The 72089-nt window shown below is 26.8% G+C and overlaps 5 protein-coding genes across 5 annotated transcripts; 2 read left to right on the top strand and 3 right to left on the bottom strand.

The window, feature by feature from the left end:
- Positions 1-5264: 5264 nt before the first annotated feature.
- Positions 5265-5882, bottom strand: LOC145836262 (uncharacterized). The gene has a single exon (XM_082944080.1). It carries the CDS (start codon positions 5880-5882, stop codon positions 5265-5267), a length of 618 nt encoding a protein of 205 aa, XP_082800206.1.
- A 27546-nt stretch (positions 5883-33428) lies between these two features.
- On the bottom strand, positions 33429-34984 carry LOC145835820 (uncharacterized). The gene has a single exon (XM_082943546.1). The coding sequence runs from the start codon at positions 34961-34963 to the stop codon at positions 33503-33505; it is 1461 nt and encodes a 486-aa protein (XP_082799672.1). The 5' UTR covers positions 34964-34984; the 3' UTR covers positions 33429-33502.
- Positions 34985-44747: 9763 nt separating this feature from the next.
- LOC145836260 (anthrax toxin receptor 1-like) lies at positions 44748-51715 on the top strand. The gene is made up of 10 exons (XM_082944079.1): positions 44748-44752; positions 45439-45597; positions 46069-46261; positions 48479-48586; positions 48870-48969; positions 49273-49358; positions 50404-50463; positions 50798-50881; positions 51168-51297; positions 51630-51715. The coding sequence occupies exons 1-10, from the start codon at positions 44748-44750 to the stop codon at positions 51713-51715; spliced, it is 1011 nt and encodes a 336-aa protein (XP_082800205.1).
- A 5378-nt stretch (positions 51716-57093) lies between these two features.
- LOC145836259 (long-chain-fatty-acid--CoA ligase 1-like) lies at positions 57094-63635 on the bottom strand. The gene is made up of 6 exons (XM_082944078.1): positions 62622-63635; positions 61766-61931; positions 59205-59321; positions 58330-58536; positions 57781-58014; positions 57094-57335 (listed from the first exon to the last, which is right to left on the bottom strand). The coding sequence occupies exons 1-6, from the start codon at positions 63633-63635 to the stop codon at positions 57094-57096; spliced, it is 1980 nt and encodes a 659-aa protein (XP_082800204.1).
- Positions 63636-66397: 2762 nt separating this feature from the next.
- On the top strand, positions 66398-69227 carry LOC145835552 (uncharacterized). The gene has a single exon (XM_082943200.1). It carries the CDS (start codon positions 66429-66431, stop codon positions 68682-68684), a length of 2256 nt encoding a protein of 751 aa, XP_082799326.1. The 5' UTR covers positions 66398-66428; the 3' UTR covers positions 68685-69227.
- The last annotated feature ends 2862 nt before the right edge of the window (positions 69228-72089 follow it).

The following is a 72089-nucleotide window of genomic DNA, read 5'->3' as shown; positions in this document are numbered from 1 at the left end:
CACTGAAAATACAAATTTACAAAGTGTTCAATTTAATTTTAAGAAGCAAAATAGAGGGTGGAGTAAATCTGATGGTTGTCTACCATAAAAAATTAAAATATCCTAGAAATAAAATAATAAATTGTGATTAAAATCTTAAAATACTTAAAGATTTTTTTCAAAAAGTTTTCTTTTTAGTTTAATTTTTGTATTCTATTTTATATATTTAAATGTTATAATGAATTTTTAAATGACTTGATTAAATTTCAAATTTTATGATTTCATTCAAGTAATATAGTTTATAACCAAGACATTACTATATTCAAATTACTATTTATTCAAACATAAGTTTATCATTTTTTCAAAAACAATAATAAGGTTTAATTTTTTTTTAGTTTTTAGAAACGTCTCTTTGACTTAATTTTTGCACATTTTTGCTGGTCACTCTTCACTCAAAGTAAAAAACAACAGATTGAGTTTTAATGAAATTGGTAAATAAGATTTCTTGAAACAACCTATCTGCAAAATTTAATTTAATAATGTCTTGCATTATTAAAGTCTAGGACTGTTTGTATAGTAGCTATATACAAAGTAGCCTACAAATGCGCAAAATTGTGTTAACCATTAAAATGATAAAATTGTTTTACTCTTATTAAAAATATCTTTTAAGACTCTCCTTTTGTAACAACATAATATTTTAACTATATACTTATTAATTATTCAAGAATTAGCTAAATGACTTTAGACTAGTAAAAAACATTTTACCTATTATTTTAGAACTTAACAGTTATATAATGTTTTCTTTTTAATACTTAACACTTTATTTACTCTCTTTAGCTCTTCTTTGATTTCTTAAATAAGTTCTTCTGTTATTTGATAAATATTTTTCTTTCAATTTTGGTTTTGATAAATCATGTTTTTAAGAATTCTAGAAGTTGTTATTTTGTAGCTTAAGTTTAGAAGTGTACAAATTTTTCTAAAAACATCTGTGTTTAAATCAAAATCTAAACAATGTCTTTTATTCACAAAAAAAAAAAACAAAGTATTATGTAAAATAATCCTAAAAAGTTTAAAAATAAGTTTAGTGTAATAAGTATAATAAGTATATTAAAATAATAATTAAATCATTGATCTTAATTGTTGTAAAAAGAGTCATTAAGAATAGTTTTAATAAAATATTCATTAAAAAATTTCGATGGATTTGCTTCTTTAAAAAAGTTTTCAGCTCACATTTCCTTTATTTTACAATATATGAGCAAAAATTAAAATTATGGCTTTTAAAGCATTCACATAGTCAATGAAAATGTACATTAATTTTTGTGGTGGACTTTAGATAAAATGATTGTGCTAAGAATTAATGTTTCAGTTTTAAAATTTGTTTGAATCATGTAGAAATTTTACATCAGTAGATTAGTTTTTTTATAGTATCATCCATTAAGTCTATACTAAGATTTTTTATACAACCAAAAACAGTTTCAATTAATTTTAAAGATATATTTAGTTAAAAAAACTTCAGATACATACTGTGTGTGGCACTCTTAGGCTAGTATGAACTTTTTTTGAAATCTCATGCTAGTGTTCACATCCTTTAAGTATCTCTTACCAGTTTTTATGCCTTAATTATTTCTTATTTCTTACAAATACTGATTTTTTAAATTCTTCTGTAATTATTTAGGTATCTTTTTGTATTTAAACTTAATTAGTATTATTTTTATTCAAAAATTTGCTAACAAAAACGTTTTGTTTCTATTTTATTATAAACTCTAACTAGTGTGAGGTAACACAGGCTGACTATTTTGCCTCAAAGAGTGGCAACTCTGATTATTATTAACTCAGCTAAAAAATAATTACTTCAACTTAGTAGTTAGAACAGTTAAAAGCAAAGTATACATTTGTAAGTTGTTTAAAAGGTAGGAAAAACATCTAACTATAATGACGTCACAATTGAAATTTTATTTAAAATCTTTTACAGCTTGGCAAAAAGGAGCATTTTTTGTTAAGGAAACTTTTTAATCTTTCAGTGTTATAAATTCAACATTTATTATTTAAAGTCTAAATTAATAATCAAAACAAAGTCAATAAAAAATTATTTTAGTGATATTTTAAAAATCATTTTATTTTTCTTTTTTTTTCAGGGGGTTCTTAGGAAACAGGAAACCAGTCAAAACACGCCCCTGCTATAATTACTGTATTTAAACTATCTATATTAAAGAATTAATATAAAAAAGTTTCATTGCAAAATAAAAACAATGAAAATTGTATAAGATTTATATAAAAATTGTATAAAATAAATGAAGTTACTGACCAGAAAGCGACATTGAAAGACAAAAAGTAGGCGCAAGACAGCCTGCCTGTTTGATTTCGGCTGCTTGTACTGCGTACCAAGTTCGAGTCCCAGTGGAATTACAATCTCCCTCTGAAAAAACGATCTAACAAGGTTTACAATCTAATGCAAATCGCGCTAACAGGGGTGATGGCAGCTGATCGCATTCTTATATACTTGCGTGGTCGTGCCCAAAACGGGCAACCATCGGGACTCGAGCTCGGGACGAAGGGCCGGCAGTCGAAGAAGCAAACCTCTGGGCCATAAAGGCGCCCGCCTGTCTACTCTAATTACTGTATATAAACCAACTTATTCAAGAATTAATATAAAAAATTTTCATTTCAATAGAAAGTTATATACAAAATGTATAATATTTATACAAAAATTTTGTGAAAAAAAAGGTGTTACTGATCAGAAAGAGACATTGAAGGACAAAAAGGTGGGTGCTGAACAGCCTACCTGTTTGATTTCGGCTGCTTGTCCTGCGTACCAAGTTCACGTCTGAGTGGAATTTTAATGTCCCTCTGAAAAAACGACCTAACAAGGTTTAGAATCTAATGCACATCGCGCTAACAGGAGTGCTAGCAGCTAATCTCATTCTTATATACTTGCGTGGTCGTCCCCATAAAGGGGCAACCACCGGGACTAGAACTCGGGACGCAGGGCCGGCAGTCGCAGAGGCAGACCGCTGGGCCATACAGACGCCCGCCTGTCTATTCTAATTATGGTATTTAAACCATTTATATTCAAGAATTAATGTAAAAAACTTTCATTCCAATTCAAAATTATATATAAAAAGTATAAGATTTATATAAAAATTGTGTGAAAAAAAAGGTGTTACTGATCAGAATAAGACATTGAAGGAAAAAAAAGTGGGCTTATTGATTATTTTTTTATATTTAACTTTAGTATTTAAAATCCTTATATTATCATTTTTTCAATAAATTTTATTATTTTATTTATATTTTATCAATATTATTTTTTAGTACTTTTTTAGACAAATATTACTTTTTTTATGAAAATTTTTAAATCATTTTCATCATAAGGTATGTTTAGCTTTATAAAATTGTTTACAAATCGTTAATATTTTTCTTTGTAAAAAAATAAACTTAACTGATATACTACCACGGTGCACTACCAAATATATGCACTTTTTGAGTTCTAATTCTTATGAAGTTTATGATAGTAAAATATTTTTATTACGAAGTTTTCAAAGCCGGTACATGATGATATTTAAGCACTGGATAATTTGATTTTCTTTGATATGATGAGTTAAACGTATTTTTCGAACACTACATAAACATAGTGAAAAAAGTTAAGCAAGGAAATTAAATGATTTGAAAATAAAAATAACAAATTCTTTACATCTTGTTTTTTTAGGAGGCACGCATGCGCCAGTGTCCCTGCCCACGCTACGCCCCTGTGTATGTCTATTCAATACAAAAAACTTTTTTTAGTTTTAAATATTATGTTCGTGATGTGGCAAAAATAAGCTTTAAAATGAGTTAGTTTTTCGTATTTTTGAACTTCATTTTAATAAATATATTTATGTAAAAACAAACAGAAAAGTGTTTTAACTGAATACGCACTTTTAAAAATTTTCAAATATATATTAATTTTTGAGTTGTGGCCTTTTAAACTGTTTTTTAAAGAGTTTGTCCGAGTTTGACTAAACGTGTAACATATATTTCTATTAGGTGTAAGGTATCGATAATTAAAAAAACTATAATCATGATTTTTTTTAAAACTCATATATAGTATCTTTTTTATGTTGTTATATAGTTTAAGTTTATATCTTAACTTAAATTCTAATTGATATAAATATTAAGCTAAAAAATTTTAGTTTAAAATACCGAGAAGAAGTTTAGGAAACCTGAATAAAACACTCAAAAATCTTTAATAGCTTTGTATTTTAACCTATAATCAAGATAAACTCATAATAAGGAAATAAGAATAAAACACAAATTAAACTTAATAAGACTACTAATATATTGTTATTGTTTAGAATGTACGACAAAAAAGCGATATAAATCTTGGGTGAAGGACCTAGTGTACAACAAAATCTTTCACTAATTGAGATACACACTAACGATACCTTTTAAGATCTTATCCAGAATTACCATCACTAATAATAAAAAACTTTAATAGAGTAAAACGAAATGACCTACTATGCAAAAAAATAGCAACTAAACCGTAATGATTTTTAACACTTCTAAAAAAACAATTTAGTATAGAATACAGACTGTAAATGTTCAATCTAACCAATTAATAAAAGAGTTTCCAAAACTTTTTTCAAAAGACCCCCTTTAAAGAAACAAAAAAAGCTATGACCTCCTCCTGCAATAAGATTACTCGAAAATTTACCATTAAAAACACCTAAGAACTATATAATGTAATTTTCAATTTTAAAAGTATGGCCTTGTGACTCCCCTTTATATGGCTTGTGGCCCCTATATATCCAAAGTTTTACCCTAATGTCCTGTATAAGTTTCAAAATTACAATTAAAAACATTTGAAGTCTTTTTTTGCTCTTCATCATTTACTCAAGAATATCTAGTGTAAGTATCAAATTATGACTTCATGGCCCCCTGTGTATCCTTTACTGCTTATGCCTCCCTCCCTTTGGTCCCTTTGCCGCTCATGACCCCAAAAATTTCAGTTATGTTCAACTTTTAAAAACCCTGAGTTAAAACTTATCACCAAAACCAAAATCACTAAATAGTAAAAGTAAACACTAGATAAAAAAATTATAAACCAGACAACTATATTCAGAGTAAACTAAATAAATTTTATATATGTAGGTTTATTCTATTTATAAAAATTTGCAAACAAACAAACAAACACATGATTTAGTTTTTGTTAAATATATACCTGTGATTTGTATGACAAGCGTGTTTCATATAAATTCCATTTGTAAAAAGGATTAATTTTTTTAAGATAAGTTAAGAATATGTATACAAAGTTAATACATGGGCGACTTGATATAACTGCACCAGAACTGGAGGTCTTCTTCCTTACCAACCATTCTTGACCTTCGACCCTCGATCACTCTTGGCCATTTTTGATCATCGACTTCTGACCATTCTTGTTTCTCCACATCAAACTCTGCATACTTGTAAAGGTGGTTACTTGAGAAAGCTACAATCTTATTCCCAATCGACAAACATTTCACATTACTCCAGAACCACCCAGAACGGGGCATCCTTTTTTGAATGCGAGCGAAGACGTTGCTAAAATAATCAAACACTTCACTACTACTCCTGTTGCTGATTACGTACAGCTTGCTTCCGATGCTCACTGAGTCATGACTGCATTTTTCTTCCAGCATTGGAGGCATTGGAGACCACGAATTGGAAAAATGATCATAAACTTCAACTGTGTTTGTCAAATGTTTCACTTGGCGTTGGTCTTTAATACAACCTCCAGTGACTACCAGTTTCCCGCAAAACACTGAGAACGCAACATCTGACTTGTGTACTGACATCTCTGCTCTTTCCTCCCAGGTATTCAATTTGGGATCGTAGATTGTTAGTCTTCTGCCATTTGCATGGAATCCACCTACTATATTAATCTTCCCCATAAAATTGCATAGGCAAGCATGTTGGTTTAAGTATTTTTTACCTAACATTCTCTTTTCACTTATTTTATTTGTCAATGTTGAATAAGAAAATATGAAGCTAGAGCCCATAAAATAAATGACTTCGTTGATAAATACGCTTTTATAAATACTAGAATGAAGTTTTAAAAAGCTTAGAAATCTTTCACTTGCGTCGGATGACTTTGTATTATCAAGTTTGTACAAACTAGTTCCTTTATTAGAAATTATCTCAAAATTTTTCTGGTTGCAATACCGAGCTTGGTAACCAGTAGAACTTGGGTCAAATGTATCTATTGATTTGTTATCAATTGCATTATTTATATACGTTTTACTGTCTGCGCAATTTGAAAACGAGCTGTAATCTGTCAACAAATTTTTTAAGCAAGCTTTTGACAACAATGGTAGACGAATTTGTTTAATCAGTTCCTTGGCAAACTTACCTCTTTGCTTGTGATTATGCTTAATCCAGCTATCAACTCCAATTACAAGTTCCATTTCTGATGTTATTTCCAGTTCTGAGCTTGATAAAAGTTTTCTGAACGAGTCAAAACTTAAATCGGAATGAGTTTTGTTGGCTACTAAATAACAAAACCATCTTTCAATGCACTTAATTGCACAAGTTTGAAAACGTGGTAGATTGAACAGCCTTGATACTTCAAAAAAGCATAAGGAATTCTGCACATTAAATGATATTGCAACCATGCCTTTACCAACTTTTTTCAAATCTTCAGAGTTAAGCATTTTACCAACCTTAATAAAACCTATTGTTTCTAATTTCTTCAAGCTCTTCTTTTCTGTTAGTTAATTAAATGATGAAATTAAGATCATGCTTTATGCTCGAAGCAAAGTTATTAATGAACAAGAAATTTACAATAAAATAAAAATTTGTGTTTTTAAAACAAACCTTTGTTATAAAACTTTAATAAGTTTTCTACAGCGCTGCTGCTAATTCTACTGGAGGCATTGTATTTGCAAGTTCTAACTATTTTATTTTCTACATCATTTCTCTTGCAAGAGTCAAGATGATTTAACAGCTTCTCACGTACATTATCGTTTACAGTTGAACTTCTGGTTTTCTTCTTTTTAATTGGAAAGTTTTCTGAAGCACTGTTACTTTGACGTTTTCTTTCGCCCATTTTTATGTAATAAATATAACTGCTGCAAAAACAATTATAAGTTAAAATTTTACTAAAAAAATATTGAATGCCTTTTTAAGAAAGATTATTTTCTTAAATCAAGTTAAATAAATTCTTACAATTATTTTTATTTCCAAGTAAAATATTTTTTAAGTATAAAATTTTAAACAGAATACTATATAAAAGACAAACCAGTTAAAAACTGGACTAAAAGAATATTTTGTTTTGAAACACTATAGATGAAAATAATAATTATTTTAATTAAATTAAATACATCTTTACTTAAACTTAGATAGTAGTCTAACTTTGTGCATTACTAAATAATCTCCTAAATTTTTATAGCTAACAAATGCAGAACTGTTTGGACTTATGAATACAGTCTTTTCAAAAGGAGGCGTAGTTTGTTGTGAAAAATTAATAAGCAGCAAGGAAAGAAAGAACTGGTAAATAACAAGTTGATATTAAATCTTTTAAAAATTTTGCCAAATTTGCAATGAAAAACATTTTTGGAAACCTCAGTTCAAACTTTCCACTTCTTTGTAAAACCTCAAGTTTTATCAAATAATATTAAAAAAAGCTTGTTAGAGTTCAAAGAAAATTTTATGGAGGAACTTCTAAAATTGAATAATAACGTTGAAAAAAAATTGTAAAGATACTCGAAGGTGTTTTAGAGAATTAAAATTAAAATAAATACCTACATGACAAATTTTTTGTGTCATATCAAATTTCGTTACTTTAGATGAATAAATTGTTCAAATATCCCGGATTTAAGTGATTTATTTTTAAGTCCGAGTTTTTTCAAAATATATAAAAATCTTAAATACTTTAGCATTATATGTCAAGTTCAAGGTTTTTGGAATCGCTGAATGACCAAAAATAAATAATATGTCTTCAGGTTGAATAATCAGCATAAAAATTTATGATAAATAAAGGCTGTCCAGAGCCCACTTATTTGTCCTTCAATGTCTCTTTCTGATCAGTAACTCCTTTTATTACACAAACTTTCATTGTATTTTTATGCAATGAAACTTTTTTACATTAATTCGTTAATATAGATGGTTTATATACAATAATTAGAGTAGACAGGCGGGCGCCTGTATGGCCCAGCGGTTTGCTTATGCGACCGCCGGCCCTGCGTCCCGAGTTCGAGTCCCGATGGTTGCTCCTTTATGGGGACGACCACGCAAGTATATAAGAATGCGATTAGCTGCTAGCACTCTTGTTAGCGCGATGTGCATTAGATTGTAAACCTTGTTAGGTCGTTTTTTCAAAAGGAGATTGTAATTCCACTGGGACGTGAACTTGGTACGCAGGACAGGCAGCCGAAATCAAACAGGCAGGCTGTCCAGCGCCCACTTTTTTGTCCTTTCAATTTCTGATCAGTAACTTCTTTTTTTCACACTATTTTTAATTAAATCGTATACTTTATATATATAATTTTCTTTTGAAATGAAACTTTTTTTACATTATTTCTTGAATATAGATGGTTTATATACAATAATTAGAGTAGACAGGCGGGCGCCTGTATGGCCTAGCGGTTTGCCTCCGCGACTGCCGGCCCTTCGTCCCGAGCTTGAGTCCCGGTGGACGCTCTTCATGGGGACGACCACGCAATTATATAAAATGAGATCAGCCTCCAGCACCCTTGTCGTCACTGCTCCATGAAGCCAACCCATCTGTACTCCACAAACTCGATATTTCTCCGCAAATCCTGTTGTTTGATCTGGTGTAAAATTATTTGTTGTACTAACTGTTCTACTAGCGTACATGCTTTAGTGTTATTTGTATACAAGCGACAACTTTGTTTCCTTAATTTTTAAAATTTTAAATCGTTTGCTCAACAAATTATATTTTATTAAATTATTAGAAAACAATCGAAATTCCGTAATTTTAAGTATTATCCCATTTTTAAGTTTTACACAATATCATTACTTTAACAACACTTTCAAATAAACTGAAGTTGGTCATAACTTTTGTACAGTAACCTGCCAACTAAGTACGCACTTTGAACACAGCGTATAAATGCATACCCAGCCGGCAGTGCGTACCTAGAAAACTTTGGTCTTTAACTATCTACACTGAGCAAAAAATTTCGAAATTATTAAAGCTTACAAATTTATATTCATGCAAAATTACCCAAAACAAAAACTTTCATCATACAAACAAAACATATTTCTTAAAAGTATATTATAAGACTTAAGTATACTAAACAATTTTTTGTATTTATTAATGTATAATTACGTTTGTATTTCAGCAACAAGGCTTGTTTTCAAATACAATTTTATAACAACATTTGTATACCTAAAGAATTTTTTTACTTATAATCAACTCAAAAAAATTATCAACTCATAAAATTAAAAATTATAATCAAAATTTACTTTTATCAAAATCTGTTTACTACTATGCTGTTGTTTGATCATATATATATCCAGACAAAATTACACTAATATAGTACAACAAAAGAAGTATAGTTTGTATAGTATAAAAACATTCAAGAATATAATTATTATAATCACTGTGTTCTTCGGCTAACAAGTGCGTACCATACCGGCAGTTTGTACCTAGGAAGCGCGTACCTGGTTGGCAGGTTGCTGTATATTATATATAACCAATAATCATCTATCAGTTGAAATAAATATATTTTATTAGCAGCATTTAACTAAGATAGAAAATAACATATAAGTTTCAGAACAGCTTTAAAAGATTAATTTTTAAAATTTCAAAAATTAATAATATTTTATTGTAAAACTAACAAAAATTATTAGGTTCACAACATTTATGCTTAACAATTCAAAAGATATGAGTTTATAAATTTAACAAACAAGTTCCCACTAACATTTATATTTAAAGACACTGTATCAATATACAAATCTATAATCTACATTTATTAATACGTAAAAACAGCTCTGTGAAATTTTAACTATTAACAGCTGAATAACATTTGCTTTTGTATTTTTGTTTGTTAATAGTGTTTGTATTTTTAAAAATAATTCAAAATTGACATTAATCACCTTATAACTAAAACTAATACAGGGTTCCTACTTCCTTACAATTTTCTAGAATTTTGATATTCTGAAAAATTCCTAGAAATAAATGAAAAATATGTAAAAATCCCTGTATTTTACGTTTTTTTTTTTTGCTTGGCTATTAAGATTTGAAAGCCATAACAGTGACAGAAAAACACTTAAAAACTGTGACCTTCATGTTTTCCTTATCTGTAGCAAATACAATTTATCTAAAGTTTGCTAATTTACTAAAATAACAGCACAAAAACCTCGTACTTTCGTAATATTCTTATTAAGATTATGCTAATAAAAGGTTAATGACTTTACTTAAACATTGAAACCAAAACAGTACTTTATATTGAAAAACATAATTTTGTAATATAAGTGACCGGTAATCATACAATAAGTTACAAAAGATAAAATATCACAAACTTTAAATATATTTCGAGCAATTCTTATCAGTAGAGTACAGAGCTAATAAATTTATAGTAAAATATAATTTTGTTGTAACAACATTTTTAATATTAAATTAATTGTTTAATAAGTTGATCCACCCCTTAAAAAAACATTCTTAGTTTGTGTTTATTAGTTTGAAAACCAAATTTAACAGTTTTTTTCTTTTTAAATTTTACTTTTTACTTGTAAAATCCACACTATTTTCTAGTAATATGTAATTGTTAAATATACTTGATATATACAATAATGATAATATTTACTATATATTTCTTTAATATACTATACATATCTAACACTGAATAAATTTAAACCGATTAAGAAAATTTTATTAACTATCTATACTCTTCCTTTATTTAACTATTTATGGTTTGTTGTAGCTAATAGAACAAAAAAAAAAGAGTTATTATATATTTACCTTGTTTTTGAAAGTGAACAGTTAGTGACCTTTTTGGGTGGACTTCCAGTTGCTGTGTCCATGTACAGTATTGGTCAAAATTTCACAAATCCTTATACTATGTGGACTTGTCAAAACCTGTCAATACAAAAAAGTTATAAATAGTAAGTTATAATCAACACCTGTGACCTGAATTTTGACTTTTTGAATTTAAAATTATTTATATAAACATATAAGGTGTTAAAGCCATAAAAGAGACGAACAGTTTTGTTTTTTTTAATGGTATGGCTAATCTATGACAGGCTTTTGAAGAATTGAAGCAAATCAAATCTGAGTGACCAAAAACTGATCAATCATCCTTATATTAAAAAAAAACTAAAAACAACAAATAGTGAAAAAGTTATGTTAAACAAGTAGCAATATCAAATAATTTAAGATAAATAAAGGCTTATTATAATTAAGTACAAACATATAACAATAAAAATAAATTACTAAGTGTATTAACATGGTATTGATGGTATTAAATAAATTTAGGAAATTTTTAAACTAGTCTGATTCATCCTAAGTCATTCTGAAATTAAAAAAAACTTCAAGCTGTTTTAAGTTGTTTTGAATGTTTGCAAACCTACCTTTTATTTAATTTTTTTTTGTACTTTAAAATTTACCACATTGGAACTCTATCTCAAAATAAATTTTAATTAACCATTTGACATCTAAATTAAACAATTATTTATAATATCCAATCAAACTTTGCTGACATATAGTTCTGTTATATTAGTACTACTTCATTGTGCTTTATATTTATGTAGAGAACATTTATTTTGTCACAACTACCTACAAAATTTTAGCCTAAGAAAATGTTAAAAATGCAACTATCTAGTTATTTCAATGTTAATTCAATTGGATGATAATTATAAATTTTGGGCTTTCTTTACAAAAAACTTATAATAATTAAGTTATTTGATGCTTGTAATTGTATAATGTTTAAGTAACAAAGTAAAATATTAATAATTAAAATAACATTAACGTTCTAAATATGTCAAAATATATTTCTAAACTTGAGAACTTGTGGGCAGCTTCTTTTCAAATTATCCAAAATGTAATTCAAATCCAGAAGCTGATCCGGCTGTAACAATAAGTGCTGAAAAAATTAATAAAAGAGAAAAGTAAAGTAATAACTTTTCAATTGATAATAGGGTTGCAACTGGTTTTTGAAAAATTTCTTCCAGGTTTTTTTTCAAAATTTCTTAAATTCAAGGTTTTTTTTTGCCTAAATTGTCTAATTCCAGGTTTTTCCAGGTAAAGTGGCAACCCTGTAATAACACAACGAAAATTTTAAATTATTCTGTTTAGTACTTTGAACCATATAACAAAGTTGTAAAAAGATAAACTTAGATTTATTAAATGTCCTGAGCTTTGTTCAACATGTTTTTTAATATCTATATATTTAACATTATGTTGATGCTTTGATAATTGTGTTTAATTATAAAACTAGATTATATTGATAACTAAATTGAACTCATACTTACTTGATTTTTAAAGAAAACAAAGCTATACTTTTTGTTTTACTAAAGTCTGCCTGAAACAATTTGGATTTTTCTACATTTGTTTCTTTTTCACCATTCAAAACATTCAATCTAAATAAAATGCTACATAAATTAATCAAAATAATTACAAAAATAAATAAATTGAGCAAACATATTCTATTGTAAACAAACGTTAGTAACCTATTTAGGTTAGTAGCTTTATAAAATTAAAACGTTTAAGCAAAAAAATATTTTTTTTTATACCTAGGCGTTTAAACGGAACCAAATATAAATAAACGGGGTAGCTGTCTAAATTGCGCGAGCGTACAAAATTGCACGAGGGTACAAAATTGCACGAAAACACAAATTTGCACGAAGACTAAATTGCACGAGATCACAAAACTGCACGAAGATAAAATTGCACGTAGACAAATTTGCACGAAGGTTCACTTTTGCACGAAGACACTTTTGCACGAGGGTATATTTTTGCACGAGCAGACAATTTTTCCCGCAGACACTTTTGTACGAAGGGTCATTTTTGCACGAGTGACAATTCAGCACGGAGGGTCAATTTTGCACGGGTTTTGTTTCCTTCCCAGGGACGGGTCTAATTTGCGCGTAGACATTTTTGCACGAAGGGACAAAATTGCACGAGAAAACTTTTTTACACGAATAAAATTTATATAATATCTAAAAATTTAAAAAAATCAGAATTAAAAAAATTGATAACTAAATAATGATATATGAAAAAATACTATATAATTATAAAATAGTAAAAAAAACTAAAAACATTTAAATTATAAAATTTAATAACTAATATTTGTAACTTTTTTTTTAATTAAGTAAAAAATAACAAGTACATTACGAAAAATAAATACTAAGTAAGAATAACTAATCAAATAATGATAAAAAAAATATAGAAACTAAATAGTATATACACTTATAATATTTTAAAGTAAAAATAAATATTAAATGTTAAATAGATTAAAATAAATAATAAAAAAAGTCAGAATTTAGAAAACCAAATAACTAAAAAATAAATAGATTTTTTTTTAAATTAAAAATTAATAATTTAAATATAAATACATTTTATAAAAGTCCAAAAATAAAACTAATAAAATTATTAAAAAAAGTCAAAAAAATGAAATAAATATTTAAATACATTTTAAATAAAAATTAATAAAAAAGTCAAAATGAACAAATTAAATAATAGACAAAAATCAATCAAAAAAATTTTATATAAATAAAAATAAAAACTAGATTAAAAGTTAAAATTCTAACCGTTATTAAAATAAAATTACTAAATTTAGTTTTGTTTATATTAATAAATTTTAGAAGTTAACTAATTGTAGCTGTTGTATTATTTTGTTTGTTTCATATTAGTCAAAATCTTGTATCTCCTTTTCTTCTAAAAAAGTAAGAAGAAAATTGCTTATGACAGTGCTTTTTCGCAAGTCTGCGTTAGATATAGAGAAAAAACAGAGCAGGAGAAACTTAATAGCTATTTAGAGTAAAGCGCGTGCAAATAGTGATGCAACTAAGATAAATTTCAGACAAATAGAAAATAATGATATATAAATTATGTTCAAAACTTTTATATATATAAAAAAAATTATATCACAGATGTTCTTGTGCTAAAACTTTATTCCGACTAACGGCGTTTCACTGCTCTCAAATAAATTTAAGAACAGATCTACGGAGTCTATAAAATTTTAACACACATTAGAAAAAAAGCAGAAAAAAGCATGTATAATTATGTATAGTGTTTATCTAGGTAGTAACTATAAATGGACTTTATGGTTTAAAAACAAAGTTTGGGATAAAAGCGTAAAATTATAAAATTGTCTACAAAAAAAAACAAATTTAATAAAAGTAGGCACCAACCTCAAAAAGCTCTAAGAATAGGCAAATTTTAAAAATGAAAATTAAATTGAGTTGTGCAGAAATGTTACGTCATAATAATTTTAACAAATTATTCAATAATTTATACAGCTTGAAAACATGAAGTATTAAACTTGCAAGAATATATAAGTTTTGTGAAATAAATTAGTACATAAATAGACAGAGATTATTTATCGGATTATGTCTGGAGCTTTTTTCACAGGTACGGTAAAAGGCCAAACATGGAGTGGAGTATTGTTTCAAAGATAAAACATACATCCAACGGAGTAATAGAATTTGCCCAACTTGCAATACAGAAAGAGCAGTAATTGCAGCAGAAGATAAAGACCTACTTCTGAATAAGCGGCAAGATTTATCGAATATCTGTCCCCATAACCGACGATTCTACTTTAAATAACTCTGTCTATTTATGTACTAATTTATTTCACAAAACTTATATATTCTTGCAAGTTTAATACTTCATGTTTTCAAGCTGTATAAATTATTGAAAAATTTGTTAAAATTATTATGACGTAACATTTCTGCACAACTCAATTTAATTTTCATTTTTAAAATTTGCCTATTCTTAGAGCTTTTTGAGGTTGGTGCCTACTTTTATTAAATTTGTTTTTTTTGTAGACAATTTTATAATTTTACGCTTTTATCCCAAACTTTGTTTTTAAACCATAAAGTCCATTTATAGTTACTACCTAGATAAACACTATACATAATTATACATGCTTTTTTCTGCTTTTTTTCTAATGTGTGTTAACATTTTATAGACTCCGTAGATCTGTTCTTAAATTTATTTGAGAGCAGTGAAACGCCGTTAGTCGGAATAAAGTTTTAGCACAAGAACATCTGTGATATACATTCCGATAAGCTTAGCTTATCAGGATCTCCAGGATTTAACGCCTTATAACGTTACATCTTAAAAAAAAAATTAAGTATAATTTATGGAAGTATACAGCCAAAACAGAAATTTCTGTACAATGCACAATAAGAATTTTTACAGACGGATATCTCCTTTCTAAATTTATTTAATTGTCACACTATTTTGCATGCTCGTTTTTTTCTGTGCAAAAGTGTTTTCGTGCAATTTTGTCCCCTCGTGCAATTTTGTATGCTCGTGCAATTTTAACACCTACCCATGTAAAAATTATTTTTTTATTTTTATTTTTAATCTTGTTTTATTTCATATTGAAGTTTAGTATAATCTTTATTTGATTTAAGTTTACATCAAAACATGTTTGTTCTTTAATAAGGGATATTTTTATTTAAATAATATTCTGGTTTAATTTTTATTAAAAACTTTTAAACTTAAATTAGTTTTCAAACACAATAATTTAGTTTCAATTATAAAAAAAAACTAAATTAATAAAAAATAAATAAATATATTAATAAAATCATTAAAAACCTTATTAACTTAAAGTTAATTACATTAATACGTGCTTGTTATTCTTTTATATAAAATATTAAAGTTTCAATATATTTTTTCTTTAATTATTTCAAGTTATTATTTTTGTGCAAAATTGACCCTCTGTGCAAAACTGTCTGTCGTGCAAAATTGACCTTCCGTGCAAAATTGTAACTCGTGCAAAATTGAGCTTCCGAGCAAAATAGTCTTCGTGCAATTTTGTTCCCTCGTGCAATTTTGTGCCCGCGTCTAGTCTTCGTGCAAAAGTATCTTCGTGCAATTTAGTAACTTCGTGCAATTTTATTTTGTCTTCGCGCAATTTAGATCCGTTCCAAAATAAACGCTATCAATTAACTCTAGTTACGATTTTAAAAAATAAATATTGATAAAGTAAACATTATATTACTAAGTACGCGTTTAAATTTTTAATTAATCACAACTAAACTTATTTGTGTTCTAAAATCATAATATGCTTAGTTTGAATATTTGCCATAAAATTCTATAACTGCCAACAACAACAGATAATAACTAAATTGATTTATGTTTAAAAAATCGTAATATGCTTTAACTAATTATTTGCCATAAAATTCTATAATTGACAACAATTTGAAAACCTGATGAACAAACACTTTTGTCATTAAATACGCGATTAAGTTTTAAATCAATCACAACTAAAGTGATTTGTGGTTAGAATTAAGTTTTTGTTAAAGTGTATCTTGATTAAACTAACACATACAAATATAAATAGCAATTAGCTCTTAAATATGTTACTGCAGCGCATAGAAGCCAAATGTAGCTGAAACGCGGAAAATTTTTCAAAAAATAAGCTATTTTTCACAATAGCTGTTAGCTTAGCATAAACCTCTTTTAACCTAAATTTTGATTTTTAAAGCATAACGGCCCAAAGGGGAGTCACATTAACGTAAAGGGGAATCTCGTTGTACAAAATATTTTGAAAAATAATTTATCAAAGTTTATAAACTGTAGTAACAATGCTTGTAACTACAAGTTGTAAGGTTTAAAATAATAAATTTAAACTGTGACAAGTTAAAACATTATAAATGGTTCTAAAGGAACACTGCTCTTTAAATAAATTAAAATTGGAAATATTTAAAAAATGCTCATACTCATAACTTTTATAAAAAAATCATCAGTATTAAAAAGCCAATTTTTAGTATGTTTTAAAATTTTAAATAGTTATATATATTTTTAATTTTTTAGGTAGATAATTTAATATTGTATTTAAATGTTAACTTAAACTTATCTAAACTTTTTTATATTGTTTAACGAAAATAAGACGAAATAAGACTTTTAGCATAATATTAAGCTTAGTAAGTTGTTTATAAAACATTACCAAATCCTTAAATACACTGAAAATACAAATTTTTAAATTTACAAAGCATTCAATTTAATGTTAAGAAGCAAAATAGAGGGTGGAGTAAATCTGATGGTTGTCTACCATAAAAAATTAAAATATCCTAGAAATGAAATAATAAATTGTGATTAAAGTGTTAAAATAGTTAAAGATTTTTTTTCAAAAAGTTTTCTTTTTAGTTTAATTTTTGTATTCTATTTTATATATTTAAATGTTATTATGAATTTTTAAATGACTTGATTAAATTTCAAATTTTATGATTTCATTCAAGTAATATAGTTTATAACCAAGACATTACTATATTCAAATTACTATTTATTCAAACATAAGTTTATAATTTTTTCTAAAACAAAAATTAGATTTAATTTTTTTTTAGTTTTTAGAAATGTCTCTTTGACTTAATTTTTGCACATTTGTGCTGGTCACTCTTCACTCAAAAAAAAAACAACAGATTGAGTTTTAATGAAATTGGTAAATAAGATTTCTTGAAACAACCTATCTGCGAAATATTATTTAATAATGTCTTGCATTATTAAAGTCTAGGACTGTTTGTATAGTAGCCATATACAAAGTAGCCTACAAATGTGCAAAATTGTGTTAACCTTTAAAATAATAAAATTGGTTAACCTGTGTTATTAAATTAGTCCAGTTTTATAACCTAACTCTTATTAAAATATCCTTAAAGACTCCTTAAAGTAGTCTGAGGTAATACAGGCTGACTATTTTGTCTGAAAGAGTGGCAATTTTGATTATTATTAACTCAGCTAAATTATAATTACTTCAACTTAGTAGTTAGAACAGTTAAAAGCAAAGTATACATTTGTAAGTTTTTTAAAAGGTAGGAAAAACATCTATCTAACTAACTAATGAATTTTTATTAAGTATTAAGTAAAAAAACGACTTAATATTTATTTTTTATAGCTTGTTACTAACAAAACAATGTTTTACTCCTATATTTGCATATATGAGATCCTCAGTTGTTGTTAAGAAATCTGAAAAAAAATTTTGAACAAATAAATGGAAGTAAAATAAAATTAAAAACAAAATATTGAAATAGGCATTTATGTCAAGAACTTTAAATTGATTAATTTAAAAAAAGTAACAATGTTAGTAAAAAAAATATGTACAATTATGATTCCCAAGATTTACTTAATCCAAAATACTAAAAAAATATTATTTGTTATTTTATGATAGTTAACTTTATAACAGCCTATTTACTATAAAGCACTAAAATATTTATTTGTCACAGCTGGTTAAAAATGATAACCGTTGAAATTAAAGCACCTACTAGGAGAATAAACAAAAATACACTTCTTAATGAAAATCTGCTCTGAGTTTAAAGGTAAAGTAGTTGATTATTGCTTTACATAAACAAGACTTATCTATTAAATACAGAATATGATTTTACTAATAGACTGGATTATGCCTAATGTTTTTAGTTCATACCACGTAAGGTGTAGATATTGTAAGAAGATATTAAAAGCGAAATGCTCAAGTTATAAATACCATGCTAATAATAGCCAACATTTGAACAAAGTTAGTTTTAATTATTCATTCTACCAAAAATTTTGAATAACAATTAAAAACATGTTTAGGGCATAGGGATGTAGATCACCATTTTTACAATTTAGTCTAATAGTATTGAATTTTAACTAAGCTACAAGTTGCTTTTTACAAATTAAAAAAAAATCAAATTGCTTTTTGAGATAAAGCAGGTCAAACTGGACGGCAACAATAGGTTCCTTTTGGAAGGTGCAAACTAAAACAGCAAAAAAGACTACTTCACTAAAAGTCTATCTTCTTCTACGTTTTTCGAGATAAATGCCGCAAACTTTCAGAATATGCTCCTTGCAATTTAAAAAAAAATGTGTCGGAAGCGAATTTAAACAAATAAAAATAAATAATTTATGACAAAAAAAAACTGTTTGTTTTTTGTTTATTTTTTTATAATTTTTTATTTTATTTTAAAAACATTCTTTCTGACAAAGTTTTAAAGTACTTTAAACAACATATCCTGAAAGTTTGAGGTATTTATCTCAAAAAACATAGGAGAATATAGAATTTAATGAAATAATTTTTTTTTGCTGTTTTAGTTTGCCCCTCCCAAAAGGAACCTATTGTTGCCTCCCACTTTGACCTGATATATCTCAAAAATTGTTTTTTATTATTAAAATTAGTAAGAACCATTTTGTAGCTTAAAAACTCAATAAAATAAGATCAAAATGTGAAAAAAGTGTTTAACCCTTTATGCCCTTGATATTTTTATTAAAATTTGTTAGCATTTCTTGATTTTAAAAATAACTAAGTTAATTTTCATACTGCTCTACTATTTGCATGTAGTTTTCATAGATATTTATGATTAAAACTTCAGTAACAGGTTAATTCATATTTTTTTTTCATAAATGGGCCTAATTAAGGATGCTTGTTTTCTTAAAAATTATCATTTTGTATAAACTTTACCTGAACACTGTAAGCTGAAAACCGGTTAAAGCGTCTATAAGTATGATAAAATAATCTCGCTGAATAAAAATTCTACAAACAGTTAAACATAGTTTAACAAAGTTTGATTTCTTTGTTTTAAAATTGGTTTTGTTGTTTTTCTGCTTTAAGTATTTAAGAAATTATGTAAGTTTAAATCCAACTAGTTTTTGCCTATACAGTTTGAAAACTACTCCAAATTCTTCATAGTTTTGACAAAATTTTCTTGCAGAATGTTAGAGAAAAATTTCTGTAAGACTAATTTAGAGAAACTTTTTTAGCATTTTTATTAAACTTTGTTGAAATGGTATTGGTAAATACAATAAGTTATTGAAAAACTTAAAATTTTCAAATTATTTTTTATTTGATATTAAAAAAAAAGTGCAAATAGGCATCAGGATGTTGCTTGTATAAACCTAAAAATTAGTTATTTTCCTAATGATTGTTTTATTTGTAAAATTGTATATAAAATTTTTATCATATATGCTAGACATAAAAAAATGAAGATATTTCAGCACCAAGCAGTTGAAATATTCTCTTTTAGAAATACTTTATAGTATATTACCATAAATACATCAATGAAATTTTCAAAAGAATATCAATTTTTTTAATGAGAAAATATAACTTTTTTTTTCAAATTTTCAAAGAATTCAGACATTTTTTAACACTAAACCGAAGAAAACAAAAAATCTGAAAAAAAAATCTCTATATAAAAGCTTTTAAGGTATTGTTTAGTAGTTGCTGTTGACCTTAATTTTGACATAAATTTGAGGTTTTTTCAACTTATTTTTCTATTTTAAAAAAGTAAAAATTTGCTACATTAAAGCTTACAAAATTTTTATTAAACTTCAAGCAGAATAGAATCAAAGCTAATTTAAAAAAGGAAGCCTAGCTATAAATAACAAACTTAATCTCTGGGTTTAATTTTAAAGTTACTAAAATGTTCAATAGCCATCTGCCAGCCCATGTGCTGAATTTCTTTATAGTTCTAAAAATAGTATTAAAATTTTAATGATTTTACAACATAAAATAAACATAAATAAGAAGAGTTGATGTTTTCTAATAAGATTGGCATGACCAGAAAAATTTAAACTAAAGAAATATATATAAATTAAAGAAAAATAAGTGTAAAAATTTATTAAAATCAACTAACTAAGTTTAAATAAATTAACCTGTAAGTAAACAATGAAAACATAAAAGATTAATTTTTGAAAATCCCTAAAAAGTTGTCCATTTTATTTAGTTTTTTTAATCATTTTGACCACAAATGCTTTATCACAAAATTTATTGTAGTATGAATTTTTGTCATTTTAATAGAAATCAATATATAAGCAGATTTTTGAAATAGAATACAATTATGTAGTTCTTATTGATTTACAATTAGTTACTTGTATTGGAGGCTTATAAACACCAGGTTCCTTCATCTTCTACAACGGCTACAACAAATAACTCAGGCTAAGCTACTTGAAGCAAAACTGGCCATGCACTTAGCTATGCATGGTACAATGTCCTCAAGTACCTGCCTGCTCAAGTGCTTGAAGGCAAGCATAAGTAATGACGAGCTTGAATCAGCAAGTTTGGGGCGTAATTTTTATAAACATGATAAACAGTATTATCAGTAAATACACAATTATTTCTAGTAAACATTTAAGTTTGATAAAATGTATTTTGTGTTTGTATCAAAGTTGTTTTTTTTTATTTTTTGTTTAACTTTTTAATTAAAGTATTTGTACAAAATGATCAATTTTTAATGTTGTATGCTTAAATAAATTTTATAGCTTTCTACTTTTGATGATATTTTTTGTTTAGTATTAAATGTGTTTGTTCTAGTTTAACTTAATCTATTTTAAAAACCTTTTTGAATTAACAGGAAATCATATCACTTAAAGCGCTGATTAAAGGCTCAAAGTACTAAACAGAATAATTTAAAATTTTTGTTGTGTTATTACAGGGTTGCCACTTTACCTAGAAAAACCTGGAATTAGACAATTTAGGCAAAACAAAAACCTTGAATTTAAGAGATTTTGTAAAAAAACCTGGAAAAACCTTAAATTTAAAATATTTTCTCATGTTAAGTCAAAACTTTTTGATTTCAAAAAAAAAAAGAATTTGTTATCATCATTTTTTTTTCTATTTAACACAGTAGTATAATATCTTTTCAATGTTTTTATACTATATAAAAAAGTTTTTTACCTTAACTTTAAACTAAAGTTAGACCCAAAAACATGTACTTTTAAAAACCTGGAAGAAGTTTTTCAAAAACCAGTTGCAACCTTATTATCAATTGAAAAGTTATTACTTTACTTTTCTGTTTTATTAATTTTTTCAGCACTTATTGTTACAGTTGGATCAGCTTCTGGATTTGAATTACATTTTGGATAATTTGGAAAGAAGCTGGCCACAAGTTCTTGAGTTTAGAAATATATTTTGACATATTTAGAAAGTTAATATTATTTTAAATATTAATATTTTACTTCATTACTTTAACATTATACAATTACAAGCATCAAATATTTTATTAGTATAAGTTTTTTGTAAAGAAAGCCCAAAATTTATAATTATCATCCAATTGAATTAACATTGAAATAACTAGATAGTTGCATGTTTAACATTTTCTTAGGCTAAAATTTTGTAGGTAGTTGTGACAAAATAAATGTTCTCTACATAAATATAAAGCACAATGAAGTAGTACTAATATAACAAAACTATATGTCAGCAAAGTTTGATTGGATATTATAAATAGTTGTTTGTCTTAGATGTCAAATGGTAAATTAAAATTTATTTTGAGATAGAGTTCCAATGTGGTAAGTTTTAAAATGCAAAAATAAAATAAAAGGCAGGTTTGCAAACATTCAAAACAACTTAAAACAGCTAGAAGTTTTTTTAGTTTCAGAATGACTTAGGATAAATCAGACTAGTTTAAAAACTTCCTGAATTTATTTAATACCATTAATACCATGTTAATATATTAAGTAATTAATTTTTATTGGTATATGTTTGTACTTCACTATAACAAGCCTTTATTTATCTTTAATAATTTGATATTGCTACATGTTTACATAACTTTTTCACTATTTGTTGTTTTTATTTTTTTTTTAATGTAAGGATGATTGATCAGTTTTTGGTCACTAAGATTAGATTTGCTTCAATTCTTCAAAAGCCTGTCATAGATTAGCCATACCATTAAAAAAAACAAAACTGTTTGTCTCTTTTATGGCTTTAACACCTTTTATGTTTATATAAGTAATTATAAATTCAAAAAGTCAAAATTCAGGTCACAAGTGTTGGTTATAACTTACTATTTATAACTTATTTGTGTTGACAGGTTTTGACAAGTCCACATAATATAAGGATTTGTGAAATTTTGACCAATACTGTACATGGACACAGCAACTGGATGTCCACCCAGGAAGGTCACTAACTGTTCACTTTCAAAAACAAGGTAAATACATTATAATTTTTTTTCTGTTCTATAAGCTACAACAAACCATAAATAGTTAAATAAAGGAAGAGTATAGTTAATAAAATTTTCTTAATTGGTTTAAATTTATTCAGTGTTAGATACATGTAGTTTAATAAAGAAATATATAGTAAATATTATCATTATTGTAAATATCAAGTATATTTAACTTTAACAATTACATATTACTAGAAAATAGTGTGGATTTTACAAGTAAAAAGTAAAATTTAAGAAGAAAAAAACCTTAAATTTAATTTTAAAACTAATAAACACAAACTAAGAATTCTTTTTTAAGGGGTGAATCAACTTATTAAACAATTAATTTATTATTTAAAATTTTGTTACAACAAAATTATATATTACTATAATTTATTAGCTTTGTACTCTACTGATAAGAATTGCTCGAAATATATTTAAAGTTTTTGATTTTTTTTTATCTTTTGTAACTTATTGTATGATTACTGGTCACTTTTGTTACAAAATTATACTTTTCAATTTAAAGTACTGTTTTGGTTTTAATGTTAAAATAAAGTCATTAACCTTTTATTAGCACAATCTTAATATAAAATTTACGAAAGTTCGAGGTTTTTGTGCTCTTATTTTAGTAAATTAGCAAACTTTAGACAAATTGTGTTTGCTACAGATAATGAAAAAATATTTTCTGTCACTGTTATGGCTTTCAAATCTTAATAACCAAGCAAAAAAAAATGTAAGATATTTTCACATACTTTTCAATTATTTCTAGGAATTTTTCAGAATATCAAAATTCTAGGAATTTGTAGGGAAGTAGGAACCCTGTATAAGTTTTAGTTATAAGTTGATTAATGTCAATATTAAACTATTTTTAAAGATACAAACACTATTAACAAAAAAAAATACAAAAGCAAATGTAATTCAGCTACTAATAGTTAAAATTTCACAGAGCTGTTTTTACGTATTCATAAATGTAGATTATAAATTTTTATATTGATATCTTGTGTCTTTAAATATAAATGTTAGCGGAAAGTTGTTTGTTAAATTTATAAACTCATATATTTTGAATTGTTAAGCATAATTGTTGTGAACCTAATTCATTTTGTTAGTTTTACAATAAAATATTGTTAATTAGAAATTTTTACAAATTAATCTTTTAAAGCTCTTCTGAAACTTATTTGTTATTTTCTATGTTAGTTAAATGCTGCTAATAAAATATATTTATTTCAACTGATAGATTATTGATTTTATATAATATACAGCAACCTGCCAACCAGGTACGCGCTTCCTAGGTACAAACTGCCGGTATGGTACGCACTCGTTAGCCGAAGAACACAGTGATTATAATAATTATATTCATGAATTTTTTTATACTATACAAATTATACTTCTTTTGTTGTACTATATTAGTTTAATTTTATTTGGATATATATATGATCAAACAACAGCACAGAAGTTAACAGTTTTTGATAAAAGTAAATTTTGATTAAAATTTTTATTTTTATGAGTTGATAATTTTTTGAGTTGATTATAAGTAAAAAAATTCTTTAGGTATACAAATGTTATTATAAAAATGTGTTTAAAAAAAACCTTGTTGCTGAACTACAAACGTAATTATACATTAATGAATACAAACATATTGTTTAATATACTTAAGTCTTATAATATTAGGTATACTTTTAACAAATATGTTTTATTTGTATGATGAAAGTTTTTATTTTGGTTAATTTTGCATGAATATAAACTTGTAAGCTTTAATAATTTTGAAATTTTTTGCTCAATGTAGGTAATTAAAGACCAAAGTTTTCTAGGTACGCACTGCCGGCTTGGTATGCATTTATACGCTGTGTTCAAAGTGCGTACTTAGTTGGCAGGTTGTTGTACAAAAGTTATGACCAACTTAAGTTTATTTGAAAGTGTTAAAGAAATGATATTGTAAAAAACTTACAAATGGTATAATATCTAAAATTACGAAATTTCGATTGTTTTCGTTCGTATAATTTGTTGAGCAAACGATTTAACATTTTAAAAATTAAGGAAACAAAGTTGTCGCTTGTATACAAATAACACTAAAGCATGTAAGCTAGTGAACAGTTAGTACAACAAATAATCTTACACCAGATCGAACAACAGGATTTGCGGAGAAATATCGAGTTTGTGGAGTACAGATGGGTTGGCTTTATGGAGCAGTAACGACAAGGGTGCTAGCAGCTGATCGAATTCTTATATACTTGCGTGGTCGTCCCGATCAGCAGCGACCACCGGGACTCGAGCTCGGGACGCAGGGCCGGTGGTCGCGGAGGCAAACCGCTGGGCCATACAGGCGCCCGCTTGTCTACTCTAATTATTGTATATAAACTATCTTTATTCAAGAATTTATGTAAAAAAGTTTCATTGCAAAAAAAAAAAACGATGAAAGTTGTATAAAATATATTAAAAATTGTGTAAAAAAAGGAGTTACTGATCAGAAAGAGACATTAAAGGACAAAAAAGTGGGCTCTGGACAGCCTTTGTTTATCATAAATTTTTATGCTTATCATTCAACCTGAAGACATATCATTTATTTTTGGTCACTTCAGCGCTTCCAAAAACCTTGAACTTGACATATAATGCTTTAGTATTTAGAATTTTGATATATTTTGAAAAAAACTAGGGTTTAAAAATAAATCACTAAAATCCGGGAAATTTGAACAATTTATTCATCTAAAGTAACAAAATTTGATTTGACACAAAAAATTTGTCATGTAGATATTTATTTTAATTTTGATTCTCTAAAACACCTTCGAGTATCTTTACAATTTTTTTTCAACGTTATTATCCAATTTAAGAAGTTCCTCCATAAAATTTTCTTTAAACTCTAATAAGCTTTTTTTAATATTATTTGATAAAACTTAAGGTTTTACAAAGAAGTGGAAAGTTTAAACTGGGGTTTCCAAAAACTTTTTTTATTGCAAATTTGGCAAATTTTTAAAAGATTCAATATCAACTTGTTATTTACCAGTTCTTTCTTTCCTTGCTGCTTATTACTTTTTCAAAACAAACTACGCCTCCTTTTGAAAATTCTGTATTCATAAGTCCAAAGAGTTCTGCATTTGTTAGCTATAAAATTGTGGAGATTATTCAATAATGCACAAAGTTAGACTACTATCTAAGTTTAAGTAAAGATGTATTTAATTTAACTAAAAGAATTATTATTTTCATCTATAGTGTTACGAAACAAAATATTCTTTTAGTCCAGATTTTAACTGGTTTGTCTTTTATTTAGTATTCTGTTTTAAATTTTATACTTAAAAAATATTTTACTTGAATAAAAAAAAAATTGTAAGAATTTATTTAACTTGATTTAAGAAAATAATCTTTCTTACAAAGGTTATCCATATTTTTTTTAAAAAAATTGTAACTTATAAATGTTTTTGCAGCAGTTATATTTATTACATAAAAATGGATAAAAGAAAACGTCAAAGTAACAGTGCTTCAAAAAACTTTCCAATCAAAAAGAAGAAAACCAGAAGTTCAATTGTAAACGATAATGTACGTGAGAAGCTGTTAAATCATCTTGACTCTTGCAAGAGAAATGATGTAGAAAATAAAATAGTTAGAACTTGCAAATACAATGCCTCCAGTAGAATTAGCAGCAGCGCTGTAGAAAACTTATTAAAGTTTTATAACAAAGGTTGGTTTTGAAAACACAAATTCTTATTTTCTTTAAACTTTTTGTTCATTAATAACTTTGCCTCGAGCATGTAGCATGAACTTAATTTCATCATTTAATTAACTAACAGAAAAGAAGACCTTGCAGAAATTAGAAACAGTAGGTTTTATTAAGGTTGGTAAAATGCTTAACTCTGAAGATTTGAGAAAAGTTGGTAAAGGCATGGTTGCAATATCATTTAACGTACAGAATTCCTTATGCTTTTTTGAATTATCAAGGCTGTTCAATCTACCTCGTTTTCAAACATGTGCAATTAAGTGCATTGAAAGATGGTTTTGTTATTTAGTAGCCAACAAAAGTCACTTCGATTTAAGTTTTGACTCGTTTAGAAAACTTTTATCCACCTCAGAACTGGAAATAACATCAGAAATGGAACTTGTAGTTGCTGTTGATAGCTGGATTAAGCATAATCACAAGCAAAGAGGTAAATTTGCCAAGGAACTGATTAAACGAATTCGTCTACCATTGTTGTCAAAAGCTTGCTTAAAAAATTTGTTGACAGATTACAGCTCGTTTTCAAATTGCGCAGACAGTAAAACGTATATAAATAATGCAATTGATAACAAATCAATAGATACATATGACCCGAGTTCTATAGGTTACCAAGCTCGGTATTGCAACCAGGAAAATTTTGAGATAATTCTTAGTATAGGAATTAGTTTGTACAAACTTGATAATAGAAAGTCATCCGACGCAAGTGAAAGATTTCTAAGCTTATTAGAACTTCATTCTAGTATTTATAAAAGCGTATTTATCAACGAAGTCATTTATTTTATGGGCTCTAACTTCATATTTTCCTATTCAACATTGACAAATAAAATAAGTGAAAAGAGAATGTTAGGTAAAAAATACATAAACCAACATTCTTGCATATGCAATTTCATGGGGAAGATAAATATAGTAGGTGGATTCCATGCAAATGGCAGAAGACTAACAATCTACGATCCCAAATTGAATACCTGGGAGGAAAGAGCAGAGATGTCAGTACACAAGTCAGATGTTGCGTTCTCAGTGTTTTGCGGGAAACTGGTAGTCACTGGAGGTTGCGTTAGAGACCAACGCCAAGTGAAACATTTGACAAACACAGTTGAAGTTTATGATCATTTTTCCAATTCGTGGTCTCCAATGCCTCCAATGCTTGAAGAAAAATGCAGTCATGACTCAGTGAGCATCGGAAGCAAGCTGTACGTAATCAGCAACAGGAGTAGTAGTGAAGTGTTTGATTATTTTAGCAACGTCTTCGCTCGCATTCAAAAAAGGATGCCCCGTTCTGGGTGGTTCTGGAGTAATGTGAAATGTTTGTTTATCGGAAACAAGATTGTAGTTTTCTCAAGTAACCACCTTTACAAGTATGCTGAGTTCGATGTGGAGAAACAAGAATGGTCGGAAGTCGATGATCAAAAAAGACCAAGAATGATCGAGGGTCGAAGGTCAAGAATGGTTGGTAAGGAAGAAGACCTCCAGTTCTGGTGCAGTTATATCAAGTCGCCCATGTATTAACTTTGTATACATATTCTTAACTTTTCTAAAAAAAATAAATCCTTTCCTTTTTACAAATGGAATTTATATGAAACACGTTTGTCATAAAAATCGCAATTTAACTAAATCATGTGTTTGTTTGTTTGCAACTTTTTATAAATAGAATAAACTTACATATATAAAATTTTAGTTTACTCTGAACATAATTGTCTGGTTTACAATTTTTTTATCTAGTGTTTACTTTTACTTTTTAGTTATTTTGGTTTTGGTGATAAGTTTTAACTCAGGGTTTCTAAAAGTTGAACATAACTGAAATTTATGAGGTGATGAGCGGCAAAGGGAGGGAGGCATAAGCATTAAAGGATAGACAGGGGGCCATGAAGTCATAGTTTGATACTTACACTAGATATTCTTGAGTAAATGATGAAGAGCAAAAAAAGACTTCAAATGTTTTTAATTGTAATTTTGAAACTTATACAGGACATTAGGGTAAAATTTAAGATATATAGGGGCCAAAAGCTATAAAAAGGGGAGTCACAAGGCCATATTTCTAAAATTGAAAATTACACTAGATAGTTCTTAGGCGTTTTTAATGGTAATTTTTCGAGTAATTTTGTTACAGGAGGAGGTCATAGCTTTTTTCATTTCTTTAAAGGGGGTCTTTTGAAAATAGTTTTGGAAACCCTTTTATTAATTGGTTAGATTGAACATTTACAGTCTGTATTCTATACTAAATTGTTTATTCAGAAGTGTTAAAAATCATTACGGTTTAGTTGCTATTTTTTTGCATAGTATTTTTTTATCTAGTGTTTACTTTTACTATTTAGTGATTTTGGTTTTGGTGTTAAGTTTTAACTCAGGGTTTCTAAAAGTTGAACATAACTGAAATTTATTGGGTCATGAGCAGCATAGGGACCAAAGGGGGGCCATGAAGTCATAATTTGATATTTACACTAGATATTCTGGAATTAATGATGAGGAGCAAAAAAAGTTTTATGTATTTTTAATTGTAATTTTGAAACTTATACAGGACATTAGGGAAAAACATAGGATATATAGGGGCAACAAGCCATAAAAGGGGAGTCACAAGGCCATATTTCTAAAATTTAAAATTACACTAGGTAGTTTTTAGGCGTTTTTAATGGTAGTTTTTCGAGTAATCTTGTTGCAGGAGGAGGTCATGGCTTATTTTATTTCTTTAAATGGGGTCTTTTGAAAAAAGTTTGGGAAACCCTTTTTTTAATCGGTTAGTTTGTACATTTCCAGTCTTATTCTATACTTTTTTTTTTTCAGAAGTGTTAAAAATCATTACGGCTTAGTTGCTATTTTTTCGAATTGTAGGTCATTTCTTTTTACTTTTTGAAAGATTGTTTATTATTAATGATGATAATCCTGGACAAGATGTTAAAAGGTATCGTTGGTATGCATATCAATGACCGAAAAATTTTTTGTACTCTAGGTCCTTAACCCAAAATTTATATCGCTTTTTTGTCGTTCACGCTCAACAATAAAACTATATTAGTAGTCGCATTAAGTTTAATTTCTGTTTTATTATTATTTCCTTATATGAGTTTATTTTACTTGTAGGTTAAAATACAAAGCTACTGTAGATTTTTGAATATTTTATCCAAGTTTTCTAATCTTCTTCTAAATATTTTAAACAACAAAATTTTAGCTTAATTTTTAATATCAACTTAAAATTGTATTAACATATCATCTAAAACAATATAACTATATAAAAAAAATACTGTAAATGAGTTTTTCATGATAATTTATGTTTTAATGATCAGTTTTTGTACCTAATTAAATATTTGTTACACGTTTAGTCAAACTCGGAATAACTCTTAAAAAAATTTTAAAACAACTCAAAAATTAATGTGTATTAGAAAATTTAAAAAATGCGTGTTCAGTTAAAACACTTTTTCGTTTGTTTTTTTACATAGTTATATATATTAAAAAGAAATTCAAAAATACAAAAAACTATTATATTTTAAAACTTATTTTTGCCATACCACGAACTAAACTAAATAACATTTAAATTAAAAAAAACGTTTGTTTGTATTGAGTAGACCTACATAGGGGCGTAGCGTGGACAAGGACACTGGCGCAAGCGTGCCTCCAAAAAAAACAAGATGAAAATAATTTGTTATTTTAATTTTCAAATCGTTTAATTTCCTTGCTTAACTTGATTTTATTTTTTACTATGTTTATGTAGTATTCAAAAAGTTCGTTTAACTCATCATATCAAAGAAAATCAAATAATCCAGTGCTTAAATATCATTATGTACCGGCTTTTATGCAAAATTCAATAAAAAACATTTTTTTACATTTATAAACTTCATAAAAATTAGAATTTTAAAAGTGCATACATGGTGCACTGTGGTGGTATATCAGTTAAGTTTAAATTTTTCAAGGAAAAATACTAACAAATTGTAAACAATTTTATAAAGCTAAGCATATCTTATGATGAAACAATTTTAAGAAATTTTCAAAAAAAAAGTAATATTTAACTAAAATATAATAAAGAGTAATATTGATAAAATATAAAAATAATTACGTAAAGATTGTGTATATTATAATTAAACATAATAACATAATAAATAAATAAACCATTTATACAATGTTAACTATACTATACAAAAAGAACAAGTGAAATCTCAGTAAACTTGAAACTTTTAGTAAAAGTACCTTCTTGTTACTTTTAGAGTTAAAAAATTAATTAGTGTAATTGTATCAACCAGTTTAGTTGAAAAGTTCATCAGTTTTGATGTCTTTCCAATGTAGGAAATGCTCTAATCTGAAGAGCAGATGTATATTTAAACAAAATTTGCTCCAATTACTTCCGAGCATTTACTTTAGTTGCTGAAGTATTAAAAAAAAACTTTATTACTGGTGTAGGCCGGTGTAATAACAATGTTGTGTTTTTGACAACACGGCAAGTCTTCTGACGAATTACAGACCACTGCGGCACGAAAATAAACATTTTTATATTTAAACCGTACATTGCATACGTGACAATAAATTTTGCACCAAAGATTTTGTATTACTAAAAACTTTGAAGTTTTGCGAAAACTAAACTAAAAACTTAACACAGGTAGTACCTAAAGATACGTTTTCGTTATTTTCAGTATACATTAGAATACAAGAATAACCATTTGAGCTTCACACACACTTTCTCATAAATCATTCAAGCGGTTGGTTGCGATTAATCTCTACTTTAGTTTTCGTGGTATTTATAATTTCTTAATGAAAGAAAAAACTAGATTGAAGAATACTAATTTAAAACTTTAAGTTTTGTTTTTGTAACAAACTAAACAACTTACTTAAACATTAAATCTATTTTATTGGACTCTAAGTCAAGTTTTTATAAAGAGCGTTCTGTTAAAACAAAAGCTTTATTAAACTTGTTTTTTAGATATGAACAAACTAAAAAAAATTACATGTTAAGTAAATATATCAGTTCTTAATAGAATAATACTGTATGTAGTACTAAATGATTGTTCCAGGATGTTGCTCGCTGGTCGCACTGTATAAAATAAAGTCTTCAGCGATACTTAAAACAGTTGCAGTAATCAACAAATTATACTATTTAAAACCATAATGTCATACAATGTGCTTTAATATGGCACTAGTAGTTAACAATAACTCATGTAAGAGCCTAGTAGTAAGTGTTTACCATAAAAAAAAAGTTTGTAACTAAAAAGTACATAGCGGTCCGAAGTCTACCTACCCCTAACTTTAAGTAAGAATTTTTTCACAATAAGCAAAACGACCTGAAAAAGAAAACGTTATGGAATATTTTTTATTTAAAGTTTTGATAATCTATGTTAAGAAAGTATTTATTACGGTAAGTTAAAAAGATAAATACTTTAAGCTTCCGTAACAATTTTAATCACCTTACACGAACAACGGTGTTATTATTACGTCACTAACTCTACAAAATGCGGAAGCATAAAACGTCATAATAACACATAAAAGTTTTTTCCTTGACTTGCAACACTAATGTCTATGAACTTTTTTTTTGTAAATTAATAGTAATAGTGAGTGAAATAAGCTCGATGATCAAAAGGTCTTTCTTCACACCAGATCTTTTGAACAACTTCGGTCGTGCTTTAAAAATTTACATACTTAACTTTATTAATAGTAAAACAACATTTTAAATAACTAATAAGGTAAAATAGTTTACAAAGTTTCATTATATTTTTATTAAATTTAGTTTCATTTATAAAATAACAATTAAAACTAACTGTAAGTAAAGTTTATTAGACAATTTTGAATACATGAAAAATGTACTTTTTAAATGATTCATGGTGTTTAGTTCTTGTAAAGTACAGATGGTTTGAAGTTTTAAAGAAAATTTTAGAAAATATTTTAATGAAGAATTTAAGTATACACATTTGTCTTAAATAATACAATTTACTTGTAAATTTTTAATTCAAGTATATAAAAAGCAGTGAGTATGAAGTCAGTTAACTAGTTTAAAGAACGAAAAAAGCTTATGAATATAAAATCTATATACTACACAAAGTTATAAGAAACTAAAGAAATAAAATAGTGCAATATTAATAGAATTTTAAAATTAAACTATGTACAGATAAGCATATTTATATACTTTTTTGCCAAAGACAACGTCAAAAATATATTAAAAAAGTTATATAAAGTAAGAATTAAATAATTTGAAGTTCTAGTAGTTTTACAAAATACAAAAGTCGTAAACAACTAAATTTGTACTGAATACGTTTTTTAAGTCACAACCAACACATATACCAAGTCAGCTAAACTTTTTTAAAGCAATAACAAGTATCACTTATAACTTAAAGCAGCAGATATGCTACGGTTGTTGATTAAATAAACTTCTGTTTTGATCAAATTACAATACTAAATAAACAAAGTTTGATAATTACTATTAAAAATAAATTCTTATACACATTTTTAAGTTCCATAAAAAAGCTGACTAGCATTCAAAGTTATTAGTACTAAAACTTCAGTACCTAAAAAATCAAAATTCAAGACTTTTACGACATGTGCTTTTTTAAAATAAATTTTGAAGATTATAAAAAACTTTATTGGAGTTTAAACATGAAATTTGAAATAAGTATGTAAAAATACTTGATTATACATAAGCAGATTTTTAAGTTAAGTATAAAAACAAATACTTTTTTTCAAATACGCATAGAAGTGGCATTAAAGTATTAAAACACGAGTCACTAAAAAATATGTATAAGTTATGATACAAAGCATCTTTGTTTAAGAGACTTTGATAAAGAGAGGTTAATAAAACTGAAAGACTTTAATTTAAATTTTTTTCAATCACTTTTTTTCAAAATCAATCTCAACATAGGTGCCTGAAGGGATCCTTTTGTTCCAGTTGACATCTTCGTTATCCGCTGTGACGTAGCCAATGGGAGCCAGGTATGCGTCTTCGCACGACTCCGAGGCTTCAAACACCAGCTTGTGTTCCTTGCTTGGCTTTATGACGTCACAGTTGACCGAGTTGGACGCGCACGAAGAGCTGGACTGTGACGCGATGGAGTGCATCGTGACGTAATGCCTGTTGAAGTCGTCGCAGCTTTTCACGGTAGCCAGCTCGTTGAAGTTTTCCGATTGGCTGCGTTTGAAATCACTGCACGCTTGGTTGGTTTTTGGCGCGAAACCGTTAGGGGAAAAAACCCAGTTAAATTTTTTGGTCGTCTTTGGCGCGAAATCTTTCGAGGCGTTAAGGGAACCGAACTTTTTTGCTATTTTTAGCACTGAATTGTTAGACGAATGAAGTGAACTAAAGTTTCGTCTCGATTTTGGCAGGTTTTTATTTTGAGAGCGAACTGCTTTCAATTCTTTTGTCGACTCTTGCAGAAAATTTTTGTACATAAAAGGTTTTCCACTGTTTTTTGAACTAATTATTATATCATCAGCCACAGTGTAAACTGGATACGGATCTTTGTAATTGTTTTTATTTGAAACAACCTTGGACCCATTGACACTGTTTAAGTTATTTACTAATAAATGAGGCATTGTGTTATTGACAGGGTGGCTTAAAACGCTATCACTCCTCGAATTTGCAAATGAAGTCAGCCTTACTCTTGACTGTTTGCTTCTACGGAGTTTTCTGCACAGAACTATTAACAAAAGCAACAAAATAAAGAGTATTGATATGAGAACAATGACAAGGTCAAACAAGTTTACGTTACTGCTGCTCGGATGTTTACCTTTATCATTTTCTGTTGGTACACCACTGTTTAGTTTATTACAGCTCTCAGTATCTGCTCCAAACCTTTTATCAAACACACCCTTGCTCATGTATCCCACCGAAGTGCCTTTTAAACTTTGAGGCGAGTCGCATTCAAAACATGAAGAATAATTTTCACACTTGAGCCTGGTGTAGTTCTGAGTCGTGAAGTACTTGTAAAACTCGTGAAAGAAGTCACAGTCGCATTGCAACGGGTTGCCGGAAACATCAATCGTCATGACCTGACGGTTCGGATAGTTGCTCCTATGGAACACTTCAGAGCCAATTTTCACCAACTTGTTGTTTTTGTAGTTAATTTCTTTTAACTTGTCCAGAAAATAAAACGACGTTTTGTCTATCTTAGATATTAAGTTGTTCGATAAGTCGACTACTTTTAGATCGTTCTGATGAAACAGATCGTACTGTAATTGTTTGGTTATTTTATTGTTGCTTAAATTTATTTTTTCTAGTCTACCTGCTCCAAAAAAACTAGGAATTTTCGACAAGTTATTTCCAGCCAAGCTCAGCTCTTTTAGATTTCTCATTTTCCAAAAAAACTGCTTTGGAAAACTACCTATGCCCATTTTGTTTAAAGTTAAAACCTTCAAGTTTTTCATTCTCGTAAAAACGCTATGTTCAGTTATATTACCACTTTTCGCTCCACTCATTTTTAATGCTTGCAAATTTGAATTGTATTTTAATATGTCATCTAAACTGTTTTTACTAAAACTTTCGTCCAAGCCAAGCATAGATAAAGTTTTTAAGTTGTTAGTATTTATAAATGCGTTACTTTCGATGCTGTGTATTTTGTTCATATTTAAGCTGAGTATTTCTATTGCCTTGGGAAACGTGTTGAAACCGACGGATTCAATAAGGTTCTTACCCAAGTACAGCCTTTTTAAATTATTTAGTCTATAAAAGGTCCTATCTATGATTTTAGTGATTTTGTTTGAACTCAAGTCAATTTCAACGAGAAAATTATTTTCTTCTAGCCTCGGCAAAGATTTTATCATGTTGTATGACATCATCAACTTACGCAGGGAGTTTAGTTCATGTGTCATCATTTCCGGATAAAACTCTATATAGTTTTTATTTAGGTTGAGAGTTTCTAATACTGTATAATCTTGAAAGTTTACGTCATAAAAGGCTTCAAAGCTCAAGTTATTTCCTTCGAGTACAATTTTTTAGCCCAGTCAGTTATTTTTGGAAAATAATATAGTTCTAAATATGAACAGTTGGTTATAAAGTTTGCACATTGACATACTGACGGGCACAAATAGCTGTGGACACAAGTAAATATTGCAAAAACAAAAGTTATAATGATCTTTCTAGAACACATACTGCTTTTATTTTTTTTTAATTCTTCTGTTTAGTTTGTTTTTAAAACATTTTAGAATTATTCTTTTTTGTTTACTTTTATACTTCTGTAAATTTGTTTTAAACTTTAGGTTAAACTGTACTTAAGTTAAAGACTTTAGCACTTTTAATGTTAAAATTAAACTATTAAGTACTACGAAATTCAAAAAGTTATTGTTCATAAAATGTATATAATTACTTTCGAAAATATTTCATTCTCAGATAAAATAACATCTTCAAAACTAAATTAAATTTCAATTTTTTATTTACATTAAGGCTTAAAAATTCACAAAAATTTTTGACTATAGTGTAGATAGACTGTAAGAAGATATTTTTCAACTTAAGTTTTTTAATAAAACTGGTTTTTCAATGCAGTAAAACATTCTTAGTTACTTTTGACAATTATAAAAAACAACTTTTTGTAATTTTGAAAAGCACTTAAACTGTTTGTTTGAGAAGTTTTTTTTTTACAATCAAACGTTAACGATTGCTAGAATTTTTTTTTGTTTAGATTGAACTAGAATAGTGAAGATAAAAGCTAACCCATATCAATGTAATAAAAGCTATTTCTATTTCTTTTATTTAAAAGAAGTTTTTGTACAATTTTTCATTAAAACACCATGATTCAGATATAAATTAGATAAGAAAAAAGCTTTGCAAAAATGAAAGACTTTTAAATTTTAACTTACGAATGCAATAGCTACGAACAGCTTACGAATGCAAACGATGTATTTGAAAACAAACAAACATACAGTTGTTATAAGACGTATAAACTTATATTTTTTCGGTATGAAATATTTTTATCTTAAACAGTTATTTATATTAAGCTTTTTATACTTTTTCACTAAATATTAGTTTGCAGTGTTTAGGTAAAAAAACTAAGCTTGTATTTCTCTTCTACCTGGATAAATGTAACCTTGTATCATTCTTTACTTTTATAACAAATCAGCTAAAAATGTTTTTGATAGCATGATTTTTTTGGCCTACAAAAAATGAATTCTAGCCTTTAAATTAATTTGAAACTCATTACTTTCAAATGACTTCGCAATAACACATTATGTTTTAATAAGCGTTTCTGCTATCAACTTACTTGATGCAAGTTTAACGACAATGGTGTTGTAAGTCAAGGAAAACCTCGTGTGTAAATACGTATCTCATTTCCACATTGTACAGCTTTGTTACGTAATACAACATCGTATTAAACATATTTAAACAGTAAAAGTCTTTTTAACTTATAAGGTCTACGAATTTTTAACAAGGTGTACTTAATCGTAATACAAAATGTTCTATATCAACTGTTTTCTATACTTTTTTAAAGTGTTAAACACATAGCCAAAGTCCTGATAGTCAAAAAAAAAACAAGTAGTAACAGTTTTTTTTTCTCAATTAAGAACTTGTAAATATATAGGTGGTTCTTGGACCAAAACTATTCGTAACTTTATACAATTAAAAACTTTTAAACAATTTATTACAATACGGGACATCATTCATTTATTTATTTCACTGATACATACTTGGTAAAGTATAATATTTATTTTTTATATGACATATGTATCTGCTAAACAGAACCCGTGTAATTAACTATTTTGTCTACTACATTGATTATTTTTATAACTTGTAGCAATTTTTCAATCATAATAAGATAAGCTATTTTAACATACTAAGCTATTGTAAAATTTTCAGGTTATACATATTTTAAATTAAATTAGCCCAAAAATAAACGTACTTTATATGTTTAATTCTCAACTGAATAGGCAATTAAATGATTGCAGTAAATAGAATAATAATTTTTAAATACACTTTAACATAATTAAAACTAAACAATGAACAATATATAAAAGTAGTAAGTTTACTTATTTTAAAGTTTTAAGTTATAAATTATTTATGATCAAATATTTTCTATCTTTAAATCTTTTTAAAAAATAAAACAGCTTACATGGTTACAGAAACGACTTTTGAAATTGGGTTTGAGTTATATTAGTTTAATCGACTAAAACTTGGTATTTTTGTTACAAGTGTTTTTAAAAGTATTACTATTAATGGATAATACTTGTAATTTAATTTTGATAAAAAAATGGTTTAATTTAGTAACTTTTTCTCTAGTGTTTAAAACCTTAGTGAAAGTATTGTCATTAATTCGAATAGATCGGTTGACATTTTTTTAAAGTTTACAATATTCTCTAAAATTTACAAGATATTGTCTGATTATATATTAACTAAGTGGTTTTAGCACAAATGGCATAAATGCTTTTTGTGACTAGAACTACTGAAATAGTTTTATACTTCTGTATAAAAGTAATTTATTTTAATTTAATTTAATTGACACTGTTTAATTTTACAATGAAAAATATGGTAGAAATTGAAATGAGTTTACTACAGTAATAAAGATTTTTAAAATTCTAAATGCTTTGTTTACAAAAAAAAGTTTCTTTGAGTTAAAATAGCTATAATGTTTTCCAAAAATAGTGTACCCTTATTAAATAAATATTTTCATTCAAACTAATTTTGTTAAGAACTATATTAACAGCATACAAGTGTTAGCACATAACCATCTACAAACTTTAAGTAGTATTGTAACAATATTCAAGACATAATTCAAAACTGCATTATACAAACTTTAAAAATCTGTTTAGCATAAAATACAAAAAAAAAGTCATCATGACGTAATTATAAAGTTCATAAACTTTTGCTTTGAAAATCTCAAAGCTGAATTGAAAAGAAACGTAGACATCAAGATACCGCTTAGTAAAAAAATACGTCTAAATCTAAGAAAGAATTCTTTTTTTTAATTATAATTCAATTTGTGTAAATCTGTTCTACAATTTGTGTAAGTAATAGAAAGCAAAAAAACTAAAAATTTTGAGATATAATTTAGTAAATCAAATCGTAAATATTTTTAGTTAAAGTTATTGAGAACAAAAGTTATCTATTTGAAGTTGGAGTTATAAAGTAAATTATGTCAGTAGTCTTAATACTACACAATGTTTTTACAGCCAGACAGGTTTTTAAAGAAACCTTTTAATACGAAACGAAACACAATCAAAATACTGAAGTAAAAATAAAAAAGAACGATTTAAATCTAAGTTGAAAATAACAAGAGAAACAAAATGGTCGCCTTCATCTGAAATATTTTAATTTAGATTTTTCTTTCAACTTCTTATACGATAGCAACTGACATGGTAAAAGGCAATGCTTTATTTACTCGAGCGTGAAGTTACTAACTTAAAACAAACCTTAATTTATTCACTTCAGTGCTGAACTACCATAGTAAACATCTTGAATTATATTCTTGGGTAATTGAAGCATCTGGTGTGGGTTTGCTGTTTTTGATTTGAACTTTTTTATTTCGGACAAAGAAGTAAATTTAAGGTTTTCAGATTTTGAACTGTCCAACCACTATCATTGGTAATAATTTTTATACCAGTCTAAGTAATATAAAAAGTAATTAAGCCCCTTTAATCTATAATTACTTGCTATGAAAAGTGCATGAACAAGGGCATTCGAGTAGACCAATTAAATTAACAAAATAAAAGTCAAGCTACATATAAATTACTAATATAATTTTCAATTTATTTTTTAAACAGGTTTTGATAATACTGTTTAATTGTTCGAGGTGATTAACAGAACTTAAGTTGACTATTTTCAAAAGTTATTTTATTAGAATAGCGTTACAATGTTTACATATAACTTTTATTGCATGTTTTACTTAACTTGCTTTATATAACTTTTACTGCTTTTTAGTTTAGGTAAAATTAACAGTTTATAATAACAAGCTTTTTTTGTATAAAAATATTTTACTTGGTTAAACCCATTCATACTACAAGACTCGTAAAAAAGATTCAAAACAATTACAAATCATCATTAATTATATATAATTTTATTAATTAGACAATTTCAAACTGAGAGATTTTATTCTACACAGTGTTTCATGCAAACGCAATGATCGCGATTTAAAAAGACTCTAAGTAAAATTATAACTAATATATATATAAGTTAATATAGCACAGATGTTTTTGTGTTAAAACCTTATTCCGACTAACGGCGTTTCACTGCTCTCAGATCTACGGAGTCTATAAAATATTAACACACATTAGAAAAAAGTACGTATAATTATGTGTAATATTTATGTGAGTAGTAATTAAAACAAACTTTATGGTTTAAAAACAAAGTTTGGTTAAAAACATAAAAATATAAAATTGTCTACAAAACCTACAAATTTAATAAAATCATGAACTAACCTCAAAAAAGCTTTTTGAATAGGCAGATTTAAAAACAAAAACATAAATTAAGTTGTGCAGAAGTGTTACGTCATAATAAATTTACGTATTAATCCAAAAGTTTTTCAGCTAAAAACAAACTATGCAGCAAAATGTTTACTAAGAATTTAAACTAAATTTAAAATATTTATACAGTACAATATACACGGTATATAATAAAATAGAGGAAACATGTAGTATTAGACTTATTTGATTGTATATGAAAATGTTGTGAAATAAATAAGTACATAAGTAGACAGAGTTATTTGAAGTAGAATCGTCGGTTGTGAGGACAGATATTTTATAAATCTTGTCGCTTGTTCAGAAGTAGGTCTTTATCTTCTGCTGCAATTACTGCTTTTTCTGTATTGCAAGTTGAAAAAATTCTACTTACTCCGTTGGATATATGTTTGATCTTTGAAACAATACTCCACTCTATGTTTGGCTTTTTACCGTACCTGTGAAAAAAGCTCTAGACACAATCCGATAAACGCGTGCTTTGTTTTTATTTATATTTTTAAAAGTATGTTTATGTTTAGCATATCTATCTTTAAAACTACCTGCTGTACTTCCAATATAAATTATATCAGGGCCCTTACTTTCAACTTTAACTTTATAAATAACATTTTTAACTAAACAATTATCTATTAATGGGCAGTTATCTTAATTTATTTTACGACAATTACAAGTTTTAGGCATATTACTTAACTTATCACTATTAGGCTTAGTTAGTTTTGAATATTCATTTAAAGTTTATTGTTATGCATTTTACTTGTACTTTTGGCACGATTATCGATTACTTGTTCTAAGTTTTCTTTTATCATTTTAGCAATTTTTCTAGTTGTACGTTGATTATTATAATCTACACTATTATTGGTATTATCAATAATAATAATAAAAGTGTAGATTGTAATAATCAACGTTTGTTTTTTTTATCTTAATTTTTTATTTTTTAATATTTTCATAATCGTAACATTAAAGTCTTCTAAACTATAAAAGGAATGTTTTCTAAAAGTTTGAGGTCTCTAGCTCAAAAAATGAAGGAAAAGATAAATTTATAGTTACTTTTTAAATTTCCGAGAAAATTGATCCCGAAAAATTTGCGGTCCGTAATGGAAACTGTTTACATAACTTACTATAACTCAAAAGTTAAATAAGATTTTTTATTTCTATAAAAACTGGTTTGTAGTTTGTACTTAAAGCTTCATATAAGATCTAATATTGTTTTTGTAAAAAAAAAATGTTGCACCCCCTTATGCTTTTAATATGTAAAATTTGTTTAAGATTCAGGATTTTTTTCAGAATTTAAGGTTTTTTAGTCACTCTTTCAAAATTTTATTTTAGTGTTTCACCTAATTTCAATGTTAACTTACTAGTTGGGTCTGTTGTAGATTCCATACCACTTAAAAAAAATTATTTAATGTAATCATATGATCTGCTTGTGGGTTTTTTATGTGAAAAGCATTTGAATTGTGAGAATCAGCAAAACTAAATCTAGTGGATTCGTGCCTTATATTTGCAAAAACAACTCTCGTTTCAAAGACACCTCTGATCTCCAAATCAAGTCTTCCTTCATTTTCTTTATTCTTTGGCTGATTTGAAATTTTTATTGTATTTTCGATAGTTTCTTCCGTAAACAAACGAGTGACCATAGAAAGATAGAAAATAGTCAATACGTCAAATTGAACAAAACTCTTCATACCTAAATCTAACTCTGAAACGCCGTTAGTCGGAATAACGTTTTAACACAAAAACATCTGTGGTACATTAACTTATATATATTAGTTATAATTTTACTTAGAGTCTTTTTTAATCGCGATCATTGCGGTTGCATGAAACACTGTGTAGAATAAAATCTTTTAATTTGAAATTGTCTAATTAGTAATATTATATATAATTAGTGATGATTTGTAATCGTTTTGAAACTTTTTTTATGAGTCTTGTAGTATGATTGGGTTTAACCAAGTAACAGTTTTTATTACAAAAAAAAAACTTGTTATTATAAACTGCTAATGTTACCTGAATTAAAAAGCAGTAAATTTATTCAAAGCAAATTAAGTAAAACATGCAACAATAGTTATATGTACACATTGTAAAGCTATTCTAATGAAATAACTTAAGAAAATAGTCGACTTAAGTTCTGTTAATCACCTCAAACAATTAAACAGTATTATCAAAACCTGTTAAAAAAAAAACAAAAATTATATAAATGAACTATATGTAGCTTGACTTTTATTTTGTTACTTTAATTGGTCTACTCGAATGCCCTTGTTCATGCACTTTTCATAGCAAGTAATTATAGATTAAAGGGGCTTAATTACTTTTTATATTATTTAGACTTGTATGAAAAATACTACCAATGATAGTGGTAGGATAGTGCAAAATCTGAAAACCTTAAATTTACTTCTTTGTCCAAAATAAAAAAGTTCAAATCAAAAACCAGCAAACCCACACCAGATGCTTCAACTACCCAAGAATATAATTCAAGATGTTTACTATGGTAGTTCAGCATTAAAGTGTATAAATTTTTGTTTGTTTTAAGTTAGTAACTTCACGCTCGAGTAAATAAAGCGTTGCCTTTTCCCGTGTCAGTTGCTATCGTATAAGAAGTTGAAAGAAAAATCTAAAACAAAATATTTCTGATGAAGGCGACCATTTTGTTTCTCTTATTATTTTCCACTTATATTTAAACCGATCTTTTTTACCTTTAACTAGTATTTTAATTGTGTTTCGTTTCGTATTAAAACGTTCCTTTAAAAACCTGTCTAGCTGTATAAAAGTTGTGTATTATTTAGACTACTGTCATAATTTATTTAATAACTAAAGCATCGAATAGATAATTTTTCTTCTCAATGTATTGAATTTAAAATAGTTACGATTTAATTTACTAAATTATATGTCAAAATTTTAGTTTTGTTGTTTTGTATTATTTACAGAAATTGTAGAATAGATTTACACAAATTGTAAGATGATTTAAAAAAATACTTCTTACTTAAATTCAGACATATTTTTTTACTTAGCGATATCTTGATGTCTAAGTTTCTTTTTAATTCAGCTTATAAAGTACAGCATTCTTTAAAAAAAAACGCATTAAAACAAAGGCCAAGTTGCTTCTTAAGCGGAAGACTGCTGTACTATTTTGTTATAACTATTTTATCGCTTTTCCTTTAAATAAAGTACTTAAAAATGCAAAACTCAATTAAAGAAAAATCAAATGTTTTGTGAAGCTTATTGCTACAAATAAAACTTAAGTAAAATTTGAAATAAAAACTGAAACGTACAATACGGGAACAAAAAGTTTGTACAAAACCAAAAAAAAAAAAATATATTTTGTTTTATTCCTGGGCTTATTTATGAACGAACTCTAACTGTGCTTTCTTTCAATATTTAAACAAACAAATAAGCGACTATAAAAATAAAAAGTTAAATAAGTTGCTGTTTAAATAGGAAAAGTAAGTTTGTACAGTATATCCGATGAACTTAAGAAATGTAAATTTAGAGTTCAATAAAAACTATATACAAGTAACTTTTTTGAGGTTTTGTAGATTTTAGTTATCACTTTTAGATCCGGCCGAATCCTAATTTCCAAAAAGATCCGAAACTGAATAAAGTTGTTTTAAAAAATGAAAGTCAAATTTTTTCGAAAACAAAACATATTTTTAAAAAAAACATCTTAACACTAGCCATTAAGAAAAAAAGTAGCAATAAGTATGCGGTCGTCATATATTTTTAGTAAAAGGTTGAATTTTTTAAAGTAGTACACCCGAAAGTTGGATTTGATTTTTTTAGTGGGGTGCTGTATTTTTAAAATGTATACTAAAGTTATAACTATGTATGCCAAAATCTGCCTTAAAAGCATTCAAAATTTACGTTATTAAACTTTAATAAGCTAATCAGACGTTTTGAATATAAATCGGCAGCTGCCTAGTCTAGTTTTCGGTCACAACAAATAAAGAATAAGTTGTGTTTTTATTGTGTACAAACAGTACTGTTCAATAAAAATGATTTAACATTAATACTGCAAGTTCATATTATGAAACGCTAGATTTAATGGAGTCGCAAACTGATGTACTCGACTTTGGATCATACAAACTGTTGTCATATTCACTACTTTTTTTTGAGCTAATAAAACTTTTTATATTTGCTATACAACTTAAAGCTTTAAAATGCAAAATTGTCTTTTTTTCTTAATTAAAGCTAGTTTATTTTTTTTTTAGGATAAATACAATCAGTAAAAAATCTTTTTAACCCGAGTTAAGTTAAAGTATATTTAAATACAATGTTAATATTTGTTCGTCATGTTAGCTATTCAAAAGCTTTTAGTTTTTTGATTGTTTTAGACTTTTATAATTCTAATTTAAAAACTTTTGTTTATGAATTTTTCTTCCAAGCAAAATATCTTTGTTTATCAATTAAAAAAAGCAACTAAATAGCTAATTATTACAGTAAATTCTGATTTTTTTATTAGAGTTAGTCATCATATTATTGATAAATCGGAGAGAAATCGGTTTAAGTTTAATAAATTGACAGTTAATAAGTTAATAAGACAGTTAAATAAAAAGTCAGTTAATAAGTTGTATAGAGAGTTCAAAACTGTTTTAGTTTTCATAAAGTCCAAACTATTCTGCACAATTTAAAATTAGACTTTCAGCGTCATTTATAACTCTGACGATTTATATGAACCTCAAAATAAACTTATTAAAAGCCGCAAATTAAAATGAGGTTTATTAAATTGCTCGATTTTTTATTGTTTTCTCTCTAGCTTAGTAGCGTAATATGAAATATCAGTTACGCTTAAATTTTCTTAAACTAGTTGGTATTTTGGAACATATGTACAAAAAAAACTTTAGTGTGATACTAAATAGTTTATTTTTGAATTATTTATGGTGTTTTACATTGTAAGCGGTTTTTATTAACAATTAAGTTTTAGTTATTGGTCAAAAATTTTGAATGATATAGTTTAGAGTTTATTTCAACAAAAAGTTCTAGTACTTTATTAGCATTTATGTTTTGTAGTTTTTATACAAAATTGACAACTTTTTTAACAGTTATATTTGATAGTTATTCAGTAAAAATGGATTTTCAAACTTCACTTATCTTTGTTTTGTCAATACTTCTTATAGTAACTAGTAACCCTGTGAAAATTAAAAATTGCGATGGAGCATTTGATATCTATTTTCTACTTGATACGTTAGTTTTAAAGTAGAAAGTAGTAATATAAGTAGCATGCAACTTTTGTAAACCTTTTGAAAACTGAAGTAAGCTGTTCTAAGTTTACAAAATTAGTATTCATTAAACAAGCATAACCAGACAAACCAGTACATTTTGATAACTTACCTTATTTTTAGTTTAGTAGCAGGATGATAAACTGAAATGATTGTACTATTAAAACAAATAATTATTACTAGATCAGCAAGTTTATCAACTGGAAAGTATAATCACTTCAGGGAAGAGACGATCCCGTTTGTTAGAGAAGTGATGAGCTATTTCACCAATCCGAACGTCAGAGTTTCTTTTATAACCTTCAGCGATCAAGCTAAGATCGTCATGAAGCCCACCAGTGATAAGTTAGATTAAAACCTTAATTACTCTGCTTGCTTATTTAGTTAGTACTACACATTTTAGGGTACTGTATATATGATTATAAGAAGATGTCAACCAAAAAAAATACATTAGTAGTTTATTTAGAAACTAACTTCCAACACGTTTAGTATAATTTTTTTTTGATTTACTAGAACAGTTACAAACAAAAAATGTCTACCAATAGTTATTTATTAGAAGCCTAATAATAATAAGTTTGAAATTTATGTACAGTAATCTTAGTTATAAACAGCTATAACTGTTTTAAAGTGTTTCTAGTTCTTATATTTGAAAAAAAGTTTTTAATAAACAGAAATTCTAGTCTTCTACTGATTTGTACCACTAGATACAATATTATAGCAAATTAAACGACTTTAAACTTTTTCGTATTATAAAATATTTTTAATAACTTATGTTACCTACTTAAGATTTAGTTTAAAATAAAAGTTACCCCACAGATCACGCATCAACCACCACCTTGACACGATGAAATCTTCAGTTTTACCTGAGGGGAGTTCCCGTCTTTTCTTCGGATTATACAGGGTCAGGAACGAAATACGCCAATATGGTACAAGTGGTCGCGTGTCGCTGGTCATCACCGTCACGGATGGACGATTGCGGGACGATAACCCGAAAAGAATGGGAGCAATTGTTCGTTTGATACATTTTTATTAAAAATTTAAAAATTTTAGTTTGTTTTAAGTTAAGTTAAAAGTATTTATCATGAAAATAATGCTTCTTTAAAAAAAGTTTGCAATTGTAAGTTTGACATTTATCACAAATATAATACAAAATATAAACTGATACAATTAACTATTTTTTGAATATATTTTTTACAATTTAAGTTATAATAATGAGCTTTAACATCTAAGAAAGTTTTTTTTGTTAAATCATTTATTAAACTGAAAGTATAAAAATTCTAGATTAACCGTTTCACCACCTTATACATATTTACACATAACTAAAGTTGTTAAAACAGCTAAAAGTTAACTTTGTGAAGTGTTAGAAGAAAATATTTTTAGTAAAAAATAACTTAAAACCTATTATTTGAGTAACTTGATATGTGATAGATAAGCAAAATTATTTAAAAGCAGTCTCGTTTAAGTTTATCTTAATAACTCTCAGGTGATGTTATATAGTTAAAATTAAGCAAAGTAAATCTTATAACCACAAACAATAGTAACTTATTTTTGCTAAAACTGTAAGCAACACAATTCTGTTTGCGTTATAAAGAAATAACAAAAGAAAAATGTACAAAAAGACCGGTTATATAAATCGTTTTTTAAAAGTACTAAACGTATATTTTCGATTAAAATAGTATTTAGTGTAAAATAGTTGTAACCGTTTAACACTAGTTTACAAAGTTACTTTGTAATCTTTAAAAAAAAATAGTAGTTCTATTATCAATAATGGTCACTTAACTCGAGATAACTTTCAGTGAACAGGTATTAAAAGTGTAAGTAATCTAAAAGTTTTTTAATCTAATATATTTTTGTTATTAATTTTAAGTAAAAAGTATATTTTTACATAAGGTTTTCATTTCGAACAGAAGTTATAAGGCTTAAACTGAGTTTATAGTTTATAAACTTTCAATTGTACATCTCGATAAAATAGCATTGATTCACATTTTAATATTCAAATCGTTATTTGCAAAACTGAGTTCAATTAAACCGCTTTGATAACTTTAAAAAGCAGGTGCGAAATTACACTTAAAATATCTCATAGACCAATTCAAACTTTGATTAGATAGCAATAAAGTTGAGTCAGAAGTTTATGGTATTTTATTTGAGTTAACAAACTAAATAAAGCGGAAAATACTATTGGTATATTCAAGTAGTTTTGATGTGGTTTGTTTTATTTTCATTAGAATTTTTTTTTACAAATAATCAGTAGCATGCATTCACAAGTCGTTAAGTTCATTATAAACGAGTTAAATTACAGCTTTCTATAAGCTAAACTTATAACCCAAAGTTTGACCTTTTCAAACTTAATAATTGAGTTCAAAACCGCCAATACACAATTCATTATTAATCTTTACGGGTTTATGTAAACTTTCATTTTATACATGTAAAAGCTTAGAAAAAAGAAAGCTTTTAACGTTTTTTAGTCTATGTGCTACAAGTAAACATTTTCATGTTAAATAATCACTCGGAATTATGATTTGACTGCAAACAACAGTAAAAAACTAAAAAATAACATTTAGAATACGAAAACTTATTAAATAGTTAGAAACCGCAAATGATATTACTCCGTTAAATTATATATGTATAAGTATAGAAGGTTACTAAAAATAATTTGTTATAAAATTATCCAATTTTACCCCGTAATTATGACGTAACAACATGTACCGGTACTTTTTACTGAAATTAAACACGTGCCGGTAATTTGTAAGCGAATAAATGTCAAATGTATTGCTATAATTAAATAAAGTTACTTATATTGTTTTTTTAAAAGTCTCAGAACCTTGTTTGAGCTTTAAAATACAATCTCTTTTTTTTCAAGTAGAAATGATTAATTTCGAAACAATATAAAGTTAATTGCATTGTTCTAAAAATAAATCAGAAAGTTTTAATTAAATCACACAGATACCTTATTTTATTAATGTTCATGTACTGAATGTTAAAATAGTTTCGACGTAAGTAGCATCAGAATCTTGCAAAGTTTAAAACTTAGTTTTAGTTATATACTGATTATAGCAATATAGTATAAGTAAACTAAAACTTACAAGCTTTTAAGCATAACCTAAACATAATAGTTTAAATTGAGACGAAAGGCATACTATAAACTATACTAGACTACTATAATTGAGTTTTAGTACAAGTGTATAGAGGTAAAAAATGAAATTTAAAAATAAATACAATCAAACAGGCTTCAAACCTTCAAGAAGACATGGGGACAAGAATTTTAGTAATTGGAGTCGGTGACTTCAAACAGGACTACATTTATGACGTCATTGGTAAAATTGATGTCATAAAGGTAATTCAAGTTTATTACGACCAAATAGAAAAATACGTTGAAACTGAGAGAATTATGTTTTATAATATTTAACTAAATTAAGTTGAAAACGTAGTTATTTTCACTGATAAGAATTTATTTATGATTTAAGATAGTATTTTAAGTTAGTAATACAGTAGCTTAAGAATAACATAACCACAAATATAATACGTTTAATCTATTTTCAACAAAATAAAAAGTTCAAAAAGATAGATATATAATAAATAATCTTGACTTTTATTTTACAAATTACATTAAATACAAGGCCGACAATTACAAATCAATGAGTAGTTTGACAAAAGAAGTAATTGAAAACTCCTGCATTGAAATAACATCCGTATCTCCAGAAACTGTGTGTCAAAACTGTTAGTTTAATTCTTTAAGTATTTGTCTATAGAACAGCTGAAAACAAAACCAATACAATAGGTTTTATTAACAATTAAACTAAACTCAAAAGAAGGTTTTTGGAAATAATCAAAGCTTGCTATTTTATAAGAATCAGCTTTCTAAACTACTGATCACAAATTAGAATCTTTTTACATGAGTTATTTTATCATTGTAGTCTAATTATAAGTTTGTAATTGTGTTTATCAGAAATATCATTTTTTGCTTGTAAAGTATTTGTAAGTTACACAATAAAAAAAAACTTTTTCCATAAAACTTTGCAGACAAGTTACCTTCTTCAATAGGATTGTACGGCAGAGGATTTATAAAAGCGGGAAAAATATTATGTAGTTTCAGATACAATGATACAGTAAGAATAGGTAACAGTTTTTTATGATACTCAATAAAATCTATACATTTTGTATCATTTTTTTGGAATTGTTTATTTTGAAACACAGTTTTTTAAATTGCTTCAACTAAATTTTTTTGTGTTGTTTTCAACAAAACTTAACAACTTTGAATAAATGTGTTTTAACCTGATTGCAGTACTAAAAAACTTTTCAGAACTAAAATAATATCAACATACAAAATATACAAACGTTTTTAGGTTTAAAATCTTATAAAAAACAAATGTACAAGGTTTATACTTAAGATGAAACAAACATACTAGTCTAAAAGTTAGAAAAAATAATTTTTGGAAATAATGTAACAATAAACAGAAACAAATCCAAACTATATAAGTGATACATATATGTCATGTGAAAGTCCGCAAATAAAACTAAATCAGAACGACTCAATAACATTGCAAATTTCTCTATACAACACTAGACACTCAATATCAAGTAATGTTAAAATCAACGCTGTTGGATGTGTAAGTCTTAAGTTAAACAGTAATTAGTATAAATAAAGCAACAAGTAAAAAAATAAATTTTATGCTTAACACCCAAGCTTTCAGTAGTAGTAACAATAAAAATGTAACATAATAAGTTTAATACTATTTTTGATTGATAATTAAGTAACTAATTGATAATTGATTTTATTACCATAGTTTTTATTTATTTTAAAATAATTAATTAAAACTTTGAACTATACAGCTTTTTATTTTATTATACAACTGTGACAAAATTCTATGAAAGCTAAAATATTTTATTTTTCATAAAGTAAATTCCTAAGCTGTAAATAACTAAATGTTTGACAAAGCAATATATTTGCCAACATTAAAACTATTTAGTTTTCAAAAAAAAATTTTAAACAGGTGAACATTTTACCTATACTTCTTTATTCACTTATTCCATTTATAATCATATTACTTTGGTGGTTTTGGAAAGTTTTATGTTGCTGTCGTTTGGTAAGTAATAGTTTTATGTTTTTTTAAAAACATATTATATCTTTATTAATTATTTTATCTATCTTAGAAACCGAAAGAAATAGCTGAAGAAAAACCACTAACATTTTCACCGTCACCCCCTATGATTGTAAGTTAAATTTATACAATTTAATGTATATATATAAATATTTTTATTTTTAAAAAGAATAAGCCGTAAATATTTTAGACCTACCTTAAAAAAAACTATTAATGTTCATTTTTCAAAAAATATAAGTTTACCTTGTACAGTAATGCTCAAAAACTTATAGCTAGCTGTAACATGATTGAGCTTTATGGCTGTATTATAAATTAGTGAACTTAATTGACAGAAAAACTATCTTTGGTTAATTGTATATTATAGTTTGGTTGATATAATCCCACTATTGTTTTTTACAAGTCAAAAAATAATAAGCTAAAAATACTCAAAACTATCAACTTTTTAGCCAATCACAGAGAAAAAAAGTTGGCCGGTTGTTGATTGTTCAATGTATGGAAGAAGGGGTATTGGCGGAATTGCTCCTATGAAAGTAATAATAACTGATATTACTATTTAATGTGAAGTTTTAGACACAAAATATATTTGTTAAGTAAACTAGATTGCACAACTTTACACTGCTAGGGTTAAAGGTCAGACTATAAAAAGTTTGATACCTAATGTTAGCATATCTAATTTCACTGTTAACTATATTACTTCATAAAGTTGTTATGCACCATATAAACTAAACTAGTTTCATTAGTGCTCTATGACCAATAAAAAGCTTGTATTTTATATAAGTAAAATTTATATATACAATAAAATACTAACTTCTATAGGTAGAATGGGGTGACAAGGGATGTACTGAGGCGGGAGTATTTTTGGAGAGGGCAAAAGACGCGAGAGAGGTGGGAATTATCGAGAAAGAAGTTAAAATAGATGAGGTTTTCGAGAAATGTGAGAGTGAAAGTAATGAGAAAGAACAATCTTGTTGCTGTTGCAAGTTTATTAGAAATGTAAAAGTGAGAAGTTTAACAACGTTATACAAAAAGTTTTTAAGTGTTTTAAGTTATAAATTTTTAAACTAGTTTTAGTTTAATCTTTTTTTTAATTTAATGGGATTTTATATGTTTAATACAAGTGTAAAAATTCTTGAAATAAGTTAATCGTGTTCTTTTTTTTTTGCTAACTAAGCTTTATTATGGTAAGTTTGTGTCTAAACATAAAACATAACAACACATTTTGTTTTTTGAAATAGTATACTAGAAATTTATAAAAACTTTATTAACTTTATTTAACAGGAAAAAATTTCGAAGCTATTCAAGACTTCGAAGAAGTTTTATCATCGAATCGAGGTAAAGCGCCCAGAGAAAAAATCATTTGTTAGTTTGTATGGTACTTTAGTATTATTTTTATAAACTAAACTTTGTCGTTTATAACTAACCTACGCATAAGTTGAAGAAAATTTAAAAATACTGAATTAAAACTAAGTTATTTAAATACCTTTGTAATTTTTTTCTAGTATTCAAACATCTTAACAAATAAACCTACAGTTATCAAGTTCAATATTCCAAACTATAGCAATATAGTTTATATAATAGTAGTATATGCGATTTTATTTTATTTAAAGTTAATTATTTATTTTTAGATTTGCAATAAGAAGTGAAAAAAAACTCAAAAAGTAATTTTACAGAGTATAAATTTTGAAAGAAAGTGAGTTAACAGTTTGGGTAAAAGTCATTTTGTGAATAAAAACGTTCGAAGCGATACTATATGAAATTGCATTAATTGTTTTTGTATGAATGGTTTAACTTTTATTTTCTGTTATTACCTAACAGTGTATTAACAACTTTATAACCAGGTTTGAGTTTTTTCTTGTATAAAGTTTTACTGTATTTTGTAATTTTTGTGAAAATTTCTTGTTTACTTTGAATAAATGTTTTCCATTACGTTTTTTTTTAACATCGCAAACTTGTATTCAAAGTACATTAGTTAGTTTTATAAAGTTTATAGCCGCCCTAATTTAGACTTTCCAAATTAAAAAGAAGCACAATAAAAGGGGTAGGTCTTTTTATGTGTACTATTTTATGGGCACTATTTTATGTGTGGAATTGCTGCATTCAATTTTTGTTGTGATGTCATCAAAATTATGTGTAGTATTTAGATGTTGCTGCAATTAAGTTGCTGCAATTAAATGAAAAATAAATTACTGTCCAGGCCTTATATAAATATTATAGATAGTTTTTGAAGTTTTAAATTTATAAACAAACAATAAAAAATAACTTGAATACACATAAACCAATAGTTTGATTTATTTGTACATTTATTTAAATTATATTTTGTAAACTAACAGAAGTATAGGCTAGACTTATTAAAAGATTATGGATATTTTTTTCATTTAAGATTTAATAAAGAAAAAAAACTTGAATACACTTAAACCAATTGTTTGATATAAAATTATATTTATGTAACTTATATTTTTTATACTAACAGAAGTAATGGCTTGGCATATTATAAATATTTTGAAAAAAAAAAATTATTTAAGATTTTATAAACAAAATAAATAAATAAAAATTGCACACACATAAACCAATTGTTTGATTTGTAGTTTTGTATATATGTAATTTATATTTAGTAAACTTATAAAAGTAGTGGTTTGCTCTTATGTGTACTATTTTATGGGCACTATTTTATGTGTAGAATTGCTTCAATCAATTATGACCATAATTTTATATGACTTCATTTAAATTATGGGTAGTATTTAGATGTTGCTGTAATTAAATAAAAATAAAATACAGTCCTGACCTTATATAAATATTATGGATAGTTTTTGTAGTTTTAAATTTATAAACAAACAAATAAAAAAAAAAACTTGAATACACATAAACCAATAGTTTGATTTAGTTTTATAATTATTTAAATTGTATTTTGTAAACTAACAGAAGTAGTGGCTAGACTTATTAAAAGATAATGGTTAATTTTTTTTAAAGATTTAATAAAGAAAAAAAAGCTTGATTACACTTAAACCAATTATTTGATTTAATAGTATATTTATATAATTTATATATTTTATACTACCAGAAGTAATGGGTTGGCATATTATAAATATTTTGGATATTTCTTTATTTAAGATTTTATAAACAAAATTTAAATTTAACACACATAAACCAATTGTTTAATTTATAGTTGTATATATGTAATTTACATTTAGTAAACTTATAGAAGTAGTGGTTTGGCCTTATGTTTACTATTTTATGGGCACTCTTTTATGTGTAGAATTGCTTCAATTAACTTATGTGGTTTCATTTAAATTATGGGTAGTATTTAGATGTTGCTGCAATTAAGTAAAAATAAGATACTGTCCACTTTTAAATCAAACAATTGGTTTAAGTGTATTCAAGCTTTTTTTTATTAAATATTACATAAAAAAAACTATCCATAATCTTTTAATAAGTCTATCCACTACTTCTGTTAGTTTACAAAATACAATTTAAATAAATGTACAAATAAATCAAACTATTGGTTTATGTGTATTCAAGTTATTTTTTATTTGTTTGTTTATAAATTTAAAACTACAAAAACTATCCATAATATTTATATAAGGCTTAGAAAGTATTTTATTTTTCATTTAGTTGTAGCAATATCTAAATACTACCCATTGAATATAATTGATTGAAGCAATTCTACACATAAAATAGTGCCCATAAAATAGTACACATAAGAGCAAACCACTACTTTTATAAGTTTACTAAATATAAATCACATACATACAACTATAAATCAAACAATTGGTTTATGTGTGTTCAAGTTTTTTTCTTTTATTAAAAATTTCTTAAAAAAATCTACCCATAATCTTTTATAAGTCTAGCCACTACTTCTGTCAGTTTACAAATTATAACTCAAATAAATGTAAAAATATATCATACTATTGGTTTATGTTTATTCAAGTTATATTTTATTTGTTTTTTTATGAACTTAAAACTACAAAAACTATCCATAATATTTATATAAGATCTAGACAGTATTTTATTTTTCATTTAATTTCAGCAACTTAATTGCAGCTACATCTCAATACTACCCATAATTTGAATGAAATCACATCAAATTATGGGCATAATTGATTGAAGCAATTCTACACATAAAATAGTGCCCATAAAGTAGTACACATAAGGTCGAACCTCTACTCTATAAGTTTACTAAATACAAATTACGTATATACAACTATAAATCAAACAATTTTAGATTTAAATCAAACAGTTTATGTGTGTTCAAGTTTAATTTATAAATTTTGTTTATAAAATCTTAAAAAAAAAAACCAAAATTACTTATTATATGACTAGCCATTAATTCAGTTAGTATAAAAACAATAAATTACATAAATATACATATAAATCAAACAATTTGTTTAAGTGTATTCAAGTTTTTTTTCTTTATTAAAAATTACTTAAAAAAATCTATCCATAATCTTTTATAAGTCTAGCAACTACTTCTGTCAGTTTAAAAAATATAACTCAAATAAATGTAAAAATAAATCATACTATTGGTTTATGTTTATTCAAGTTATATTTTATTTGTTTGTTTATAAACTTAAAACTACAAAAACTATTCATAATATTTTATAAGGCCTGGACAGTAATTTGTTTTTCATTTAATTGCAGCAACTTAATTGCAGCAACATCTAAATACTACACATAATTTTGATGACATCACATCAAAAATTGAATGCAGCAATTCTACACATAAAATAGTGCCCATAAAATAGTACACATAAAAAGTCCTACCGCAATAAAAGTACCACCACAAACGTTTTACGTCATTAAAAATTATTGGATTGTTTCCGATTTTGTGTTAAAAATTGCTTCCAGATGCTATATTGAGTTTTGAACTAATATGAACTGTTATTTTTCATAGAATGTAAAATTTATTATAAAGTTGGTTTATAATAAAAAAACGTTTTATTTTAAACATGTTAATTGATTGAATTAATTGATAAACAATACAACAAAATAATTAAGTATAAAAGATCGTTGAAGTTTATTTAATTATCTTAAATAAAAAATATGTTGAAATGTAAAAAATTTATGTACAACTAAACATGATCGAACTATATTTTGAAAATTAAAGAATTTTTAACTTGTAAATATTATTCAAAAATAAAATGTGTAGTGTAAAAGTTTAAATTAATGGAAATTTTTAAAGCTTGCTTCAATGGTTATTATTTTTACAATTAAGACAAAAGTTATATTGAGTTTATCACTTAATGTAAACTCAATAAAACTTTTTTTCTTAATTGTATAAAGGTTCCTAATAAAGGTATCCTTAAGTGTGAAGCTCTCTAGAAATTTATTGTATAAACGTCAATATATGTTAGTATTTTTAAGCAAAATACACAAGTATATCATTGATGAGCTAACTTTTACAAGACTTTAAGGCTTATTTACTCTCAATTAGTGCTAGTTTATAATCAGTTAAGAAATATACTCTCTAGCTCTATGTTTATAAACTTATTTTACTACATAAAGTTTTACCTTTGTAACGAGTTTAACACAGTATAACCAATATCAGTTCTTTAAGGTCTACATATGTATTTCTTTTGAATAGACCTTATGGGAGCAATTAAAATCTTATTAATATAATGTTTATTAGTAGTTATGTTTTAATTAAAGCAGCAAGTGTTGTTTTAACTTTAACTGCTATAACTTAAACATGTTTTTTTATTATAAAATTAAAATAAAACTACTGAAATTTGTTAAAATTCAAACTCAGTTTTAAATTTTTATAGTGCAGTCTACAGGAGTTTCTAGATATTTTAGAGATACAAAAACAGTTAATGATCATGTTATTAATGCTTATATTCAGTTAAAATTGGTGGAAAGGCTTTAGCTAATTTCATTATTTATATTTTTCAGTATAAGCTAAGATAACTCGATAGTAATCAGTTATATAAAATAACACACTTTATGTTTTATTGGTTTTAAATCTTAAACTTATAAAAAAAGATTGAAAAAATTGTCAGAATATTTAATTATATAGTGTTTTATAATTAATTAGTTTTATGCAACACATTTGTTCAGACAAATTAAATTTTTGTCAAAAATTTGGAGTTTATATCTAGACACTTTTTTATTTGCTGCAGAACACATAACAAGTTTTTAATAAGCTAACAAGTTTGAGTTTTTTATAATATTTTATAAACTAGTCAAGTATTCTATCGAAATGTTGAAAGATAGTTAAACTACATAAACTCGTATTCAATATCTTAAAATTAATTTATTTAAGTAAGAGGAACTCAAATTAAATTATTTGAGAAAAAGTATTTTAATTAAAAAGAAACATCCTGTCAAAAATATATTTAATCTACATGCTACTTCGTATGTAAAAATTGTATTTTACAAATTTTTTATTTAAAAAAACTTTATATACAAAAATTTCAAAAAGTTAAACATTCCTTTTAATTTTTTTTTGAAAAAAAAAGTAATTAATCTGACTGTACATAATATTGACATTTTGTTTATGAAGCAAGCTTAATATATAAAAGGACACACAACAAATTAAACACTTGAAATAGATTAAGGATTTTTTTTTATTTTATAATTTATTTACCTGTACATGTGTTCAGACAAATCGATTAAGCTTTATATATGAAATTTTAAAAACATTTGTACATCAACTTTTACTCTAATTCGTTAAAACAATCAGTTACTAAATAGTAAGTAATAAACGTACAACAAATTGAACATTGGATCAAATTTATTGAATTTAAAATTAGTTAAGTTGTGAGTACATTTGTTCGATCTCGGCACTGAACATCTTGCCGATCTCGTTTCTCTTCGCCTTGAACGTGGGAGTCAGCAGATTGTTCTCAACACTGAACATCGTGCAGGTCAGGTGGATCATCGCCGGGATCTCGAAATGTTTCAGACCCTTCTCAATAGCGGTTTCCTTCAGGTCTTGCAGGATCAGCTTCTTGGCTTCTTCTGAACTGCACACTTCATCTAGTGCTCCTCCTGAATAAAAAAGCTTTAAATAAGCTTTTAAAACTTCAAAACAGCCTACAAAAAAGAAAGCATATGCCTTTATCACTTGTTACAGCTACAAAAAGTCAAAAAAATAAAAAGTTATACTAAATAACTTTTAAATTCAAACAGAAAACATTTACAATGTCATTCATAATAATTTTGTAACAAACCACTCCCTCCTTACATGTAATCTTTAATGTTGGGTTTTGATATAATATTAATTATTAGAGTTTTAGAAGTACTAAAACTAGTGCAAAACTTATACGTTTAATGCGTACAACATACAAATGCTGATGCACTCCAAACTTAAACATAGGTTCCTAACTGTTGGTTTAAGAATAGTTCTAACTGAAAGCTGCTGTTTAAACAGACAAGCTCAAACTGAGCATCTAATATGACTTACTACATTAAATCTAAGCCAACCAAAACCAACCGTTTTTAAAACTCTTCTTCTTCAACCAATCGTGGATGGTCTCGGCGTCGGGGACGACCACGGCGACAAGGTGCGACTTTAGGGAATTTCCCGTGACAAATATTTGGGCGACGGGGGTGCTAGTGACCAGCAATTGCTCGATCTTCTCCGGAGCAATGTACTCTCCCTGAGACAGTTTGAAGATGTTCTTCTTCCTGTCGATGATCTTCAATGTGCCGTTCGGCATCCACATTCCTTTGAAGAAAGATTTTTGCTTTTGATTTTTTTCAATGTTGATTAGAAGCATGTACAGCTTCTTTGAAAATAAAAACTTAATTAGCTTATTTATCTTACTAATACGTAAAAAATAACAAAAGAACCAAAAGTTTGACTAAGTTTATGAAAGCTTAAGTAATAGATAAGGTTAGCAGTTAAAATTAATTTTCACTCGAGATTTCATGAATGACAAACGAAAAAATTCAAGTTAAAGTTTAAATTAACAAAGTATTTGGTTTAAGCACACATCAAGAACTGACCTATAAAACAAAAATCACAAAACAAATATCCAACCGATATCACCAGTGTGGAGCCACCCATCTTCATCAAGAGCTTCCTTGGTCTTCTCCTCCTGCTTGTAGTAGCCCATGAAAACGTTGCTCCCCCTCACGCATACCTCCCCCTTCCCCTCTCTGGACCTGTAGTTCATCTCCTCAACGTCCACCAGCTTCACCTCGTTGCTAACGGCAACCGTACCCACGCTACCCGTGAAATAATCACCTGCAAAAGAGTATTATACTTAGTTGTCGTACACGTTCAATGCTAGTTTGTTTATGTGTGATAAACTTGTTTTCGGGAATATACATTAAAAAACAAAAAAAAAACTAAAATTAAAAAACAATTAAAAGCAATTTCAGAATATACCATTAGCAATTTCATTTGTTTTAAATCAGACTTTTGTACTGTAATTTTTTTTTATTTTGGTGCAAAATATAACAATAAGCATTTTTAAACGAACCACCGTAGAAAAATAGAACGCTTCTTTGAACTTATATCAATGACATATGATAAATATTAAAATAATATATGATACTAAACTTTTTTAAAGTTTCAATGATCGGATAAAACAAATACAAAAATTAAGTCAGGCAACACCTCTATAAACTGCTTAATATCATTTAGGCATAGCTAAGTAAAAACTTAGTACTAATGCGCCAAAACTTTTGCAAATTCAAACAACGAAGTACTTTTTGACTAATTTTTTTGTTTCGTTTAAAAAACGTTTATATAATGAAATAAATATTTGAATTTAACTAACAAACTCCCTTTATATTGCTTTTAGAAAAGATTAGACTCTTAAAAATCAGTAAAATAAACAGTTCTTAAATAAGATTGTTCAGTAATCAACAAATAAACTCTTTTAAACCGATATTTATGACGTTACTAACCAGGCAGTGTGACGCAAATTGCGGCGGTGGCTTCAGTTTGTCCGTACCCCTCTGAAAAGTAAACCCCCAATGCACACCTCATGAAATTCAAAACTTCGCCTGATATTGGTGCCGCTCCTGTTTAGTTTTTGTTTTAAGTTTTAAATATAATTTGAATAGGTTATATGTTCAAACAACGAAACTTGCATATCTTAAAGGGACACGTTCAAAATCCACCCAGTCAAGTTCGAGAACCGCTACCGATCGAGGGTAAAGGTTAGGGATAATAATGATAGTGAAAAATTACTAAAATATAAATTTTTAAAATGCAAAAAATATATATAAAATTAATCAATAAACAAAGAATATATAAACAAAAAATCAGGTTGATTTTGATCTGGTGGATTTTGAACACTGGTAGATTTTGGTTGTATACCATCTTAACCTAATAATTTCAATATTACTTAATTAAGTTAACAGTATTGAAAAACTCATATCTATTTATTTTTTCAAAATATTTAAAGACGGCTAAATTGTAGCGAAAATATTGAATAATTATTAACAATAGTTGTAGCTCAAAATTTTTAAACAACTAAGTGCTTGTTGTTTAAAACTTTAAATAAAATGTACAATAACAACAACAATTTGTACAGTACGTTCTGTATTATAACCAATAAAATATAAAGAAGTACAACAAATGTACTGGGCAAATTGTTGTCATTCTTGTATACTTTAACTAACTCGTTTAGGTAGAATCTTTATTAGCAAACTATAGCAATTAACTTTTAAATATTCGTAACACAAGTAGATTTATTTAAAACTGTTAAAATTATTAAATTTATTTAAAAACATATATAGCAAATAAAAATTGCTTATAGTTTTAAATGTTTTAGGTATATTAGTTTCTTATATTTTTTTCGTAAAAATAGCATCATTACTTAAACAACATTAAGTTGGTGTTATACTTGGTTTAATAAATAACTGTTAACAACTACTTAACGTTTGACTCATTTAAAACTATTTCTTGTTTAAGTAAATAACTCTTATGTTCAAATAGGTTCACACAAAACTTCTGTAAATGGTAGATGTAGGATAAAATGGCTAAACATTAAAACAGTTGGGGTAAACAAATATTTAGTAAAATTAAAGTTCATAATGTGTTTTTCATTTGAAAAGTAGTTTCAGATTTTTATAATATTTTTTTATTAGCAATGACAGATAGTTATAGTTATTTTTAACTCTAGTGTTTAAAAACAGTGAAAAAGGAACTACAAAAACTTTAAAAAAAAATTTCAAAGAAAGAACAGGTCTTTAGATGAAGTCATTTTACAATAAAAGATAAAAACTAAGGTGTTTTTATATAAAACATGTTAAATCTGAACGAACTAGTGATAAAAGGATTCAACATTGCTTAAAAACTTTTTAAAGTTTTATGTAATTAAATAGCATAAATGAACTTCTATGTTCAAAATAATCTTATAAAATGTTGTTTAAAATCTGAACTTAGTCATAATAAAAATAGTTCAGCAACATAAATACAACAAAGATATCAAATTTTATAGATAAAAACGTTAAAGATTGAAATTCCAAACAACAAACAAATCTAATCATTCAAAAGTTCATAGTTAAGAAAAAATCAAATCTATTCTAATTATTTATAAAGGTTAAAAAAAAAAGATAAGAATTCGTTTTCAAAATGTCTACTATATTCATCACTTAAATCTTACATCAACCTTCAAAAACTAAAAGCTATTAAAATAAAACCAACTCGTAACATAATAAGTAACATTAATAGAAAACAAAATTAAAAATAAACAAATTAAAAGTTTTAATACTAACGTCTTTTTTCACCAAACTCAAATTAACATAATAATGCAACAAATTCTCACTAGACCACAGGAGCTGTACAACATTAGTATTCTGGTCATGACCAATTTTAAAAAACTACATAAACTTATACAATAAACACAACTAGCTTAATAACAAATCTTAACATATTTGTTTAGCATTGCATAACTGATTTGCTTTACCTATCAAAGGTTACATGACAACTCAGATTCTTAAAAACATGTTAGAAAGAGCCATAACTCAAAAACTATATTTATGTATATTTGAAAAATTTAAAATGTGTATGTAGGTCTTAGTAATACCTTATAGCATTTTTTTTAGAAAAAGTATTTATTATAGGGGAGTTTTTAAATTTACAAACAAATATTATACTTTAAAATTTATTTTAGTTACATTTCCAATAATATTTAAAAGTTAGAAAAAATGTTTGTAGGTATTATTTAGACCTACCTACCTATAAACGCTTTTTTTTTTTTATTCAAACAAATACTATTTTTTTAGTTGTGGCCTCAAAAACTATAAGAGTTTGAAATATCTGAAATCGAACAGACCTACCATCAAGCATAAAAATAATTTTCATTATTATAGCATGCACAGTATAAAATTCAAACAAACAAAAGTCTAAAAGTTAGAAAATTTAGTAGAAAAAACTAAGCCAATAGATGTAACCAGTTGTTTTAAAACTAAAGTTTTAAAATGAAAGGGTGAAAATAAAGTTAAAAAAGCAGACAAACCGGTCAAGCAAATTCTGACTCTTCCACCGAACATCTTCTGTATTTTTCCGAACACTATCTTATCCCAAAACGACGAGTTTGTAACTTGTCCCTTCTCCAGTTTCGCCAATTTGCTTTTCGTTGCCATGTTCAACATAAATGACTTCAAACAAGACTGGGCTGCTCCCTGTGTATTATGTTTAAATTTGTAGTAAACTGGTAAATAAATAAAAACAAATGAAAGTTAATGTGTTTGTGTTCTTTGAGCTATGGTAAACAGTTTGACTATTAGGATAATAACTATTATAGTGAATAGTTTAATAATGTTTATAGGGATACTTTTAGATTCCAGTGCTTAACATTAAGCTGAAAATAAAATCATATTATCTCTAACACTGAATGTATATTTAATTTGTATAAACTACTTCTATGAAGAATAAATATAGTGATGTTACTTTACAGTAGCTTTAAAACTAGTTTATTAATTTGATTATAAGGTAGAACAAAATAATCTCCAGAGTTATAGTTGTTCCTTATGAGAAGAATTTTTACAAATGATTATCGTGTAGTGTTTGAGTTAACATTAAATTTTTTTTCAGCTTAAAATTATAACATTCAAGCTAGATAAATAGTCAAACTATTTAAGCTAGTCTAGCTTAATGATTAAAAAAAATAACAATTTATTTATAAAATTTTTCCTGATGTAGTTTACCAAGTGAACAATATCTAAACTTAAAAAAAGACCTTTAAATAGAGTGGATTTTAGTTTATTTACAAACAACTTTCTTTTACAGATAAGTTTTGTAAAAGCCATTAGGTAGTTAGTTAATGGCTAAGATAAATGTAAATACAATATATAACATGTAAATGTACAAACCTGAGTGATTTTGTCGTACATTCTGTTGATCAGCCTGGGCACCATCGGGAATATGGTGGGTTTCAGCGCCCCCACGTCGCTTAGCAACAGCTTGATGTCGCCCTGGAAGAACCCCACGCTGGCGCCCCGCATGAACACGATCCCCTGCATGATCCTCTCGAAGACGTGGGCGAGGGGCAGATACGAGATGTGGACGTCGTCCGGCCCGATCCGGGTGAAGTCCCGGCTGCCGAGGACGTACACGCCGCAGATGTTGCTGACCATGTTGCGGTGGCTGAGCATGGCGCCCTTGGGCAGTCCCGTGGTGCCGCTGGTGAAGCAGATCGTGTGCAGGTCCTCCGGCTTGGGCGGGATGAAGTCCTGCTCGTCCTCCAAGCCGAGCCGGATCAGGTCGTCGAACTTCCACAGCTCGACCTGGTTCGCCTCGGCCAGACTTTCGATTTCTTCCGTCTTCTCGCACATGTGCACCAATAATTTCAGTTGGAACTTGCCGTCGGCCTGCATGGATAGCAGCTGCTTGGCTTTATCTGCCGTGTCCACCACTATGGTGCCCAGCTCGCAGTGTGAGATGATGTACTCGACGGCTTCCTGGCCCAGCGTGTCGTACAGAGGCACGATCGCCATCGAGTAGCTGTTGCAGCTCTGCTCCGTCACTTTCCACTCCCACCTGTTCTGCGAGAAGATGCCCACAAAGTCCTTTTGCTTAGATCCTTTGCGGATCAGACCCGAGCCGAAGCCCTTGACTTTCCGCAGCACCTCTTCGTAGGTCATCCAATGGTACGGGGACTCGTTGTCGACTCTCCAGCCCAAGCAGTTAGAGTCCTTTGAAAGCTGGTGCCCGGCCATGAAAGTGTCGTGCAGAGTCTGGATGCTCGGGTCGAGGCAGGTTAAGGGCTTGCCTTCTTTCATCATCGGGTTTCTGTGCACTCCGTTGAGCTGCCCATTGTCGGAAATGGTCTGCGCGTTCAAGTATTCTGAGTGGTGAATGTCGTTGTACTCGTTTGAGTAGGACATTTTTGTTTGGAAAATAACAAAAAAGTTTAACAACACAAACAAAAAGCTACCAGAACAAAACTTAAGTGTTTTGAGTTTTTCACAGAATAAGTTTATGAACTTTATAACTACGTCATAATCACTTTTTTTTTTGTATTTTATTCTAAACAGATTGTTTAAGTTTGTATAGTGCAGTTTTGAATTATGTCTTGAATATTGTTACAATGCTACTTAAAGTTTGTAGATGGTTATGTGCTAACACTTGTATGCTGTTTATATAGTTCTTAACAAAATTAGTTTTAATGAAAATATTTATTTAATAAGAGTACACTATTTTTTTAAAACAATACTCACTACTTTAATTCAAAGAAACTTTCTTTGTAAAAGAAGCATTTAGAATTTCAAAACTTTTTATTACCGTAGTAAATTCAGTTTAAGTTATTCTATAATTTTCATAGTAAAATTAAATAGTGTTAATTTAGTTAAACAAAAGTAAATTATATTTGTATATGAATATAAAACTAACTTAATAGTTCTAGTTATAAAAAGCGTTTATACCATTTTTGCTAAAATAACTTAGTTTACATATAACCAGACAATATCCTGTAGCTTTTAAAATATTATAAACTTTAAAAAAAGTTAACCGATTTATTCGAAATATTGTAGTAATTTTGATTAAGGTTTTTAAACACTAGAGAAATAGTTACTAAATTAAACCAAATTTTTATCAAAATTAAATTACAAATCTTATCCATTAAGAGTAATAATTAAAAAAAAAACTTGTAACAAAAATACATACCAAGTTTTAGTCTAATAAACTAACATAACTCAAACCCAATAATTAAAAATAGGAATTAGTTGATGATAGATAACTTATAACTTGAAACTTTAAAATAAGTAAACTTACTACCTTTATGTTAATTGTTTTAGTTTTAATTATGTTAAAGTGTATTTGAAAATTATTTTTCTGTTTACTGCAATCATTTAATTGCCTATTCTGTTGAGAATTAAACCTATAAAGAATATTCATTTTTGCGCTAATTTAATCTTAAACATGTATAACCTGAAACTTTTACAATAACTTAGTATGTTAAAACAGTTTATTTTGTTATGATTGAAAAATTGCTACAAGTTATAAAAATAACCAATGTAGTGGACAAAATAGTTAATTACACGGGTTCTGTTTAGCAGATACATATACCATATAAAAAATAAATATTATACTTTACCAAGTATTATGCTTACTAGTAACAATTATTTATCAGTGAAATAAATAAATGAATGATTTCCTGTTTTGTAGTAAATTGTTTAAAAGTTTTTATCTGTATAAGTTACGAATAGTTTTGGTGCAAGAACCACCTATATATATATACGAGTTCTTAATTAAGATAAAACTTGTTTTTATCAGAACTTTTGCTATGTGTTAAACCATGGTATACCATTTATAAGTGTTTAGCACTTTAAAAAAAGTATAGAAAACAGTTGATATGGAACTTTTTGTATTACGATTAAGTACACCTTGTTAGAAATTTGTTGGACCTTATAAGTTAAAAAGACTTACTGTTTAAATATGTTGAATACGATGTTGTATTACGTAACAAAGCTGTACAATGTGGAAATAAGATACGTATGTACACACGAGGTTTTCCTTGACTTACAACACCATTGTCATTAAACTTGCATCAAGTAAGTTGATAGCAGAAACGCTAATTAAAACACAATATGTTATTGCGAAGTATTTGAAAGTAATGAGTTTAAAATTAATTTTGTAAGCTAGAATTCATTTTAATAAAACCATGCTTGCAAACATTTTGAGCTGATTTGTTATACAAGTAAAGTCTGGTACAAGGTTTCATTTATCCAGGTAGAAAAGAAAAGAAAATACTTTGTAAAAATACAAGCTTAGTTTTTTTTACCTAGTAATAAAACTAATATTAAAACTAATATTTAGTGAAAAAGTATAAAAAACTTAATATAAATAACTGTTTAAGATAAAAATAGTTCATACCGAAAAATATAAGTTTGTATGTCTTATAACAACTGTAAGTTTGTTTGTTTTAAAATACATCATTTACATTCGTAAGCTATTCGTAGCTATTGCATTCGGAAGTTAAAAATTAAAAGTCTTTTATTTTTGCAAAGTTTTTTTCTTATCTAATTTATATCTGAATCATGGTGTTTTATTGAAAAATTGTACAAAAACTTCTTTTAAATAAAAGAAATAGAAATAGCTTTTATTACATTGATATGGGTTAGCTTTTATCTTCACTATTCTAGTTCAATCTAAACAAAAAAAAATTTAAGCAATCGTTAACGTTTGATTGTAAAATAAACTTCTCAAACAAACAGTTTAAGTGCTTTTCAAAATTACAAAAACTTGTTTTTTATAATTGTCAAAAATAACTAAAAATGTTTTATTGTATTTAAAGACCAGTTTTATAAAAAAAAAACTTAAGTTGAAAAATATCTTCTTACAGTCTATCTACACTATAGTCAAAAATGTTTGTGAATTTTTAAGCCTTAATGTAAATAAAAAATTGAAAGTTAATTTAGTTTTGAAGATATTATTTTATCTGAGAATGAAATATATTCGAAAGTAATTATATACATTTTATGAACAATAACTTTTTGAATTTCGTAGTACTTAATAGTTTAATTTTAACATTAAAAGTGCTAAAGTCTCTAACTTAAGTACAGTTTAACCTTGGAGATAAATTTTAATACAAATTTACAGAAGTATAAATGTAAAAAAAAAAAAAAATTCTAAATTGTTTTAAAAACGAACTAAATAGAAGAATTAAAAAAAAAAGCAGTATGTGTTCTAAAAAGATCATTATAACTTTTGTTTTTGCATTTTTTACTTGTGTCCACAGCTATTTGTGCCCGTCAGTATGTCAATGTGCAAACTTTATAACTAACTGTTCATATTTAGAACTATATTATTTTCCAAAAATAACTGATTGGGCAAAAGAAATTGTACTCGAAGGAAATAACTTGAGCTTTGAAGCCTTTTATGACGTAAACTTTCAAGACTATACAGTATTAGAAACTCTCAACCTAAATAAAAACTATATAGAGTTTTATCCGGAAATGATGACACATGAACTAAACTCCCTGCGTAAGTTGATGATGTCATACAACATGATAAAATCTTTGCCGAGGCTAGAAGAAAATAATTTTCTCATTGAAATTGACTTGAGTTCAAACAAAATCACTAAAATCATAGATAGAACCTTTTATAGGCTAAATAATTTAAAAAGGCTGTATTTGGGTAAGAACCTTATTGAATCAGTCGGTTTCAACACGTTTCCCAAGGCAATAGAAATACTCAGCTTAAACATGAACAAAATACACAGCATCGAAAGTAACGCATTTATAAATACTAACAACTTAAAAACTTTATCTATGCTTGGCTTGGACGAAAGTTTTAGTAAAAACAGTTTAGATGACATATTAAAATATAGTTCAAATTTGCAAGCATTAAAAATAAGTGGAGCGAAAAGTGGTAATATAACTGAACATAGCATTTTTACGAAAATGAAAAACTTGAAGGTTTTAACGTTAAACAAAATGGGCATAAGTAGTTTTCCGAGGCAGTTTTTTTGGAATATGAGATACTTAAAAGAACTGAGTTTGGCTGGTAATAATTTGTCGAAAATTCCTAGTTTTTTCGGAGCAGGTAGACTCGAAAAAATAAACTTAAGCAACAACAAAATAACCAAACAATCACAGTCCGATTTATTTCATCAGGACAATCTAAAAGTACTCGACTTATCAAACAACTTTATATCTAAAATAGACAAAACGTCGTTTTATTTTCTAGACAAGTTAGAAGAAATTAACTACAAAAACAACAAGTTGGTGAAAATTGGCTCTGAAGTGTTCCATAGGAGCAACTATCCGAACCGTCAGGTCATGACGATTGATGTTTCCGGCAACCCTTTGCAATGCGACTGTGACTTCTTTCACGAGTTTTACAAGTACTTCACGACTCAGAACTACACCAGGCTCAAGTGTAAAAATTATTCTTCTTGTTTTGAATGCAACTCGCCTGAAAGTTTTAAAGGTACTTCGAAGGGATACATGAGCAAGGGTATGTTTGATAAAAGGTTTGGAGCAGATACTGAGAGCTGTAATAAACTAAACAGTGGTGTACCAACAGAAAATGATAAAGGTAAACATCCGAGCAGCAGTAACGTAAACTTGTTTGACCTTGTCATTGTTCTCATATCAATACTCTTTATTTTGTTGCTTTTGTTAATAGTTCTGTGCAGAAAACTCCGTAGAAGCAAACAGTCAAGAGTAAGGTTGACTTCATTTGCAAATTCGAGGAGTGATAGCGTTTTAAGCTACCCTGTCAATAACACAATGCCTCATTTATTAGTAAATAACTTGAATAGTGTCAATGGGACCAAGGTTGTTTCAAATAAAAACAATGACAAAGATCCGTATCCAGTTTACACTACGGCTGATGATATAATAATTAATTCAAAAAACAGTGGAAAACCTTTTATGTACAAAAATTTTCTGCAAGAGTCGACAAAAGAATTGAAAGCAGTTCGCTCTCAAAATAAAAACCTGGCAAAATCGAGACAGAACTTTAGTTCACTTCATTCGTCTAACAACTCTGTGCTAAAAATAGCAAAAAAGTTCGGTTCCCTTAACGCCTCGAAAGATTTCGCGCCAAAGACGACCAAAAAATTTAACTCGGTTTTTTCCCCTAACGATTTCGCGCCAAAAACCAACCAAGCGTGCTGTGATTTCAAACGCAGCCAATCGGAAAACTTCAACGAGCTGGCTACCGTGAAAAGCTGCGACGACTTCAACAGGCATTACGTCACGATGCACTCCATCGCGTCACAGTCTAGCTCGTCGTGCGCGTCCAACTCGGTCAATTGTGACGTCATAAAGCCAAGCAAGGAACGCAAGCTGGTGTTTGAAGCCTCAGAGTCGTGCGAAGACGCATACCTTGCTCCCATTGGCTACGTTACACCAGACTACGAAGATGTCAACTGGAACAAGAGGATCCCTTCAGGCACCTATGTTGAAATCGATTTTGAAAAAAAGTGATTAAAAAAAAATCATATTAAAGTCTTTCAGTTTTATTAAACTCTCTTTATCAAAATCTCTTAAACAAAGATGCTTTGTATCATAACTTATGTATATTTTTAGTGACTCGTGTTTTTATACCTAAATTCTACTTCTATGCATATTTGAAAAAAAAGTACTTGTTTTTATACTTTACTTTGAACTTTTTTTGTATCTAATAAAATTTTGTTACATTTTCTTCAACTATCATGTTTATACTCTTCATACAGTTTTTAAAACTTTTTTAGATTTAATAAAAAACAACAGTTTTAAAGTGTGTATATGAGTTTACTTTTAACACTAATGATCAAACTTTATTTATTTAGCATTGTATTTTCATAAAAACAGAAGTTTGTGTAGACTTGATCATTAGCACAGCTGTTGCTTAAAATTATACTCATTAATATTTCAAAAACTCTTTATTTGTGTATTAACCTGAATTGATAAATTTATTTGTATAATTTGAAAACGTATTTAGTACAAATTTAGTTGTTTACGACCCTAGCATTTTGTAAAATTATTAATTTTTCCTATTATTTTATACTTACTTATCATTCAAGTATTCAAATGCTTGCTTTAAGTATTGTTTGACTCCTTTTATAAGTTGATTTAAAGTTATATCAATATTTTAGTTTCTTTCTTACTAAACAAGTTTTTAAGTACATTTTTATACACAAAATTCTGTTAACTTTCGTTTAGTTTTTCTTCTTTCATTTCGTTTAACTGATTGTTTTATTACTAAAGATTTAATTATTTAAATGACAAAAAATTTAATCTAATAGCTCGTAAGAAATTTTATAAGTATGCGGTGTACGACTCGATAACCGAAAGATTCCTTTGTAAACCAGGTCGTTAGACCAAACTTTTTGAGCGCTTTTTTATCGTTCAATAAAAATTATACTTATTATAAACATTTTGGTATTTTATAGCTTTCAAGTTTTAATTTTTGTGAAATATCATGAATACAAATCTGTTACAATTAAGAGACGTTATTTTTGGTAAAAGTGTATATTAAAATGCTTATTTGTACATAGTTTATTTCAAACTTCTGTTAATATTGCTCTATTTTATTGATTTAGTTTCTTATTGCTCTGTGTTCTATAAAGATTTTTTATTCATAAGCTTTATTGTTTTCTTTAAACTAGTTAACTGACTACATACTCACTGCTTTTTAATTTGCTTAAATTAAAATTTTACAAGTAAATTGTTTTATTTTAGACATGTGTATACTTTGAATTATTATCAAATTTTTTTTTTATAGTTTCCTAAGAAGTTTCAAACTAGTTGTACTTTACAAGAACTAAACACCATGAATTATAAAAAATAATTTTTTTTATTAAATGTTGTCTAATAAACTTTTCTTATATCTAGCTTTAGTTGTTATTTTATAAATGAAACAAAATGTTTAAAAAGTTAAATAATATTTTATGAGTAATTTTACCTTAATAATTAATTAAAATGTTGTTTTACTATTAGTATAAGTATGTAAGTTTTTTTAGCACGACCGAAGTTTAAAAGTTGGTCAAAAGATCTGGAACTTTTGATCGTCGAACTACCACTTAAGATTAGCATTTTACACGTATTTACTATTAATTATATCATAAATTATCAATTTATAAATAAAAATTATAAATTAGTTTTATAGACATTGGTGTTGCACTTTTAAAATTAGGAAAAACTTTTAAAAACGAGGAAAAACGTGTTATTATGACGTATTATGCTTCCGCATTTTATAGAGTTTGTGACGTAATAATAACACCGATGTTCGTGTAAGGTGATTAAAGTTGTTGTGGTAGCTTAAATATTTTCATTTTACCGTCACTTTCAACACTATCTTGAAAAGATTATTAAGACTTTAAATAAAAAAGTTCTATAAAGTTATCTTTTCCAGGTCTTTTTGCATATTATAAAAATATTTACTTTAAGTCAGGGGTAGGCAGACTTCGGACCGCAATTTACTTTTTAGTTACAGACACTTCTTTTATGGTGAAAACTTACAACTAGGCTCTTACATGAATTATTGATAACTGCTTATAATGAGTCTTATTAAGGCATATTTTATGAAATTATGGTTTTAAATAGTACTTTTTGTTAATTACTGCAGTTGTTTTAAATATCGCAGAAGACTTTATTTCTATACAATTTGACCAGCAAGCAACACTTTCTAGAATAATCGGCCACTAGGAAAAGACTCTTGACCGCTGGTTTAAGTGATAAATAGTATTAAGAATTAAGTATATTATGCAGTTAATTTTATTATATTAACTTTAAAATATTATTTAAAAAAAAAACTTTTAGGAGTATAAGATGTTGTTTACAAATATTTTAGTACTTCATACAGAATTATTTTGATAAGAACTGATATATTTATTTAACATGCTATTTTTTTAGTTTAACTATATCTAAAAAACAAGTTTAATAAAATTTTTATTTTAATAAAACGCTTTTTATTAAAACTAGACTTTGTCTAATAAAATGGATTTAATGTTTAACTAAGTTATTTAGTTTGTTTCAAAAACAAAGTTTAAAGTTTTAAAGTAGAAAACTTTAGCCTAATTATTATATTTTCATTAAGAAATTTAAAATACCACGAAAATTTAAGTAAATTAATCGTAATCAATCGCTTGAATGATTTATGAGAAAATATGTGTGAAGCTCAAATGGTTATTCTTGTATTCTAATGTATACTGAATATAACGTAAACGTATCTTGAGGTACTACCTGTGTTAAGTTTTTAGTTTAGTTTTTGCAAAATTTTAAAGTTTTTAGTAGTACAAAAACTTTGGTGAAAAATTTATTGTCACGTATGCAATGTACGGTTTAAGTATAAAAATGTTTATGTGTTTTCAATAAAAATTTTTTTCAATGAGTATTTTACTTCGATAGAACAAAACTATTAATTTTATAAAATTCAGCACAGTTTTGCATTGTATTTATTTTATCATTTTTAAAATCTAAAATATTTTCAGCACGAATAAGAAATACGGAATAATTGAGGTTAAAGTTTTATGAGAAGTTTCATATATTTATGCTCTATAATACGTTTTAGAATAGTCTTTTAACATTTTATACTAAAGTATAATTTTGCTAGTCTTATAAGCATTTTTTAAGTTTTATAGTGTTTTTTTTGTTAAAACTAGAAAATTGTTAGCTTTTTTTGTTTAAAAATTGAGCAGAAGATCTCAAATCTATAATATTCAACAGTTTATATAAAGTGAAAATATTTTAAATGTATGTACGTTATTAAGCTGCTTAAGCTATTTTGTTTTTTAATATTTTATGTTTTAGTGTAAAACATAGCTCATGTATTAACTATCTTAAATATGTTTTAATAGTTTTTTTAAATATGCAGTAGTTTTGTTTCATTATACTACTTTTTGTCGATTT

The sequence above is a fragment of the Thalia democratica genome, chromosome 5, assembly GCF_965202585.1.
Source record: "Thalia democratica chromosome 5, ktThaDemo2.hap1.1, whole genome shotgun sequence".
NCBI lineage: Eukaryota > Metazoa > Chordata > Thaliacea > Salpida > Salpidae > Thalia > Thalia democratica.
Note: the sequence above shows the minus strand (reverse complement) of the source record. Positions and strands in the feature narration are given on the sequence as shown.

Excerpts from the sequence above, each read along its gene's own strand:
- LOC145836262 (XM_082944080.1), bottom strand. The coding sequence starts at position 5,882 with ATGGGGAAGATTAATATAGTAGGTGGATTCCATGCAAATGGCAGAAGA.
- LOC145835820 (XM_082943546.1), bottom strand. The coding sequence starts at position 34,963 with ATGAGAAATCTAAAAGAGCTGAGCTTGGCTGGAAATAACTTGTCGAAA.
- LOC145836259 (XM_082944078.1), bottom strand. The coding sequence starts at position 63,635 with ATGTCCTACTCAAACGAGTACAACGACATTCACCACTCAGAATACTTG. Across the intron at positions 59,322-61,765 it reads AGTCAGAATTTGCTTGACCG|GAGCGGCACCAATATCAGGC; the intron begins GTTTGTCTGCTT and ends AAAACTAAACAG. Across the intron at positions 58,015-58,329 it reads GCTCCACACTGGTGATATCG|GAATGTGGATGCCGAACGGC; the intron begins GTTGGATATTTG and ends CTTTCTTCAAAG.
- LOC145835552 (XM_082943200.1), top strand. The coding sequence starts at position 66,429 with ATGTGTTCTAAAAAGATCATTATAACTTTTGTTTTTGCATTTTTTACT.
- LOC145836260 (XM_082944079.1), top strand. Across the intron at positions 45,598-46,068 it reads ATGAAGCCCACCAGTGATAA|ATCACGCATCAACCACCACC; the intron begins GTTAGATTAAAA and ends GTTACCCCACAG. Across the intron at positions 48,970-49,272 it reads AGAAACTGTGTGTCAAAACT|ACAAGTTACCTTCTTCAATA; the intron begins GTTAGTTTAATT and ends AAAACTTTGCAG.